General features: G+C 36.5%; 2 protein-coding genes across 2 annotated transcripts; both read right to left on the bottom strand.

Moving 5' to 3' along the window:
- Positions 1–17,777: 17,777 nt before the first annotated feature.
- Positions 17,778–18,512, bottom strand: LOC145677426 (E3 SUMO-protein ligase ZBED1-like). The gene has a single exon (XM_081747916.1). The coding sequence runs from the start codon at positions 18,510–18,512 to the stop codon at positions 17,778–17,780; it is 735 nt and encodes a 244-aa protein (XP_081604042.1).
- An 8,975-nt stretch (positions 18,513–27,487) lies between these two features.
- LOC145677427 (uncharacterized) lies at positions 27,488–46,825 on the bottom strand. Its single transcript, XM_081747917.1, has 2 exons — positions 46,048–46,825; positions 27,488–37,295 (listed from the first exon to the last, which is right to left on the bottom strand). Exons 1-2 carry the CDS (start codon positions 46,410–46,412, stop codon positions 36,437–36,439), a joined length of 1,224 nt encoding a protein of 407 aa, XP_081604043.1. The 5' UTR covers positions 46,413–46,825; the 3' UTR covers positions 27,488–36,436.
- Between the last annotated feature and the right edge of the window lie 25,264 nt (positions 46,826–72,089).

Genomic DNA, 72,089 nt, shown 5'->3' with positions numbered 1-72,089 from the left:
TGGTATATATATATAAAATAGATGTGTTATCGTCCGGTCCGTTACTCCCGTATGCAAGGAGTGCGTGACGTGTGCCTTTTGGCCAAGGTGACCAGACGTCCCGTTTTAGCCGGGATAGTCCCTCTTTTCCAACCGTTGTCCTGTTATTTTTTTCTGATTCTCGAACGGGACGCCTAAATGTCCCGTTTTTAAGTAAAAATGACCTAGGTGTCCTGTAATTATTATTCAAAATATAAATCGTCAATGCAAATTCTACTCTCTTCCGTACCAACACTCGTTGCCAAGGTCCAGCCGTGTCTAGAACTTCTGAATTTTCAAATGGGAATTGAGTGTTCGTGGTTCAAGTGGGAATTGAGTGGGAATCCTGAGTGTTCAACTAGTTGAAAGAATTGTTGGGTAGAATTTGCAATCGGGAACCATTATTTTTTATGTGGTACATGTAAAGTTAGAAACGGTGTGTTATCACTCTTATTTGTGTATTTTGTAAATTGAGAACACTGCTGAGTCCCAAAATGCAATCTGGAAGTCAGATATCCCCCCCTCCCGTAGCGGATTCGTATGCGTCCCGTTTTCGCAAGTGAAAATTCTGGTCACCTTGTTTTGGTACATATGCCGCTACTTAGTACGATACGAGGCGGAGGGCTCATTACAAAATTCGCTGTCCAGGGCCCACCGGGAAATTTCCCGATTCCCCGCCTGGCCAGTACGCCCTATACAAGAGCAATATTCTGACAAAGTTGTAATTAGTACACAAATATAATAGTATATGATAGTTTACTGCGTCAGCAATGCGCATAACGTTAACCTTATCATTCGTTTTTGTTAAAAAGAAAAGCACTGAACAAAAGTATTGAACTCCAAATGCTTTGATAAATGACAAAGTGGTTTATTTTTGTGAACTCGAAGAGAAACTTCGTGTAGGGCTAAAGACTTTCTTTTTGAATCGATTTTCGGAGCGTGGGATTATATTAAGGAATGAGGGAAAATTTCACCAGCACGAGGGAACTTCTACTTAACTTGGCTAGCATCAGTGTCGTAACTTCAAACGAAAACTTTTCCTACCTTATCGATATCTCAACAAGCCCTTCTCAGTAAAACAATATATTGCAAAAGAATGGTTTGTTGATTGTTCTCCTTCCCTAATCTTTTGAGGAGTGTTAAAACACACACACATACATACATACATACATACATACATACATACAACGGTTCATCGTTCAGGAAAAGATCCTATGGTTCAAAATGTGAATAAAGAATGAAATATTAAAATACTGTAAATGAGTTAACTCAGGACATTTCGCAGGACATTTAAAAAAAGGATATTTCTCGATTTTCTAGGCGTCTTCGAACACAGGACAGCTCTTTGGAAAACAGTACTGTGCTGCGAAAATCAGTACGTCTACGTTAACGGGAAGGAGGCGAACGACCCTTTGCCCTCTCCCTGGATTCACTTATGCATACTACAGTGCTTACATGTTTTTGCAGACGCTTGTTGCGCAATAGGCAATACAAGCTTGATAACTGACAATAATTCAACAGAAAAGATTAAATTCTTCCGAGTGATTAATAATGTAGTGTACTCTGTATTGTTGTCATAATCAAACTTTTTCAGTTGTATACACATATAAATAATAATAATTTTTAAAAAAAACTGGTCATCCATCTCTCTTTTAAAGACCATATTCTCCCAAGAGTACGTAGAAAATTTAATTACTTTTGCCTATTATAGGGAAAGATAAGTTAATCAAAGAAGATTTACGCTCGTTTAATTTATTCTACGCATATAATATATCTAAACAATGTAAACTCACAGGCGTCACCAAGAAATCCAAAAGAAGAGGGCAAATCCGTCCACATGGCATTTCATGTAAAAGTAGACTATTTCCTTAATTACTAAAGTTCTACTTCGCTTACCCCAGGGCACGTGTAAACGAAATTTATGGCAGCAGAAGAATCGGCCATATGTTGAAAGTTACCGCTACAGAAAAATCATCTAATTTGCAGAAAGTTTTCTGATTTGACACATATCGTCGTAGAAAGAATAAAATTGTTCTGCTTTCCGGTTCGCTATGTACACAAAGTTGGATTAAAATTATTTCACATGATCCATACATCTATGTAAATTTAGTTTTGTTGTATATCCTGACCAGCGAACGAGTGCGGGCGGCCGGTTTTGGAACTAAAATACAAACAACAGTGTTTCTAACCGGATTACTTATAATTAATCTATCACAGTTGTTTTTGCCCTGTTCATAATAAACCACTTCACGCATATGTTCAAGTTAAGACAAACACAATTTCAAAAGTTATGTAAGTTATTTTCAGAACATTTTAAGGGACTGCAAAAAAAAGTACATACACCCTCCATATTAATTTGGCAATAACTTGCGAATAAACTAACCTCAGTGTTGTACAAAGGATTCCTACTTCATCTGTTAACAAAACCTCGAAGTTCATCATGATTAGAATCAAAGTTATATTTTGGCAACTGCGCTTTCATTGTTTAAAGCAAGTTTTATTGAGCAACAAATTTGCATTGAGATCATTTTTGGATGGGCTGCAAAAGACTGGTGATAGAGAAACTGATAATCTAACCGCCTTCGAAGGAGATTTGGATCCGCCCCTAATTAAAATGTCTTTCTCTGATATCTAACCTGTCATTATTTAGCATGGTTTGGTAATTGAAAAATCCAGTATTTCTACCATATTTTGAAAAATTTATTGGGGGCGGTAGGGGAGCGACTAAAATTTAAAGTGGGGAGCCTGACAATCGATTTCCTATAGCTCCAGTGAAATTCAGGAAAAAAATGAATTTCATATTAAAAAAGAAATACAAAATACATCTTCATGGTAACTCTTACATTCATTATGTTATTATAAAGTTAATGGTACTTTTGAAATTGATTAGAGTGAATAGATATGTATTTAAGTAACAAAACCACTTGCGTAAGTTTTTCAAAATATCAAGTTAGAAGATCAAGTTTGTCTTCCACTGCCATCTCATTGCTCAAAGATACCGGCGATGAAACAATTGGCCGGAAATCATGCGGCCGCTTCTTATACCAAACCATGAAGAAGAAGATGAGTGCCAATGTTAAGTACGTAAGTTCAGTTTTCTTTTCTTTTTTTTTTTTTTTCAAGGATCCTCTCTTGGAACTATACGTAGCACATTTTAGTACTTACACTTGAAATAAAAATACAGCTGTTTAAAGACGATTGATTGCCTTTGTCTTTGAATTTCATATGTGCTCACAGCATTTGTTAAACAAGACCGTACATCTGATATGTTTGAACTATATGCAACTTATGCTCACGGGCTAAACTCAGTCTCTGAAGTCAATCGACAAATGATTATGTATTACAGACACAAAGACAACACTAGGCTCCCAAGTTTCAAAATTATATTTTGTATGAAAACAGATAGTAGAATTAATTCTTTGTCACAAGGGACCTAGGGTCTGAAAGAAATTCAGAGGGAGTTCAAAATGAATTTCTATACTCATAAATAAAAGTTGTGAATTTATTGTGTATTGAACCAATTATATTTATGCTTACATTACCTACACGCTGATGTTTTATCGATACTTTTATTTCACATTTACCAAAAGGCTGGATTACGATAATAACCCTAAAAGAAAGATGCATTGTAATAAGATTTTACAAGTCAATCCCGAAAGGCGAGCTATCAAATACCATAGCTCTTTTAAAAAATGAAGGAAAAATTTTTCTTCACTTCCTTTTCCCCCCAAAGAGTTCATATTCATCGAAAAAATTAAATGAAATTTCTTTAGCTTAACGTCCCATGATTATGCTCTTTATGCTAGAGGAGACAGATGATTAATGAAAGTGAAAGATTGTAAAATTAATTGTTGGGCTCTCACAAAACCACGTAAAACAAAGACACATGCGCTAGCCAATAGACCAACGAAGAGAACTTCCACAGTTCTCGAGTGGAAACGTATCGGAATTCTTTCTTGGCTACAACTTAAGAAAATAATTTAGTTGTCAATCGATAGACGTACATTAAAACAAATACAAGCATCGCGAGCCTTAACTTGATTTAAACTTACAGTTACAAGATATTGCGCAAGTACCTAAGCTACCGACCCATAATTAATCTTTTAGTCATTAACATCTTATTACTGAGTTTTACAGGTTTCTACTATTTTATAATGAAATCAAATAAAACGTAATCATTTTTTTATATAATCTGCTTAATACACAGTAGAAATTCACTTGTGTGCTATCTTGTTCTTAAATTGTTAATTTCCATGCATATGCCATTATCCACAATACATCTGCACTACTGCAGGAATAACCATTACTGCATTCAATAACAACTATATAATTTATGGAGTTCTTTATTAATAGGTTACTTATAACATGTAAACTGCAACTTTTGAAAATCGTTGGATACACTGCAGAGTGACGCTCTCCGTTCCCCTGTCCCACCGCGCTTACCTAGAAACTGATGTAAACACAACACTAGCGCCCTCCACGAAAAACCGCACTAATATCCTGGTCAGGTAATACCAGATCCGATTCTGAAACAGGCTATTTTCTGTAACAGTTAACACTTCAGGAAACCTAGCAGAAAGCGCCTCAACAAATAATGTTTTAAACTTCTGTACGCTTTCTTACTGTAGTTCGTGCACATCATCCAGTTTCATTCATAGTGCAGTACAACGATTTACTCAGATTCAAGCCACTGGCAAATGTGTTGTATCACTAGAAACAAACGTAATTGAACGTATATTTAGAACATATCAGTAATCAAGCAATTTTGAAAGATGTAACTATAACAGAAAATTTGCAGAATTACATTTACTGATTAAACAAAACTGAGAGAACGTTGATTTGGTTCCGATGCGATCTTGCTGCAGTGTCACACGAACTATTCCATCAGAAACTAGAAGAGCACCTTCGTCTCAGCGTCATTTCAGATTTTTCTTGAGAGGGAGCCTCAGGTCCGCAACTAGGGTTCATATCACCTGGGGCACACACGAAATTTGGCGTCCCCTTTCGCCCCGAGATTTATCACCCCTTCCCTTTGGAAAATGAAATGAAATCTTTAGTTTTACGTCCCACGATTATGCCGGTTAGGCTAAAGGAGACGGTGATAATGAAAAATGAGTGGAATGAAGAAAGTGGGAGGAAACGGGAGAACCCCGAGAAAACCCACGAGCACGGTGTTTGTCACCACAAAGTCCACACGGCGCGAGCAGGGATCGAACCAGGGACCCCAAGCACCGGAGGTGAACACTCTGCCACTGAGCCCCCGCGCCCCCCACCCCTTCCCTTTGGATCACCAGCAACAACCAACCAACCTTATCGCACTCGCGCTCATTATTATCAACACTGTAAACTTCAGCGCTGTTCCGAACTGAACAATATTACACGCAAACAATCACCTCCTTAGATCTAATCCACTTCATAACTTAACAAAAAAAAAAAAAAACGATTGGCTTGTTTGGTAAGGTGTGGAACAAGGCTCTGGCAGAGTAGAAGGGAGTGGGGAAAAATCCTGAGAAAATGTATTTGGACTTTCTACCAAGATATATATATATATATATATATATATACATAATTTTATATATACATAATATATATACATAATTTTATATTAGCTTCTACAGAAAATTCCTTATTTCTTATGGGATTGAAATAGTGAGAGTTTAGATGAAAAATATTAAATACTGTCAGTAATAAATAGTGTGTTGGCCTTTCAGACGCTCTCCAACCACGCGCCCGGGACACGTGCCCCCTTTAACCCCCTCCTTGCATGCGGATCTGGGGAACCTCCCTACTCTGCATCAAAAGACACTGCTCCATTCACCAATATTCGTGCCACATCTCAGCTACTGCTGATTTGGATCTAAGATTTTGTCATGGTGACTAGCATTGTTGAAATCATAATTGGATCTATTCCAACAGCAATAACATTCTAGATCAATCCTGCTGTTTGCAGCTACTGTTGCTTACTATTACTTTCTATCGATATGTATATCTAGTGTTGGGTACATTAAGTAAGTGTTCGTATATCAGGTATTTACTATTTGTCTTGACTTCTACATATACTATATCAAAGCGGATCCCTGCAACTTTGAAAAGGAAGATAAAAACATTATATTTCACTTAATATTGGTTTAAACAATTTCAATGTTTTACTCCTTTAATTCATACTCAAAGAGTTCAAAATGCGTTGAATCTTACCTTTTGCCCATAAATACATTTTAAAGAGAGATGGGTGGTCAAGTTTTTAAGAATCATTTACAATAATAATTTACACACACACACACACATATATATATATATATATACGAGGTGTGGCAATTAAATAACGAGACGTGTCATAAATGTGATGTATTGCACAGAAAGTTGCAATTGACTGTTATCCCCTTCAATATACTTCCCTCCCTTATCTATACACCCTGCAAACGTGCCTTCCATTGTTCAAAGCAATGCTGTAGGTCATCAGATATCACACTGTTCAACAACTCTGCCGTTTTTCGTTTTACCTCTTCCACAGACTGAAAATGTGTTCCGTTCAATGCACTTTTCACTTTTGGGAATAGATAAGTCACATGGAGCCAGGTTTGGGGAATACGGAGGATGGTCGAGCACAGGAATGCGCTTGGCTGCTAAAAACTGCTTCACAGAAAGGGCATTAGGGGCAGGCGCATTGTCTTGGTGGAGGATCCATGCATCTTTTTCCCTCAAATTCAGTCTCTTCTTCCTTATTCTTCCCATCAGCCTGATTAGGACTTCTTTGTAGTAGATCTGATTCACCGTTTGACCCTGAGGCATCCATTCAGTCATGATGATACCCCTGATATCGAAAAAAAACGATGAGCATTGCCTTCACTTTCGACTTGCTCATTCGTGCTTTATCCATGGCGATGTGGGAGTCTTCCAGTTCATGGATTGACGCTTAGTCTCGGGGTCATACTGGAAAATCCATAAAGGGCGGCCGGGTCATTCATCATCTTCAACCTTCTCCCTACCTTCTGAAAATCGTGTGTGCCATTCGAAAACTCACGCATGTAACATAGCATTATCACAATACACCTCTTTTAACATTGCATAACATTCCATCGATGTTTTGTTTAATTTCACCAGAAATTTAATGTTAATGCGCTGCTCAACTTTACTCTTCCTGATTCCGGCACTACTACAGGAAACTGTCCTCTTCATGTTGTTGATTTTGTTCCTTCACATGGACAACATACAGGGAAAGATATTGCTACGTTATTTCATAGGTCTTTGCAGAATTTTAATCTTCAAGAAAAGCTTTTAGGAATTACAGTAGACATCACAGCAGCAAACACAACGTTTATGACGGAGTTATCATATTTGTTGGAAAACTTTGATCGAGAAGATCAACATTTTCGCTGTATGGCGCATATTTTGAACCTTGCTGTTCAGGATTTTCTTCATATTCTTTCTCTGGACGATGATTTTGATGAAGATCGTACCGCTCCCGAAGAAGATGAAGATGAAGACGAACAGAACATGGAAGACAGCAGAACTGCAATCTGTAAAATTAGAACATTATTTTCAAAAATCAGAAGATCTGAGCAGCTTAAAAATAAGTTTCGCAGTTCATGTGAAGCTACAGCAGTGAACCCAATCAATCCAATTATTGATGTGCCAACAAAATGGCATTCCACTCATGACATGATAGGTTTAGCGTTGAAAGTTAGATCTGCATTAAATGTTTTGTGCGATGCTAATTTGGAATTGCAAATCTTTAAGATCACGGACTCAGAATGGGAACCCTTAGATAGAGTTAATAGAATTCTGAAAAAAATCACTGCAGTTTCAACAAAATTAGGCGGTGAGATCTATGCGACCATTCCATTGGTTGTTGTATCTTTTAACTTGCTTCTCGATAAGCTAGAATCTCTTGCGAATGATATGGGAGCAAGTGCTAAAAGGAACGAAATTGAAGAGAAAATTTTGTTGGCAATTCAAGCCGCTCACTCGAAAATGCTTAAACATTACCATCTTACGAACTGGATCTATTGTGCTGTATTGATACTTGATCCAAGATATAAAGTAGAAACATTTGGAATGACCTCATGGGGAAAAGAGAGGTTAGAATCATCTCTCAAGAAGTTTGAAACACTATATCGTCAATATTATGACAACTACACTCGTCAAGTACTCGATTTAGAGTCTTCACAACAATCTGAAACAAATATTCGAAGCGAATATGATGACGACATAATAGATCTAGATGTTCTTTACAAAAGAAAAGATTTGACTTCTCCTAGCTCATCTCAATCAGTAGTAATGGGTGAGAGCTGGAGAAAGGAACTTGACGAATACTTAGCTCTGCCTCGATGCACCGCTGACGAAGATATACTACAATGGTGGAATTGCAATGCAAAACGGTTTGCTGTTATGGCGAAAATGGCTAGAGACTTTTTCAGCATCTCTGCAACATCTGTTCCCGCTGAACGATTATTTTATCGTGCAGGACTCACCATCACAAAACACCGGACAAGACTAAATGATGAATCAGCACGAAGTCTTCTGTGCATCAATTCTTGGATAACGTGTAACTTAGCAGAAAAAATAAAAGAGCATATCAAGATTTATGGATAAAGTAAAATTACTTAATTTATTACCGTTTATAGGTATTATTATACAAGTTGAACTTTAAGTTCCAGTCAACTACATCACTATAAATTGTACACAATTAAACATTGAATCAATTAAATTGTTCATGGTAGCGCAGGTCATGTTAAACATCTTATTATTGTCCATACAACATTTATTGAAATTTGTAAAGTTTGTTAGAAGTTTAATGATTAGAATGTAGAACTATAAACACTGTACACTAACCATCGCCACAAGTAAAGGAATGTAATAATTGTGAGACATCTATTTAATGTATCCATAAGTAGTGCCACTAGTATAGTCTGTTATAAATGTGAAGATTGTAAATTGTAAATTGTTTCCATTTTTTGTAACTGGAGTAAAGTGTGGATTCTTCTGGATTTCTGCATTATGTTCCTCTTGAGTATTAAAATTATAAATTGCTCCTTTTAATCATAATAATTGTTAGCACGACCTTATATTTGTTAATTATTGTTTTAATAGAAGAATAAAATAATTGAATTAATTACAAATATGTAAAAATAGTAGTTATATGTATAGAGATCGTTATTTGTTATTGAAATAACATTATAGTTCGAATTCACTTTTGATGCAATTCAATATCTTAAGAGTTGTTTCACCACATATAATTTGTTATATAATACTGTCTAGAAGAACGTGTAAAGATCTAAAAACTTGTAAATTATTCTAAAGCAACCACACAACACATTCACGCATAAACACATTCAACCGCCTTAACTTTCGAGACATTCGTAATAGTGTTGGAGATTGTACGTATTATTTGAAGTATTGTTATACATTATTGTATTATATTGTTGAGTTATTGTGAAGTATGTGTGTATTTCAAATGCAGTCGACATGTTTTACATAGTCATGTTCAAAAAACCTGATACCTATCTGTTAAAAAAATAGCAACCTTGCATAGGACACTAATAATTTTATCTTTAAAAAAGAATTTCAATCGGTCAAAGAAAATTCATATTCGGATAAATTCCACAGAAGGCTTTCCAAAGAAAGGTGGGTGACTTTTTTTGACAAGTCTGTATATATAAGATACAGTAATATTTTGTTGCCCCTACATAGCCTCTGTTTCTTAAAATATTAGTAATTTAGATTTGTATAAACGAACGACATTTATTAGTACAGTGTTAAGATTTCTTCTAAACAGAGGTAGATCCAGTGTATTGGGTAGATACAGAGATTAAAAAAAAACTAAAAGTGCATTAATGAAATACAGGGTGTCCCAAAGGTAATTGTGAAATTTAAAACCACAGATTTCTGGCACCAAAACAAGGAAAAATGTTTATATGACATATACATCGGAAATGGATAGGGGCGGAGCTGGACAGCTCCGAAAGTGGGGGGAAAGGAACTTCACACCTGCCTACCGGGATGACGATAGAAGCTAGGAAGGAGGTTCAAAAATACATAAAAATCATATTGGCTTGACATGTTAAAAGCTTGTTACCTAACTGAGCCAGAGTTTCTCCATACGTCATTTAGGGATTCACCGAATGTCTGCACGGCAGGGGTAATGAAACTGCGCAGTGCAGATGGAAATCACACAGAAAAAAATGTTATGTATGGCACGATTGCACGCACATCTACAAGGGGAGTCAAAGCAAAAATTATTTAGCATGATTGCATAGTCTCAGGGGGCAATGGAAAGCGGTATACCAGATAGAAACTTGCAGAGGGAGGGTAGACATACGAACAAGTATAACTGGTCATGTCATGTAATAAAATAACAGGCAAAATCCACAACGACATACTTATTTGTAACGTATCTTATACAGAATACAACTACAAACTACTAGGCCATACGTGCTAACAATAAACGTACCTACAGATAATGTTTAAAGTGCTGTCGTCCCACATCTATGCAACGTGCTAATCGTGAGTTTCAAATGCATTCCGTCACTCCCGGTGTGTTGCGTAAATGTTCACATGCACCTTCAAGGCGGTTCTATTCCCTAAGTGTAAAGTTGATTTCCCCCTTATACTATTTGAATCTGTCTAGCTCTGCCCCTGTCCACTTTCGGACTATATGACATATAAACTTTTTTCTTGTTAACTGTGGTTTCATCTTTCACATTACTTTTGGGACACCCTGTATATCGATAACATTGAAATAAATTGGTCAGTTCTTAGCAGAAGATATTAGGACTTCTGCTGCTTGTCGTTGAAGAAGTAATGAAATCAATATTATGTAGAATTATTGCTAATCGTGAAATAATTAATATAAGTTTCTGTACGGAATTCAAACTGAAAGGATTTTGGTAGATTAAGATACAATACAAAGACTAACCATAATTCGTCAGAATAGTTTTCAAAGAATAAATTACAAAAAAATATTCGTAAGATTAGTTTTGAAGGTTATAAAATCAAGAAAATAAAGTGTTGAATTATAAATAGTAGTATATTGTAGTTGAGAAAAAAGTGCTTTCTAGCGCTAGATTTTTATTTGGAGGGCGGCAATAACGTCGGAATAAATTGACAAATTCGAATAATGTTTTCATGCTCTGGAAACAAGCAACCATGTACATTATGGAAATCTGCATTCAGTTTCTTCCGAAGTTCTTGAAAAACAGTGCCCTCTCAGTAACTGGGCAGAGAGAAAAGAGGCTCAATGGAATCAGTGAAAGCCACTAATATAGTAGTAAACATATTTTAAGTAGATTTTGCAGTTAAAAGTGGCCTATTTTTGTTTATATAGCTATAAATATTTTTCGTGTGTATTTCTTCTATAACATTTGCTAACACTAAATTATTCTCATGTAAAGCATAACGTGTCATATCACTGTTTATCAAGAAGGATCCATGTTTTTGTACATATATGCATGCACTTATCTGAAGGAGCTCAAGAACTGTCCGTTATTCCAAAGGCTCAAGAAACGTACTGTAAAATATTGAAAAATATATAAAATACACATTATGTTTCTTCATTACAAAAAAAAAAAATCCCGAATATTAAGACATTGCAGTACCAAGTCAGTTTATGTAGTTTCTAAATCTGTTGTTGTTTTTTACTTTCTAGTTTGTAAATGTGAAGTTAAAATAATAATAATCATAATAATAAAGAAGTTGTTCTTTAAAATAAATGATTCAAAACTGCAATTTTCAATTCGAAAAATAAAACCTAACTCTTGAGCTTTTTTAAAATTATTTTTAAAATTATATATATAAGATCTCTTCTTATTTTACTGTAACCGCTCGTATGATGAAAGAGAAAGACATTTCTGCTTTACGTAGGTAATACAAAACCAGTTAATGTTGAACGGAAGACAAAGATAATTCTTAATTAGTAGCACACAAAATTATGGTGTTTAAAATTTATTTTCTTTTTTTCTTTTATTTTGCATAATCTTGGTAATTATATCCAAAATAATAGCAGATTCATTTTGCTCCACTACAAACACGAAAATATATGACAATTTGGAATTATTCATATTGCTAGGTGCAAGAAAAAGTATATATACAGTGCGTACCGTAGGTACTTGGGACCCCGGGACTGATTAACAACATGAGGTCCCCTCTCATATTTTTGTATTATAAACAAATGGCAAAAATCAAACATACACTAAAATAAACTCTCGTTTTTCCGGTATCAGTGTTTACAATTAAAATGCGGCAATAATTTATTAACATTTCAATGTAGCTACATGGAAAGATATGTGACATCAGGGACGCGCAGGAAGTAGATTTTGGGGTCCAAACTCCTCGTCCCTTGAAATCCCGACTTTTCTGTAAATGTTACCTAATTTTAGGGGCGATTTTACAAATTTTAATACAGTTTGTCCTCATATTGAATTTGTACTACCCCGAAAAGCTTTGGATCCCCTCCCCCGAAATAAATTTCTACTTATGTCTATGTATGACATTATTAAAATTCTATGGTTAATAAGAGTAATATATATATATATATATATATATATATATATATATATATATATATATATATATATATATATATTTAAACTTTTTTATACTTAAACTACTGCGAAGAGTAGTATGGAGACTAAAACAAGATATTTCCGAAAGGAAACAATTTAGTGTTTTGTCCTACTTAGTTGAGTAACAATAACTTTGTGGGCCCCCAAAGCTAATTTCGTCGCCACCGAGGGGTGACTTTTTCCCTGGCGTACAAACATGGCAATTTACCTGGCGTACAAACATGGTCGTAATCCATGGCAATTTATTCAAATTAGAGCAGTAAATTTTTCAATTTCTCAGGTATTATTCTTTATTCAGTTCTCAGAGTAGGAATTTTGTAAGCCGTACTGTTTTTTTCGTGGCCCTTATGGGTGAGGGCCCAGGGGCACTGCCCCAGTTACTCCTGCCTAGTTACGGTATTGGATATATGCTTATGTAATGCATTACGACCTTAAGAATGTATTGAAAGTGAGACGCAAACTATGCGAAACATCGGACTTTGAATCTAACTTGTTTGGTAATCCAATTCGAGATCACACATAGCAAAGATGAGTGAAGTAGCTCCCACCACAAGGTTCAGGAGGTTCGTGCTATAAAGTGTCAATTATACACGGAGAAGTGAAACAGTAATACATCATTTGATCAATTTGAAACAAAATATATTGTAGTAATAATTTACCCTATTTGTTAAGATAATGAACGTTATATTCTGTTTTTAAAATGACAGTCAAAGCAGAATGTATTGGATAATAAGTGAGAAATTGTAAAATTTCAATTTCGGTACGATTAAATACATTCGTGATGATACGTGTTGCGTTATCCGTTAGGAGATATTGAACATTTCTGATTCAAAAGAAGGAAATAAACTACTGTATAGTACTGGAGTTAATTTAATAGAGTTGAATTGTATAGGCAGTACTGAGGCTATGTGAGACAAAGTCTATTGCTGAAAGTGAAATATGGGTTACTACTAGGGTTTTATCCTAGGTATGATATACCCACTGATGATTAAACCTAGAACACGCATGGAAAGCACTAGCGCTAGCAAATTAGCTATGAAGAGGTACACCATACCGTAATAGTCAAGAATGAAGGCTAAAATAAGAAGGGGAAACGACAGACTGTACAATGTAACACTTTCACAAATTTATTTCGAGACTTTCGAGACGAGACCGAGACTTGGCCGTCGAGACCGAGACCGAGATCGAGACAAGCATCTGTTGACCGAGACAAGACCGAGAGCGAGACGGCGATTTTTGACTCGAGACGAGATCGAGACCGCTGTTTATCAACCGAGACGAGACCGAGACTGTACAAAGTCTCGTCTCGTCTCGTCTCGATACCATCCCTAAAATGCAGAGGTCTTATTAAACGCTTACAGGGTCATAGGTTTAGAGTAAATGCAGAGAAAACTAAATACATGGAAGTTCGTCAGGATCGTAATACGGCAACTCATGGATGCGTAAAAATATGGAATAATACTTTTGATAAAGTGAATACTTTCAAATATCTGGGATCAATATTAACAGACGAAAACCATATTCACGAATAAATTAAAGTCGATTAAAAGCAGGGAATTCGTGTTACTATTCAGATCAAAATCTCTTGTCGTCGCGAATTCTGTATATACTTCTTTGGGTAATGGGCAAATAGAGGCGCGAAAATTGAATTTGGAATAAACATTATCGTCTACGGGAAAAATACGCAAATATGCAAAAAATACTTGTTTTTTTTTTTAAAAAAAAACGATGTTTGAGTTTTTATTATATTTTTCAATAGTATTTAGTAAGACCTTTAGAAGGAGCCTATACTCGCCTTGTGGAAATATACCATTAGCGAACTACGGGTAATCAAATTTGGACCAAGTTGATATTTTAAATATAAAAGCCTAATAAGAGGCTGCTTATCACATAAGACAGATGATCGAGTGGTAAACGTAGTTGTACTGCATGCCAAGGGTCTTGGGATCGAACTCTATTCCCCCCTTACGAATTGCTTGTAAGGATAAATAAACCCAATCGTTTAGAGGTTCTAGTAAAATCTGAAAACTTGACTAGACAATCACGACAGCTCGTCAAACTGAACGAAACGCAGTCTTGAGAATTTCCACTGTTAAGTCCAAACGATGTGAATCGCTTAGATGGGAATTGCAAGCTACTACTAGCAAAGTACTACTACGTTGAACATCGGTTCAATGGAAAATTCGAATTTTTCATTGCTCAAGAAACCAACCATGCAAATTATGGTGATTATAACCAGAAAATAAAACAGATATAAGTTTATTTGCAAAGAAAAACTTAAAATATTGTATTGTGCAAGTTCCGTCAACAATCCAGTTAAACCTCACCAATAAATAAATAAATAAAACAAAAAAATACGGTGAGTTTCGCTAAATGTGAGGTAAACTTTTAAGGTTACACACATGTAATTTGAACCTCTCATTTAAAATAAACAAATACGTATTTCAGCGTTCTTTGATTTTAGCTACGTAGAAGGGATTAAAAAAAGTCAGAATGGTTCGCTAAGATATCCTCCATACGTGATGTCGTGGAGCCATTTGCTAGTACCTTCATCCTTCTTTATGCGTTTAAATTTGCTGCTCATATTATCTCTTAACCTACATGCTCTTAAACAAGTAGAAAGAAAGTACGAAATAAATTACAAAACTATTTTGAAGCTTCAAAACCGGTTTTATTTGTCTGCAAATTGTGGAGTTTTGTGTTGAAAGATACAAAAGTTGTATTATTTTGTTTTTAAATGTTTATATATATACTGTTGGTACACTTTAGAAGTTTATTAGGAAGATACATACGTAATAGATATATACTTCAATTCAAACTTTCTACTTCTAGAATCAAAGCAAGATAAAAGAACACGCGTTGACATTGACAAAATTTGTGAACTCGAAATACATCAAGTTTCTAGAACTCGAAATACATCAACTTTTTCATTACAAAGAAATGAAGTTGTTATTTCATTTTATGAAAAAGTTTCTTTCTAAATATTAATGCTGTGCTATGTAATTAGTTATTTTATTTTCAAAAATACTTCACACAGAAAAAAATACACTACAAGAAATTGATAATTATACACTAGTAGTGTCCAACAACCATATTTCTTAATAAATTTTACAGTCACTCACGAAGATACAATATGAAGCTCTGAAAGTCATTTTTAGACAACTGAGCTTTTGTCCTAAAAATGCACTGATAATGAAAACAATAACTGCTTCTTTACATATACAAATGTTTTTGTTTGCATGCAAATTTATGATCACAAGCCTGGGAATGTCATTATTTGAAATAATGTATAAATTACATAAACTTGCCAAAATTCACCAAAAGAGAAAACTGAAATACATCTCACAGATTCATGGATATATCATACCTTTATTCTTCTTAACGGCATTAGATCAAAAATAGCAAAAGCGCCTCTCTTCTGTTACAAGTTTCAATAACAATGTATCATTACTAATATTACTCTTATCTTACTTCATTATCCACTAACGTACCGTATATGCGGCGAAATAATAAAGCCCTATGCAAATATTTCACATGCATCACATACATCAATAGAACCAAGGACTACACTTCTGTTTACTTACGCATCGGAAAAAAAAGGTGCTGCAGTTCTAACCCTGAGCTTAAAACAAAGTTTGAGATATAAGCTCCCTAAACTTATATTAATATCTGCAGGTGAAGTAGTTGCCATCCGCCAATACTAGTCAAACAAAAACAAACAGAAACTGCATGTATATGCATTGATTCGTTGAGATGGAAAGCGTTAGAAACAGATAATTGAAATAAGAAAATGTTATGGATGGATATTATTATTTATTATGGGTTTAATTTGTACTTTATGAAAATTACCGTATTCATTCTGTATTTTATACATACTTTGTCCCATGTCAACTTAAAATTCAATGCAGAAATCGACGAAATTTCTCGATCTGTGACACTGCTTAAGTAGCATCAATCAAACTACATGCTTCAAATTTCCATATTTTGCGACAGTTATGAGTTAACGGACAGTGGTAGTTTTTTTTTAATGAAGCAAGTTCAAAAATGTTCAGTAACATTCAATTGGAAAATAATAGAATGTTATCAGAAACTAAAGAAAGATATCAAATAATTATATTCATTCACCTAAAATTGAATACTTTACTTACGGCAGTAACTAAACCTACATAAAATAAACCCTAAGGACAACGACTTTTATTAGATAAACGCTAGTGAATTCTATCAATTCAAAACAAGAAAAGAAACGTAAAAAATATACCGAAAGAAAACTTAAAATGGTATCGATTAATATAGCTTAAGAAAACCTATCAAAGTTTCACTAAACATAATTTTACGAGTTGAGTTTGATTGTGAAATCGTGTTTGCATATTGCATTTTAAGCGTTCGTAGCGTTTTTTAATTTAAAATTTAATTCACCAGTGCAACTTGTGCCAACCTATTGCGGTTTGCAAGCGAGAGTTTTTAGATTTTTGTTCAAAAATATTAATATATCTGCATTTTCAGGGAGAAGTCTAGATCTACTGGCAGTAACGATATTACCAGCAAGTTAAAATACTCGTTCAGATTCGACTGAAGTTGCTGAAATCACCATGAATTTTTTAGCAAGACATGCTAATTTTTGAAGCCGATATTCGTTAAGTTTCCACCATTCAAGGCTGTTGCCACTTTGCGAAAGACACTGATCTGATTTATAAAGAGTAAGCTCATCTGTTACATTAGGACTTTTTGAACACGATGGAAATATTCCAAGCAAATAGTCTAATGCTGATGACCCACCGGGCGATTGCTGTGATAAATCGTCTTCTGATCCTTCAGATTCTACGAGCATATCATGAACCAATCTATGGATCTTTGTTTGTATTTTAAAATTCAGAAATGGTAATGATTTGTACTTTGGGTCCAAGAATGCTGCTAAGAGGTAACATTTCAGAGCACTATTTGACAAAAAATCTGATGATTCAGAATCGGATAATGCATCGAGCTAAAGACGCTTTCCTAAGTCAACTGATATTGAAGATTTCAAGTTCTTAACAATTTCAGAACCTGAAGAACATTTCTTCAGGTGGTTAGAAATAAGACCATAGCCTAATGGTAAAGCAAAAGAAATGGAACACTTTTGATCACACATAACTGTTGTAGCCATTTGTAGTGGCTTCAGTACTCGAACGATATCTTCCATGATTTGCCACTTGTCTTCAGTTAATGTTTAGTGACATTTCTATCAGAGAACTCTGCAATTATTGCTTCTCTTTGTTCCAGCAACCGTTCGGTCATCGAATATACACTGTTCCAGCGAGTCTTTGTATATTGAATACGGCGATGCTTTGGTAACTTCATAATTTCTTGTTTCTTTTCAAGCGCGACTGAAGCAGTGGTGCTATGTTTGAAGTGCCCTACCACTTTGCTACAGATTGAAATTATATTTGTTAACTCGCTTTTCTCTAAACTGGTCAGTATGGATCGCTGCAATGTATGTGCCAAACATGATACATTGTAAACCGGCAACAAACGTCCAGCATTAATCATATTCGATGCATTGTCGTGAACTAATGCAACTACTTTGTCTTTGATGCACCATTCCTCCATACACAGTTTAATAGCATTAGCTACATTTTCAGCTGTATGTCGTTCTTCTAGGTCAATTGTCTTGAGAACAAAATCTTCTGTACAGAAGTTCTTATACAGAGCATGACATGTCACTGTAAAGTAAGAATCTGTTGCTCGAGACGTCCATATATCTGTCGTTAAAGCCACTACTTCTGCTTCCTGTAGCCTCTGTTGTACTTGCTCTTTCAGTTCAGAATAAAAAAGCTGCAAGCGTCTCCATAGTGTTCGCCTAGACGGTACGCTATAATTTGGTTCAAGAAAGGACATTAACTCCCGAAACCCTTTCCCTTCAATAAATGAAATTGGGAGTAGATCTGTTACTATCATGTTTGCAATCCTTTTCGCAATCTGTTCTTCATGTTCTGGTATACACCGCCGGCTATTTTTAAGATACTTTACTATTGATCTTTGTTCATACGTTCGCTTTTTATTGTGTGTTTGAGGAACTCTAATTACATCATCACGCGTTTCGTCATTGGTGACAGTTTCACAGGAAATTTCACAGTAGTATCTTCTGACATATTTGTGGCCTCAACACAGGCTGATGGTCCAGGAGAATCTTCAGAACTATCCGAATAGGAAGCTTCCACAAAGGTACAGTTGAGAAAGAAAATGACACAATATTATGTTTAAGAAAAATCACAATGTAATTCTATGAACAAATTTAATATAAACTTGTTTTAAAGACAAAAGCAAAGAAATTATGAATATAAGCATTGAAACTTGTTTCAGTATATTCAGTGACGTATTTACGATTTTGTTTCGGGAGGGGCTTTGCTAACTTTCGGGGAGGGCTTTGCCCGAAAATGTGAAAATTCTGCAAGGTATTTCGTATACTTTACTATAGTAACTAAGATTTCGGGGGCTTAAGCCCGGAAGCCCCCCTAAATACGCCACTGAGTGTATTACTATTTGACTCATCAAGCCACTAAGTGGGTATGCATGCAACAGTTATTCTGACAAATTTGCCTCAGGAGATTTGTTCGTACTTCCGCTGTCTTGAAATTAGAGTGGTGGGAAATTGGATAGCGTTCTGGTCACCAGCATCCTTATAGTAAGTTATCAGAGAAGGAAAAATATCTTCCATAGAAAAAGAGATTCCATTCCACCTCGCCTAACGATTTATCAGTCACTGATATCTCCAAGAGAAGAATATCAGCTATTTTAGGTGAGATGGGAATTCACATCTTGCCTAATCCTTTCTCGCCTAAAATGGCGGTAAGATACAAGGAGGGAATTTCTGCACTAAAGAGAGAATTCTTCTACTAGCATTTTAACCAGATATTTTAATCAATATTTTCAATTTCTGTCAACTACAATATAATAATTTAATAAGTACTATACAACAAGAAATCATAGGGGGGGGACGATGAAGTGGATGTAGTTCACTTTTGGTTGGTTTTGGGAAAACTGGAAAGTGCTTAGCAGACAGGAGCTAATCAGAAACAGGATAGAAATATATAGAAATATCCAGTGTTTCAAAACAACACTGACAACGTTTGGGAGCAGATTCCTGACACCAAGATAAGACAAAAGGTATAGACCAACCTAGGTGTACAAATACTTCTTTTCGGTACTATGACCAGCCAAAAATCTGTCGGAAGATAAAAAAAAAGCCATAACTCGAGAACAAAATGTCGGATCGAATTTGGGGGAAAGCTAATGTTTATTATTTTTAGCCGTAGTTTCCATTAATACACAACTCGATGTGGTACAGGGCGGGGGCAAGGGTCACCCCAAAGAAATTGAAGAAATCCTGGGATATTTTATTAAACGTTGAGTATAATGACATACGATTAAACTAACTAAAACTAAAGACGATGTTTCAACTAACAAAAGTCTTAGAACGTGGTCCAAGTTACAAGAACCTCGTTAGAATTCGAAAAAGGAAAGATAAGTATATTTGATTGATCTACTTTGTCTCAGTACAGAATTGGCTATCGAGGAAGAACTGAAATTATATGAAATCCAAAACGTTTAAATATTATGTCTTCTAGGCTAATGAAGACAGAGAAATCACTCACGGCTATGTGGGTAGCATACGGGACTTTGGCATAGGAGACCCGGCTCCGATTCCCGGCAGGAACGCAAGTGGTTTGAGTTTCACGTTAATTCGTAGCTCCTGACTCATATAACTTTGCTACCGAAGGAATGCTAAACTAAAATCCGATCCAATAATATAGACAGTTAATAGATGGAAGCTAATTATTGGAAAATAATTCGTGAAATGAGAATGTAAGTGAATTCAGATAATCCCGAGAAGACTCATTGGTACGATGGTATCCACCACGAACTTTTATAACCTGGGATCGAACGAGGTCCATCTCGCACCAGAAGTAAGCCCTCTATCACTAAGCCATCGTGACCCTACTTTGGAGAAAGCACTATGATTCTGACCGAAGTATCGGTCTAGAAAATATTGTGTGTGATAAACCAATATAACTTATTAGAAGTACAAACAGTCAGAATGTGGAACTTCTTTCGTTCGGGTCGAATGATTTTCGATAAGTACCTCACATAAAATAAATAATACAAAATAGCAGCAACGTGAGAACAGCAGCCAACACTTCTGTTCACGAAAACCGAAATTGTTCCAATATTGGACGGAAACAGTGATGAGGATTAATTTCTTTCTTTTCATTCTTTATTTGGTCATATTAATCACACATATACAGTAATACCATCGAAACAAACTAAACACATGAATAGCTATTAACAACAGGCATATTATTAACCAACTGTTACAAAAAAAAAAACAAGAACAATTACTAAAGAAAGATCTATATGTATCACAGAACATTGATTATGTGCACAATTAACACAAAATGCGGAAATGTATAATTTCAGTTGATGTACAGCAGTGGTGTAGCCAAAGGAGGTGTGAACATGGTCGAGAATCCCCTTCATCCTCAGAGACCAATTACCGTTAAGACAAAAAATACTTGTTATCATAAGATTCCAATGTTATAACAACTTCATCTCCACCCCCATTCAAAGGTATTGGTTAACCTAGTGGTGTACAGTGTGCATCATACGTATACCACATAGATGCTGACCTATGTACATTTGCCTTTTTTCACTATGAGGTACACTTGCGAACAAAATGAAAACAATATATGTTGTTAGGGACCCTCTCAAGAAAAAGCTGGCAAAAAATTGTGGGTATCCCAGTTAGTCTTCTACTATTTTTTTTGAAAATTTCAGAAAAATACATATTTTCAACCTCAAAATATTAAAAAAAAAATATTTTCCGACTTTTCTCTTGCTGAGAACACCTAACATCTTTTTTCATGCAAATCAGTTGAGCCGTTTAGGAAAAAAAATAATTTCAATTTTCCTTCCCCCTCCTAACACCCCTCCAAAAGCGCTTGGGGGGCTGAAACTTTTGGAAACCGAGTTTCTCATAAATGTTAATCGATACTGTAAATTTGGTGCAGATATGCTTGGGGGAGCTTTCACATCCTTATTCCGCTAAGCCCTTTTTCCCAAAGTAACTGTAACGGTAACGCGTTACAAATTTCTAAGGAATATACCTAGTTTGCTTTAGTTTCTTTTGCGTTACATTTCGGACGAGTAACTATAATATGTATGGTTTTCCGGAAACAAATCTTTGTTTTCTTTCCTGTTGTAAATCTCTTAGAATGGAGCAATGGAGCATGAACTGTCAGTGACCAACAGTCACCGACACACAAAGAAACAGATAAGATCTTAGGGCCACTTGCTGGTTTCTGAAGGGGAGTATAACCTCAGGGAAATCACGTGTACTGATTGCAAGCCAAGCACTGGAAGATTTTGAAGTAGATTTTTACAGCTCTAAATCAATACATTCAGTGAGTGAACTGCAAGTGCAATGATAGTCTAGCTTTCCTTAACGAAAATATTTGAAAAAATACTTTTTCTTAAAAGCTGAGGATGAGGACATAATTTAAAAGTAAAAAGTCTGAAGTGTACCGGCGGGAAATATTTATCAATAGGCAGGAGTTCGTCTACATATTTGAAGAAACATCTGAAGTTTTTATTATTATTATTATTATTATTTCTAGAGTATACCGAAACAGTACCCACACAAGCATTGCGGATAAAGCTATTGTCCAAATGTTAATAATTTCTTTACACGTGCTCTTACTAATACTATATTAATACTTTCTTCAATAATTCATTCTTGTTTAGTGCTATTCTGATTATACTTATTGAGATTTGTTTATATTTATGGAAGTTGCAATTTGTTTGAAAAAAATGTTTCAATTGCAATTAAGTAAGAAAAAAGATTTCATTTTCTCAAGAGATTAAAAAAACGAAATGTATATTGAGTGTAGGTGAAGTAGGAAGTGTCGAAGTAGGTGAAGTAATATGTCGATTGGTTATCGTGACAATAATGTAGTGATTTTCTACTATATACTCTTTCAACTTGAATAAGTAGGTTTTATGTTAATCATCGAAACGTAAAAACTTTGACGTAAAAAATAGTCTAAAATGTTTTATAGGATATGATTATCCTTATAAATCAATAATTAAGAATCGCGGTTAATATATACAGTGGCGTATTTACGATTTTGTTTCGGGGTGCTTTGCCTGAAAATGTGAAAATTCTGCAAGATATTACATATACTTTACTATAGTAAGTAAGATTTCGGGGGGCTTAAGCCTGGAAGCCCCCCTAAATACGCCACTGTATATATATCTTACTTTTCAAAATATTTTTATTTGTAAATAAACATGTTTACAATATGCTATAGCAACTACTAATAGTGCAACACAGACACTGTAAAAAAAATCCCACAATTTTTGGATCTAAATATCCAATATATTTCAATAAAAAATTTTCTTGTATGCCTTATATATGGAGAACTACATGCAGTATAGACATATCCAAACTATCTCTTAACTCAGTAGTAGAGCGTTCACCTCTGGTGTTTGGGGTCCCGGGTTCGATCCCAGGAGCCCGTCAAGTGAACTTTGTGGTGGACAAACACCATGTGCGTGGGTTCTCTCGGGGTTCTCCCGTTTCCTTCCACTTTCTTCATTCCACGATTTCATCCATTACTCAACATCACCGTCTCCTTTAGACTAACCGGCATAATCTTGGGACGTAAAACTCAAAGATTTCATTTTTTTTCATTCCGTAAAAAAAATAATACGAAAACTCGATTTAGGGGCCGTTCAAAAATTTAGTGATCCCTGATCCGAAAACTAATTATTAGCCAAGATCGCAATCCTTTGATGCGTTTTTTTAATCATTCCTAAAGTTCTTGCCCAAAGTCGTAATCTTTAGATCATTTTTTGGGATAATCCCTAAACGTCATGTACGTGTAAACTGCAACGACTTTTAATTACTTCTTTTCATATATATATATGCGTGCAACAGGAGTGCAATTGTGAGAAAATGTGCAGAAACTTCCAAGAGTGCAAGTCGTTAACATTTCTTACACGGTTTGTACACGCTTCTCACTCCTTCTGTTGCACAAATATATAAATGTAAAAGAAGTGATCAAAAGTTGCAGTTTACGCATACAATTCTTTTTACAGTGCAGTATAGCATTTCAATAATAGCGCATTGTTTATTGTTGCTATTCGTGTAGATATGTTTGATCGGTGCCATAATTAACGCTGATGAACAAGCCTAAACTGTCCGCATGAAGAGATATAGCAGCGCTACTATTATCAACCTACAGTTCTAAACATTTATTACGATCGGGAAAGATCAGAATGTGTAATAATAATAATAATAGTGAGTGATAGTAGTAGAAAAAATTTAATGGAAAGAATGTTTTTTGTATACGATTATATTCAAAGTTCCGGACATAAAAGTAACGCGTTACTTGTCTTGCTTTCGAAGTAGGGTAACAGTTACTTTTCTAGGGGAAGTAACGTTCCCTTACTGTTAACGATATGCAGTAAGGGAAAGTAAAGTAACTTATAGCGCGTTACATTTTTACAAGTAATTTACCCCACACTACCTCAAAGCCTCAACAAGTCTTCGATGGGTACCTGAAACAAGCTTTCGGAAAACTGATTCCATGCTATTTTCCAAAAGTAGATGGGACAAATGCATTCACATGAGAGTGTTTCATGCATAGTGTAAATAAAATTTTGTGAGAATAGCGTTCTATAATAAAATGAGCCTTGTAACTCTGTGAATGACCCTCGTCTTTGTTCCTCTCACAACTGATGATATATGCCCAAACACACACACACATACACATTGACGATTTCAGAAGAGTCTCCCCGGAGAAACTAAATAAGCAACGAGTGTAAGTAGTACAGTACTACTAAAATACTGGTTTCCCATAGGTTAAGCCCAATCAGAGAAATGCCCACGGAAATTTCGTCGTTCTGGTGCAGTATCCTCAGGCCACACCATGAAATCACTGCTCACACAATATTAAACACCAGTAGTTTAAGCAGTAACGCCCGCGGAGTTTTTCCAGGGAGGGAGGCTGACATACAAGCAAAATTGCAAATACAAGCCCCTTGAAACACAGAATATAAGTTCTACTGCATGTAAAACAATTACTTACGCTCATGGCGTAAGTTTACTACAGTAATGTGTGTGAATAAGCAAATTTGTTTTGATATGTATTTTGAGGAATCGAACCAATTTTGATAATCCAGGGGGCAATGTCCTCCTTGACTCCCGTTGCAGGTGGGCATGAAAGTAAGGATATAATGCTCTGGTAAGGTATACGCGCAACTGTTTTCAAACATATAATGTTACCCATCATCCCCATATATGCTTCTTGTTTCGTAAAATTAAAATGGGTGAGTAATATGGTTACCAACTCTGAAAAAAAATTACCGGCACCCGCTCAAAATTTCCTGTGATATAGGCCTAAGTGAAAAGCCTCTCTCTTCGAACCCATCCATGGGAAGGAAATGTACTATCCTGGACAAAATGCATTAGGATTTAGATTTCTGGGCTATCGGCATTTAAGGCCATTTAGCCCTTCACGTTTTGAGGGATGACGTCCCTCGGCGAGCACACAATCCGGGAAACGGGAAGGAAGAAAGGATTGGGAAAGGAAGGAAGTAGCCTAGGACTTAAAGTTAGGTACCACCCTGGCATTTGCCTGGTGTGAATGAGGAAAACTCAGGAAAACCTCATTCAGGATGGCTGGCATGAAAAAGCGTTTTACACTTTTTCGACCGAGTCCCCCCACCAGGAATCGAACCCGGGACCGCTCACACCGAAGGCGAAAGCGTTAGCGACTTCGCTACGCGGGGCCACCAAAATGCATTAGGACCCGTATTCAGCATATCCTTAATACATGCACTTATAAGCGTAATATATACATTGTGTTCTGAAGACGTATCGATCATTTTCTTCTATTTACCAGTAACTGCTACTTCTTTAAAACTATCGAGAGATGAAAAAATAGTATCTTAATCTGTACGTGTCAATTTTGGACAAATCCTCACGCTATATTTATGCCGCACAATTATGACAAATTAAACACTTCTGTATCCAGGGGCGGATCCAGTGAAGGGGGCGATCGCCCCCCAGAAGAGAAAACTTTCTTATTTTATATATATAACTAAAATCCATCCCAAAGTTTGGAGCCTTTAAAAGTAGCAGTATGACAACCCACCGCCCCCCAGAAGTCGGTTCTGGATCCGTCCCTGTCTGTATCTATTGTCGAAAACTGTTTCACAATAAAATTTAATTATCAAATTTCTTGTTAAATAAATGAAAAGAACACTCATAAGCATCGCTGCTTAAAGGGATGTTAAAGTCAAAATGAAAATCATGAAAAGAACTGCCCTAGGTTTTTAAAAAAAATCACTGAATGTATAATACAATGAAAATTTGTATTTGCAAATAAGACACTGTTCAAGAATTAGGATGTTTAATGTTTTATTCTAGATTATAAATTTCAAAATAGTGGTCATAAAGAGGCTGGTAAGAAGTTTATAGTGTGTACTGGTCACCGACCTTAATAAAAATAACCGCAATATATAATAACGAGCTGTTAGCAACCCTAGTTAGTATGCACAGGGCTATAACAATATAAGAAGCCTCAAACTTTTATGTACAGTAAGGAACACTTCTGAATGGTACACCCATATGCAAATTTACGGCAAAAGTGTACCATCCAGAAGTGTCCCTCCCGGGGCTCAGCCCCGGTACTGTTTTGGTTGCCGGTGCTCAGCCCTGGATCTTACCTCGTTGCTTTTTTAAAAATTTTCTCCGCATCTGAAATAATGTTGATAAAATCCGTACTTTAACTTTCCTTTGTCACTGTTTCGGTAGCTCGGTGGCTCACATTAATGTAAAATTCAAGTGCATTATTGTGGCAACCGGGGAGTGAGAAAATAGCAGAAACAAGGTTCTTTTCTCTCCGGTCGCTGCTGGTAATTTTCTTTTTTCTATTTGTTTCTCAACAGGGGCTATAGCTGAGCTATAAAATCCTTGGGGGAGGAGGGAGCGGATAGTGACAGAAACTAAGATGTTCTTTCTTCTAATGTCTTGTGGGAGATTTCTAGCTTTTCAGAGTCCTTGCAAGAAAAGACTATAGCCCTACCGAAGGCAAATAAGCTCATATACAGAACAATCGAGGTGTTTAAGGCCCATAAAGAGAGAGGAGGCATATACTTGAGAGAAGTACAGAGAGCCATAAAAGAGAAATATTTTAAAGAAGTTCCCTTGAAAATGAGTGACAGTAAAAACAACGCTTCGGAAATTAGCAAAGGACAGTTCTATGAACAGAAGGTGCTTGACTGAGAAGGACACTGTGTACACCGAAATGATGAAAATTATTTACCCTGAGTACTGGCCGGAAAATATTAATGTTGATTATAGCGAACAAGACTTGAAAGAATTGTGTGAATTGTTTTCTTTGTGTTTTCGAGAAACTATTCAAACTTATCGCGACTTTAAATATTAATGGTCCGCCATTGTCCGCAACCCCTCCTGTACGTTAAGCGCTGGATATCACAAGGAACAAACACCGCCCTCTCAAGTTGCTAGGAAAGAAATCGAGGCAGAAGAAAACAAATCGAAGGAAGCTTTATGGAAACTACTGTGACTAAACTGCATTCATTGTCTTATAAGAGGTAAATTCAGCTATTTTGATATTATTATTCACATAAACATTATGTTAAAATACTATGTTGTCATGAGATTTGTTTGATTTGTGTTTGCACAAGTTTTCCCAACTCTATTTAATATGGAAGTGCCTGGAATTTTACAAGATTTGACTAAACCGCACACACACACACATTATATATATATATATATATATATATATATATATATATATATATATATATATATATATATGGTAGCCAGGAAGGGCCCCGGTACTTTTTTATCACGAATTTAAACACTGCCCTTACTGTACATCCCATTATCCCTTAAAGCCACTTTTAAGGTAAAATAAAATGAAAGTTTTGGTTTGTTTCAGTTTACCGCCCCACGGTTATGCCATGACGACTAAAGAGACTTGGACTTACTGATTATAATGGAATCTGAACCACTTTTTCCGTTCAACTGTATCCCACCTGGAACCGAATCCACGCGTGCCGTAGGCAAGTTTGTTAGCCACTAGACCAAACGGGTGTCCAAAATAACGAAAGTTAAATATTAAATGAAATATTACATGATAAAACAAACGACGGTATATATCCCTTGAATCAAATTACATAAGAGAGAAAAGTGTTTAAATCTTTTTACCTTAACGTGATGTGTTTTGTAGAACCAGAGATTCCAGGATCGTCATCATCTTCTGATTGAGTGTTCCGTGCAATCACTTTATTAATACAAGACATGTGTTTAGTTCTGAAGTGCGATAATAAAGCACCTGTCGATCCTCCTTTGCATCTAAGTACTTTTTTACACCAGAAGCATTTAGCTTCTTCTCTAGTCTCGGCACGTTCAAAGTATTTCCACACTTCACTCCGTGACATATTGTGCTTTGCTTCACCTTAATTGCTTAACACTTAATTGCTACTTTCACCCTTATCTTGCAGGTCACTGAAATGATTATTAAATGCTTGCTCAGTGCGTTTGCGAAGTTGACCTTGACAATCGTTGCACCACATGCACCTGCAAATGTTTACTATCAAGAGCTCAACACATTATATGCTTAAGACTTTTAGGTTCCAAAACGTTCAAATTAGAATAAAGTACATTTAAGGACGTTATACGTTATCAAAAACGTTGTTTACGATTTTGTTTTATATATTACAGAAAATGACATTATCGTACATTTGATTACCAGTATATTTTAACAATGTTAGCTATTGTGCACATCGAAACATCTTTTAATACAACAATATTTTAGTTTTAAGCTAACAGTTTTAAGCTAACATCTCTTAAACAAAATAAAATATTAATAGAACTGTCCTTACCTGGAGTTGTTATTCAAATCCGGTACAAGTAACATTGCCAAAGAGGGCCAAGGAGGCGGGCGCTACCCGTAGGCTATACCTGCACCCCAGACTGGTAATATATATTAATATTGCGCAAATAATGTGAAATTAACCTTTTCAGTATAACCCCCCTCAAGTAAAATGTATCCACCCTTCGATTGTGTCCCCAAGAAATTAAATCTGATACTGTAATTGGTGGTATAGCATATCATAGCCAGTTTAGAACTACAATGAACCTAATATTTTTATTTTACTTATTTATTATTTTTAATTTTCTTATTTTTAAAATCAAATGCACTTCACTTTCCTAGAATCACACTAAGGGAGAAAATAATACCTATATGAGGAAGAACATACCGCGTAGAGGGAGCCTTGTTATTCCATTGTTCAAAACTGTTTGGCGATCAGAGGAAAATCAATATTTCGTGGGTTGATATATATATATATATATATATATATATATATATATATATATATATATATAAACGGCAACTTAGGGTATAGATTTTAAACGCGGGGGGACTCCGTGCCGACTTCGAAAAAACATGTAGGCGTCGCCCAGTTCCTAAAAAAAATACAATGGAGAAAGATAGAAAGGGGGAACAAGCGTGACGTCATGCTGCTACCTACAGTCCTCCTACCTTTTCAGACCCACTTTTACCCCTTTTTATGACCCCCAAATTAGAACATTTTAGATGGTTTAAAATTCTTGTATTTTTGATCATAGCAACTTGACCTGTAAAGAAGACACAAAATTTCTCCATTAACTGTACAGGAATGAAATAGGATCATCCTTAAGAATCTGAAGCTTCGACATAACACTCCATTTGTGATGTGTGTCACTGCATGAGACCAATGCGTGGTAGGGATTTGTGTTCATGCAAAGCAAAATGTGCGTATATCAGCACAATACAAAACTGAAAAATGCTATTTATTAATGCTTATTTTCATTACCGCAAACTAAACGCAAATATTACGTTGTGTCCAGCTCGAAAACCGCTAGTGAATGAGGGCTCAGAGCGCTTGAGAAAATTGATTTACACAGTAATTTTGTGCTCTGAGTCCAGGAAATGAACACCAATAGGCCTACATACATTTCAATTTCTTACTGGTAAATAGTTATCCGGACTTTCGGTATCCAGTTCTCAAACAAGCCAAAAAGTTCGCTATAGTAGATTAATTCAACGACGGTACTAAGAAAGAGCTGTTTCAAAGAAACAATACACAGTAATTTTTGAAAAGGCGGTTAGATGAGCCTCCGTAGGAATGCCTCCGTCTGTCTTTATTCGTGAAGACAATAAATCAAGCAATTTTTGTACTAGTATTACCATTTCTTCTATCTACTACATAATATTACGCAACTCTATCATACAGGGCATAGTGTTTCATTTCAGTATTCTCCCCATTAAATTGATCACTTGTGACTATAAATATCTATATATTAAAATGTTAGGTTTATATTTTCGTGTGCAAAGAAAAGTTTATATGTTTGTCTCCAATCCTTTTGACAATGAGATCTCGAAAAGCACAAGTGCTAGAATCGTGCCATTTTTGCTGGTCGATTCCAAATTTTGTGTATATTGGCCCAGTTCCAATTGAATATTTAAAAAAAACGTGGCCATTATTTCTTTAATACTTTTTTAGGGTACACTGGAAGTGTTGACATTTTAAAAAATAACACATTCTATAAGTTATACACTCCAACAACATGTTTGTATACAGTGGTTGTATATTTCTCAGGCGTTTGTTTCATGACCAATTGATAATGAAAATCGAAGAAAACTATTTCTCGAGTGATGGAGAATCTTTAATATTTAGAATGTTTTGCTAACGAACACCATATATCAGTGGCATTGTAATAAATTTTGTATGTAATGTATTTGCTTATTACATACTGCTATAACGGTATGGACTGGCATGAATTTTTAAATCAACCCTCGTATTATTCCAACGTCATTTCTTAGAAATGAAATGCAACCAGCTAACATTTGGAGGAGAATAATGCTCAGGAATTTGTCACCCAAAAGGTGCCTCACTTTTCCAGACAGCCCTGCTTCCTCCCGTCAGCCTATATAAGGAAGAGGAATTTTGCTACTCTCGAGATCAACGCCCACGCACCAAGCCCTCATGACGATGACAGATTTTTACGTGACAATGTGAAATCTATCAATAATTGTCAATCGTACAACTTATTGGAACAATCAGTGTTTTTAATGTGATTTCTATTAACCTATGAACCATTCATTATATATTATTAACAATATAATAAAGTAAAAACTTAATGTTTTCTACGAACTATATTTTAATTTGTTAGTGTATTCTTGCGCTGTTAACTGGCAACTATGCGACGCAGGAAGAGGACCGGGGAGAGGACATTCATTCTTTCAAGATGTGATAGTGAGAGCGTTTATACCTTGAGAACAAGCAAAAATGTTCTACGAACTCTCAAAAGAGAGAGTCCAGAGAGCCGCCGCATGAATTGAGTGTATTAAGTATCTGTTTCCACCAAGATTAGAAGCAGTGGCGTAGCACACTTTTGCGGGCCCCCCCGCAAAGTATAGAGAAGGGGCCCTACTTGTAAAGCCCACAGAAGTAAGGTTGAAGTTCTACTTCTTTAAAACTTTATTCATCGCAAGACTTCGGGGCCCCCTATACCTCGGGGCCCCCCGCACTGCGGGGGTTGCGGGGGCAGCTGCTACGCCACTGATTAGAAGAGTCCCCAAAATTATAGTGTTTAAATTATCAAAGCATCATAAGATGATTTTAGCAACGTAACACTAAAACTTAGCCGGACAGGCCATGAAAATCACGAGATGAAACAATGGAAAATAATCAATTGCAATCCCTTGCAGCCTAATGGAAGTGAAGTGTCTGTAGTGAACTCCATAGTCACTAACCGATTCATCATATTCGTTCGGTCGTAAACTTCGCGTATTATTTCGGTATCCTATCGGTTCGTATACCACAGTAATTGGGCCATCCCTTTTTTTCTAAGTGAAACCTTGTGTTCTTGTGTTCTCACACGTTTGTAAATGTTTTATATTCATTGAAGTTAAAAGTTAAATATAAGTGTTTTGCAAAATATCTTTTTTTAATATGCAATGAAAAATAATATTTAATAACTTCAAAGTGTGTGATTTCTATTGTCTCTTTCTCAGCGAACGGAGGATATTATCTCCTAAAAGTGTACATGGCCTAGAGTAGAATTAAACAGGTAAGGTATTTGTGAAGTGGTGAAATCCAAATGTTTGCTTTCGTCTCCCACTACTCATCTGGCGTAAATCTCACATGGTTGTCCCACCTTGTATTCTTTTACAGGTATTGACCAGTGTATCTTGGAGCTGACGTACCAGCGACGGTGGGTATATGGCTTATGCCTAACATGTATAACACCCGAATCCCAAGACCGTGGGAGTGAGACTGTTTGTTTACTTGCCAGTTCCTTATCGGATCTATTAGTCTTTTACAAATGAATGATGTTTGAAGGAAGATTCATAAAAAGATCCAAGGTTCGAATCCCAATATTAGTGTATCTGGCTTTCGTCACGGAACCCAGCACCCTTATAGCTGTCGCTCCAAACAGAAACACACTACAATTAACAGTAAAATGTGTTTCGACCTCCCAAACTCCCATTATACTGCATGCAAGAAGAAAGAAAGCACTGATCATACATGAATTAGAAATTCCAACCAAAAGTAGGCTCAATCTTGCAAACGGTGCGAGATATTGAAAAAATAATCGAAAAAATCTCTCCTTTGTGGTACCCCTTGCCGATTTTTATCAAGACGTCTTTCATTTGTGTCTATAAAGGGACATGTATATATGTTGTGAGGAATGACAAGGAGATTCATGCTTATATGTGAATGATGCGCTGTGTAGAGAGTGCAGGTTAAGCTAGTCTAATTAAAATAAATCCAGGTTCTGAAATCTTCGGCTTCCTGAATTCTTCTGGAGCAAGCCGAGACTTGCACTTGTAGCTGTATCTCGAAGGCGGGAATTGATACATGATCACTATGAAGTTATATAGTTGTTTCGGGTGGAGATACATGAAAGTGCACGTACGAACCACTATAAGTGTCATGAAAATCGAGGTGAAGAATGTTGCGAGCTGCGTGCTGAACGTGTTTTAATATTAATGGTTGTGCAAAAGACGAACGTTTTGAAGAGTGTGGGTGACAAATGCTAATAGTTTATGCATATAAAGAAACTGATTAGTCTTTCCAAGTCTCACCTTTTCGATTTTGAACATAATGAGTCAATAGTGGTACTACAAGTTTCGGCCTGAATTCTTCTGGAGCAAGCCGAGACTTGCACTTGTAGCTGTATCTCGAAGGCGGGAATTGATACCAAGTGTTGCAGATTCGGACAGTTTTCATAGGAAAAGGAAAAGTGTGCACCTCTTTGTAGGATAACAAGTTCATAGGTTGCACCTGTTAGTAGGATCTACTTTGTTTTCTTGACAGCGTTTACCTGGGAGAGGAATTGGTCGTAATGAGCAAGATTGTTCAAATCGGCATCTCTTCATGAAAATTAAGATTTGTTTATGCAAAAGGTCGTTGATAGTATCCTGTGATGTTCTCAGAATTCGAACTATGTACGTTGGACCCTGATCGTTCCGAATACGGATGCATTTTTAAAGGTGTATCCCACTTCAGGAAGTTTAGCCTATATATCAAGTGTTATAGATAGAGGGACCCCTCGTACTACTATTGACATGGTATGTGGCTGAGGTTGCTAGTGTCGGATGTTGTTGAGAGAAGTAAAGTCAGTTTTCCTGAACATTTCTAAACTGGATTGTCACGAATTATTTTGCGAAGTTGGCCGACTGTGACTTAATGATGAATCCATTTTTTTGTTTCTACCATTTGCGAAATATCTTTGCGTGGCCGATACTGGAAAAGTTAGAAAAGTAAACCCTTCGAACCAAAGTACTTTGGATTGTAGTTTTGCTGTAGCAAGTTGTAGACAGGCTGCAAAGGAGGATAAGCTGGTTGGAGTCAGAGTCGGAGCTCGAGATGCTATGTGCATTTGTATGCTTCTTAAATGGTGGTGAACTCGTTGATGATGCTTGGTGGTTGCCACTGATCGGAGAACGAATACTCTGGGAACTTGGTTCAGTGTATGCTGAGCATGAATGAAATTGTGGAATGAAGAAAGTGGGAGGAAACTGGAGAACTCCGAGGAAACCCAAGCACACGGTGTTTGTCCACCACAAAGTTAACTTGGCGGGAGCAGGGTTTGGACCCGATACCCCATGCATCAGAGGTGAACGCTTTACAACTGAGCCCCCCCGGCAATTTTATTTTCAAAGGATGTATGAAAGACTTTCCATCGTCAATTATCATATGCGGTAAAATAACCGAACTGAAACAGTATTCAAAACTATGTGATGAGAACAGGATAAGAGTGAAAATGATCATAATGATGATTAAAAATTATACTACTTGTGTACATTAGGGACAAGGAGTATGGTGATAGCGATTTGGTGTGGGGTTTAAAGTGAAGTAGTATATATTGCATGAATAAAGGGTGCTGAGTTTGGAAGCATTTGTTGATATATTTGATATTTACTTTTTCGATATATTACTGTAATATGGACAAGTTATGCATTGGTATAGCTTCAGAGTGGGACTACGTAACCGGACAATGAAAGGTATGTGGAAAACTTTTGGTTAGAAGGTAAACAGTTTTTTTTTATAGATTTTGAATAATGAAGTTATCCACACTGTAAATCTGTATGTTAAGTTTGGCAGTAACAAATCTTTGTATGTACTTAGGATCGTCTATGCATAAAATACAAAAAGACGGCATCAAACTGCAGAAAAGTTAAAGTTCGAGCTACTGCTTCGAGAAAAATATATGTGCTATCTCTATGCTTTATCATTTCCATTGTGAACCCAGTAGTAAGGCAACGGCTAGAGTCTGCGTTTGACAGTTGGAGATGCAGTGAAATATCGTTATCATTTACTGGTAGAGAACAGTCAATTAAAATAATTTACAATGTACAACTCAGATGGAAAGAAAAGAGTGAGAGTGACTTCGACAACGTGATCCCACGGTAGAGAAGTGTGCCAAATCAGATGTTTTATATTCTGCGTTTAATGTGGTGATGTACAGTAGAATGCTGCTCAAAAGTGCAGTGAACACAAAACCACCTTTAAACTATACTACAAAAATGTACAAAGTGTTACAAACAATTTTACAGACTGTGCCGTAAATATGGCTGTTTAGTGGTGAGCGAAACATGTCTGAAAATATCAATAAGGAACAGTGGAATGCCGTTTCTCAACCAATTCTCTACATAGAAATAAGACCGCAAGACCATATAGGCGGATTGTTTGCAGTATTAAAATAAATGGGGCAGCAGAGTACAGAATGATCTCGTACGTGAGCGTGAAACTATTTGAGCAGAGGTAAGTCTGTACAAAAACAGTCTTCCTCGGGTGTTTCTGCCGACCATATAGGAACAGTGCTCAAAGTTTACTTGAAAGATGCCACGAACATTTCCAGATGTTGTCAGAAGGTGACAAAGTTGCTCATTTTGGTGACTATAACTTGAGCTTAGATATGGATCTACAATAAACATGGGATAATGTCAGACACAAATGACATTACTTTGTCGACTATTCTACTCGAGCATCAATTTGGGATAGTACAATTTTCATAGCACGCGTAAAAATAACAGCGTAGATTATATCATCTCTATTCCTCCAACAGAATACATCTCATATAAACTCTCCGCACGTGTGAGATTTTTCTCCTTTGTGGATTATCATTTACTTTGCAATATGTGAATCTTCAGTAAACGCCCTGCTAAGATCTTTGAATCTCTTTGGTGACTGACTTGTGTTCAACTGCATTTCAAGGTTTGAGCGTAGACTATATCGTCTTCCACACCTCTCGCGTGTGAGGTTTTGATCCTCTGTGGCTCAGCACGTATGAACGTTGAATAAGTTCTATTACAGGATTTTTGCAAGGTGAGATTTTGCTACTGTTTGGATTCACATGTGTGTAGCCGATTTCGCGGGTAGATTAAATGCCCTACCACACTCTTGACATGTGTAATGTTTTACTCCTCTGTGGGTTAACATTTCTCTAGCCAAACTTCAACGTTTGTCAAATGACATACCACACTCAGGGCATATTAATGCATATTAACATGTGTAGCACTTCTAACCACACTTTTAGCATACATGAACTCTTTTTCCTGTATGGATTAACATGTGTGTAACCAAAATTAAACGATATTTAAATTCGCCGTCACTCGTAGCATGTGTGATATTTTGTTCCTCTGAGGATTAACATGTGTACAGCCTAACTGGAACCTCGATTAACAATGGGAACCTCGACAACCAAATATGAACGACGAGTAAATGCCGTACCACACTCTTGGCACGTGTGAGGTATTCCTCCTGTGCGGACTAACATGTGTGTAGCCAAAGTCGAACGTCGATTAAATGCCTTACCACACTCTTAGCACGTGTGAGGTTTTTCTCCTGTGTGGATTAACATGTGTGTAGCCATTTTTGAACGTCGATAGAATGCCTTACCGCACTCTTGGCACGTGTGAGGTTTTTCTCCTGTGTGGATTAACATGTGTCTAGCAAAAGTCGAACGATGAGTAAATGCCTTACCACACTTTTGGCACGTGTGAGATTTTTCTCGTCTGTGCATTAACATGTGTGTAGCCAAAGTCGAACGATGAGTAAATGCCTTACCACACTCTTGGCACATGTGAGGTTTTTCTCCTGTGTGGATTAACATGTGTTTAACCAAAGTTGAACGTTCAGTAAATGCCTTACCACACTCTTGGCACGTATGAGATTTTTCTCCTGTGTGGATTAACATGTGTGTAGCCATACCTGAACGTTGAGTAAATACCTTACCACTCTTGGCACGTGTGAGGTTTTTCTCCTGTGTGGATTAACATGTGTGTAGCCAAAGTTGAACTTTGTGTAAATGACTTACCACATTCTTGGCACGTGTGAGGTTTTTCTCCTGTGTGGATAAACATGTGTCTAGCCAAATGTGAACGTCCAGTAAATGCCTTACCACACTCATGGCACAAATAAGGTTTTTCTCCTCTGCGGATTAACATGTGTCTAGCCAAAAGTAAACGTCTAGTAAATGCCTCACCACACTCTTGGCACGTATGAGGTTTTTCCCCTGTGTGGACTAACATGTGTCTAGCCAAATGTGAACTTTGTGTAAATGCCCTACCACACTCTTGGCACGTGTGAGGTTTTTCACCTGTGTGGACTAACATGTGTCTGGCCAAAGTTGAACTTTGTGTAAATGCCTTACCACATTCTTGGCACGTGTGAGGTTTTTCTCCTGTGTGGATTAACATGTGTCTAGCCAAATGTGAACGTCTAGTAAATGCCTTACAACACTCTTGGAACGTGTGAGGATTTTCTCCAGTGTGGATTAACATGTGTGTAGCCAAACTTGAACACACTCTAAATTCCCTTCTACATACTCCACATATGTGAGATTTTTCGCGTAAATAAACTAACTCACCACTTGACATAGTTGAACTTTGACTAGAGCGTTTATCACTAGTTTGGGACGTATGACGCTTTTCACTTTCCTGTGTCACCATATTTTTTGTCAAACGTGATCCATGAAATCCTTTGCCAAACTGCGGCGAAGTATCAGATTCCTCATAAGAATAAGAAATGGCTTTATTTAAAGTAGTAAGCGTATTCTCTTCTCCGTGGAAAGCAAAGATGTTATCGCGCCTGTAACAAATTCAAGAAACAATGAAATGTAAATGGAGATAATGATTAAGTAGCAAGAAAACATGTAATCATTCGCTATATTACACGTTTTATTACATTAAATATTGTAGAAATATGAAATGGAGTACCATATCAATATTGTCTCAAAATAAGTTGCTGTAGTTTGTTTCACTATATCAAATTAAACTATCATTTATATCGTGGCGGATATAAGTCTATGAGCAGGTTCTGTCGGCTGTCTTGACACAAATGCACAGTATGAAAATTAAATCTGTCTTATCTGTAGTTTCGTGTGGAGAAAAAACCAACTTGCGATCCAAAGGTTTAAGAACTACTCAACGTATTAATAGAAACTGTACCGAAGGTAATTCACTTATATCATCATAAGAGGAACACGAAAGGCGTTTTAAAGCGAATTAAAAAATTACATACAACTTTCCAAGCTGAGGCAGAGAAACTTAGAGTAACAAGACTAAAGACGAATAATTTACAGCGTTGTGGACGTGGTTCAGTGGTCTAGGGGCTTGACCAGTAATCTCGAGGTTCTTCGATCAAATACACGTCAAGCATTTTTTTTTTTTTTTTTTACTTTAGGAATTTTGATGGAAATAGATCGACGATAACACACATTTCATTACATTCAAATATTTCAATACTCGTTTGTTTCAGCACTTGAACTATCAAATTTTCAGGAGTAATACTAATAATAATAACAATTATCTCGAAGAATATTTAAAAATTAAAAACTTATTAATGCTCAGGTCGTTCCATTACAAGCAGAATCGTGATATTAGGCAAAAAAAATATTTCGGTCTTGTGTAATGTTGCCCATGAAAAGACGAATTACTCATCTCATTCTAAAACAAACCAAACAAAATCGGGATGAAACATTTTAATTCGAGACAGGACAAGGTTAACTCACACTTTAGTCATGCTTTGGAGACGAGAATCGAGACGAGACCAAAACTATCGTAAACATTTCTCATCTTATCTCGATTCTAGAAATAGTGTATGCCACTCTTTAAGCAACAATTGCTCTATAGACTGGATCTTATACATCATTTTGATAAGATTTCAGAGCTCACTGAATTATGGTCTGTGTATATATTTTTGTAGCAAAGCTTTTTTAATTACATCTGCAAACTTCACAAGTTAGTTTATTACAAGCTTTAGTTTTCATTTATATTCAGTTCTTTTTTTTTACAGTTTTGTTCCTGAAAACGTACAGTAGAATATATTCTACACGAAATATTAGCGGAAATCTTTCGTTTAAATTTGAATAGCTGTAGAGGTGTCTCATGATGGTACGGAACCCCTTTCCCGAAACCCCTTCGACATCTTCTGTAGCTTAGCCAGCACAACCACTATTTAAAAACAACTGTAATTACGGCTCTTGTGAGTTCAGAATCCCTACTTTCTACACCAAAATTACCTCGAAAATTTCCGTTATAACATTTAACTTTCCTTTATAACATTTAGCTAGTTGTAGGGAAACTTTCCGTTATAACATGTACCTAGTTGTAGGAACGTATCGAGAGGGTATGTGCTGTTGGTCCTGACACTTCTCTCCAATCCCGAATATTTTGTAACTTATGGCTCACGCTATGGGTTATTTTACAGGGTTGAATACAATGTGTCCTCATACGGAATTTGTTACCTGTACTATTATTATTATTATTGTTACTGAATATTTGAGACCTCAATATTACATCACACTGCCGTAGCAAAGCTGGGATAAATGCAATAAACAAGTGACAAATCTTGGGAAAAAGACGAAAATCAATGTGAAGTTTACGATTATATTTACAAGAATCTAACAACTATCAAAAAACACGATTTCAACCACATGGCGACCGTTTTCCGGATTAAATTATAGCAATCTTTCTACAACTGCTGTTACAATATCATTAGTTATACAGATAACGTGTTGAGTTTGGATCTGATTAGCCTAGTGTCGACAGTCAATTTCTATCAGATTCTCGGCGAACACATTTAATTAAAAATAAACCAGAGTGATAGATAAAAACAAGAACTGAGCAATGTAGATTTTTCATGTAAGTTAAGTAAATATGTTTTGACCTTGAGAGCAACAGAGAGATTAATGTAGCTCATAAAAGTTTTTCTTGTTGATTTTTAATTATATGTAGATGTGAGTGGATAGCAAACAGCTGATTGAGTATACACACATACATACATGTTTTACACTATGCACCTTCATGTGCATTTATGAAGAGTAAATGTTTTAATACTAATACACAATAACACACTGAGCAAGGCTATGTGATAATATGTAAAAAGAAAACAGTATCGCGTGACAGTTTTAACACAATAACTCTGCAAACAAACAGAGAACATATAGAGAATGTTTCGGAAAGCAGGAATTAGGACGTACAGGAAAAGAGGAAGCAGAAAAATTGAACTAGTCAGAAGAAAAAAGAGAAAAGCAATAGCGAACAAAGATCAAGGGGGAGTAATATATAGAGTAGGATGCGAGCAGTGTAACAAAATTTTCATAGGAGAAACAAAAACAATGCAAAAAATGTATTAAGCAGCACCAGGATGTTGTAAGACTGAAAATGGACAACAATGCGATATACAAGCATCAGAAAGAAACAAACCACAGAATAGGGTGGGAAGGAGCAGAGGTCATAGAAGTAGAGAACAGGACTTTGGTGAGAAAATGGAAGGAAGCCAGAGAGATTATGAAAGCAGGACGCAAGGTGATGAACTGGAATGCAAGATTCTCGATAAATAAGGAGTGAGAGAAGATTCTGCTTAAAGAAGAAGAAATAAAAAGGAAGAAGAAAGAAAGAGAAACAAAATAACAAGGATAATAAGGATAATTAGAGGACAGGACGCATCCAGCGGAAAAAAGTAAACCTTTAATTGGACACGTGTGCAGCTAAAAAGTGAAACTGAAAACCAGACAAGTGTTATTTTTTAAAGAAAGGGCAGAACCTAATTAAAATTGATCTCCGGACAGTATATATAAGTGATGACCAACTCCCAGCAACCAGAAGGAGTGGAAGTCTGATGAAGACACAGTTATTGTGTAGAAACTGTCACGTGATACTGCTTTTCAAATATTATCACATAGCCTTGCTGAATGTGTTATTGGGTATTCGTACAAAATGGAATCAAAGCCTGATAGAATAGTTATAGAAAATATTTTATATATAGTACTAGTTTATATCTGTGTTAATTTTATATTGAAGCACTTCGCAAAATGAAACCTGAGTTGTAAAAACAAGGATTGGTTGTTAATGGTCGTAATATCAAAATTCTTAGTGTTTCATGTTTTAAGTGCATGTTTCTTATTCTCGTATTAAACTCAGACATTTATATTTTTGTACTTTGAATTAGTTGCTCGTATCTCATATCAATATGGAGGCTAGTGTTTTAGAACAATTTCAATCAATGTTGACAGAGGAATTAGAGAAACAATTAGAAACCATTGCTCAAAAATGGTAATGAATATTGGATGCCTAGGACAAAAAATACACGAATCAGTAGGTGAACTTCAAAAGCCTGTAACAGAAACGATTTGTGAGCGTAGGAAAGAGCGAATTCAATGCCAAAACAGACAGCTTACGTATTAATATCAAAGTAGCCAATAACTCCTTAACTGAAGTACTCTCTGAATTAGTTAACGCGGCCAATCATGTTGATTCAGTAACTGCTGAGTTTAAAAAAAGTGTAGCGGAATGAAAGAAAGGTCTCACTGTGTTCTATGAATACATGCGAACGGCACAGATTGGGTGTAGGCAAACCAACAAAATAAAAGAGTGCAAGGCGGAAATGAAACCGTCTTGAATTCGAGCCAGCCCAAGTTGTGAAAGATATGTGCCAAATAAACCAGAAAGTCGATTACAGTCAGGAAAAGGAAATATGCAGTGTAGAGATAGCAAAAAAGAAGAATCGTTACGCGTACCTGTAAAAAATTGTTTCTAATGTAATTGTTTTGCCGGCAAGGGATACCGATGTTTCACACATGATAAGCGGTAGCGTTCAGGTTGCGCGTATCCGCCCTCTCGAAAAAGTCAGGGAAGGCTTGAGAGTTCAATTGATGATTTTGTGTGATAACGAAGTTACAGTGTTGTCGGTTTTGTGTCGCAGGCAAATGGTTTTGCACGAATTAACAAATTCAAATTTGTCTTTGTAACAGTGTATGCCTAACGTAAGTTGCATTTTAGTGCTGCAAATCCATTCCGACTTTATCAGCTTTGAGTATTGTAGAAGGAAACGACTTCAAATTCACAATAGACCCGCCAAGCGAATTCTGTTTTACGTAGTGAAGGTCTCGTACATAATATATCGGTCGGAAATGTTTACCATAAACAAGCGTAATACTTCCAATAAAGCACACGCAGTCGAAAGTATATTTCCGTTATAGAACCGAAATGTAACACCAAAGTTAAGAAGAAAAATAAGATGGCCAGTGATACCCAGTTGAGTTTTTCTAATACATTATTAACGTAAACTCGATTTCGAGGAGCATAATCAGTAGAATTAAAATGAGCAGACGTGGTCATATAATTACATCAGAGCCAACATTTATTAATTTTCAGTTGCCGAAATGTTTGAATTTTCAAGCTAGTACTTCACTATTGCGAAATTGTAAAAAGCGAAAGTTTTAGTGTAGTGCTACACAAAATGTAGACATGTTGATTGCTTATGATGAAAACAAGGTGCGTCGACCTCCACGTACAGCGTATTTTCAGCACGCAAAACCACACATTAGGCGTACAGAAGGAAATAAGTTGAGAATAAAAGGGAAGTGCCTTGGTAAGCGTAATTCGGAACGCACTAAACTCGGTCAAAGACGAACTACATACAAATTAAAGTCGAGCTGTAGGCGAGGTTATTTCGAGTCAAACATGCGGAAGAAGTATACATCGACTCCGAAGAGCACCAAAAAGCTTAAGCGAAAGCACGTACGAACATTGTATAGTAAACTACATGGCAAAATATAGTAATAGTAAGCGCAAACCTAAAAAGAAATTATGGGAGATATCGCAGTGCAGCGTAAATCCAAACGTCGCAAAGGAAGGCGGGTCATTACGTGGAAGTTTAGTAAATACGCTGTAAAAAGGAGAACAGTTCCGAAATTAAACAAACTACCTGGAAAAGTACACGTAACCGTGCTAAATTACAGCTTACAAGCGTAACCGGCACAGATGGAAAATTAAAATCTTAGCACAAAAAAAGCGTGAACTTCACCCCAACTCGGGTTAAACCCCGGAAGAGATGAGAAATCAGAAATACCGAATTTGAACTTTTAAACTTTTAGATTATGAAAAAAGGATTACTGTTTATTTATTTGATAATTTCCCCGAATTTCGAAGGTTACTCTTCAGAATCAAAGTGTGTGCCCACCGCCACTGACGCACCAGTCCAAGAAACCATCAATATCGCCTTACAATCACGTACGTTTACTTAGATGTCATATTTTATGGTCTCCTTACAGCATTTGGAGATGAAAGATGAATGTGGAAAGGAGAGGAAAGACAGCATTGGAAATTTTAAACAGGTAATTGATTTAGAACGCGATTTCCGACTTTGAAATTGTAATAATACCGCACGACTTTTGAAAAGTATGGCTATCCCGTTTTGGATGCGGACTTTCAGTATCGAATTCTTCTAGGATGTTTAAGTTCTGTATTTTTTTTTCAGGTCTTTCCAGTTTTGGGAACCATACTTCATAATAAAATTTTATTATCAAATTTTGCTTGAGTTTTTAATCATTCTCCTTTATGTTTATATTAACATTAACTGTCCCCATACAATCAAGCATTTAGAGACATGTTAGGCAATTAGATATAATTACGAACATAATTAGACAAGTACTAGTAATAACTACAATTAGTCATAAAGTTATTATTTTATGTAATTAAAAAAATGTGCTCTTCAGACAGTGAAGTTTTTCATCTGATGTTGTGATTGTATAATGAGAAAATATGCGAAATTTGTAATGTAAGATCAAGTCGCCGTCAAAATACTGTAAGTTAAACACAATTTAGTATAATATTCAAAGTAATTGATAATAACCTTGAATTTGATAAAGTTGCTCCTTGATTTGTTCGTCGTTCGATATATACATGCAGTCTACTATGAAAAGTCAATGTGCATTCAATGTGAATAATGATAACTGAAGTTAATTGACTTCAGAGAAAGCGATATTACAAGTTAAGAAGAGTTGAAGGTTAAAATATAGTTCATCCCCTAGGGACATCCCTACTTTCGTTATAAAATTAAAGTGATGAAACAAGTCCGACGCCTGGTTGGGTCCCAGCTAATGTGCAGATTCGGCAATTGACTAAAATTTAAAAATTTTGTTCTAATTTTTAATGTTTGGCATAATTAGAGAAAAGTATAATAGTAATAAAATTGATGTTCGGATTTTAGATTTTGATATAATAATTAGTTTTGATTTGGATTTAGAGAAAATAATTAGAGTTTTGATTTGCATTTAGAGAAAGTAAATTAAATGTTATTCTTTTTGATATTTGAAAATAACTATTGTAGTCTTGTGCCAGGAATCATAAACCGATCTCGAGAAAAAGAAAAAGGGAAGCCCGTTTACGATTACACGTTACCCTTCACTACGATAAACACCGAAAAGTACCGATGTATCGATAGTACGGAGTGCCTACGTCAGTTAGGCAGTATATAGTAAAATTAAGGTTTATGTTATGAGAACATATTAAGATTGCTACGTACGAGTAGGCCCTGAACAACAATAATGTTTGATGAACAAGTTAATATTACTGTTATCTTGTGTTTCACTATTGTGACAAATGCTCTTTGATGTGACTTTATTCTCAATAAAGATAAGTGCAATTGCTAGTAAGCCACACATAAGTATTAGCTAGCGCTCTTTAAAAGGTTACATTTGTAAACCTACCAATTTTGTAGGTACGAGCGGGCCTGAAGTAATACTAATGATTAAAAAATTGATTAATTGAAATGTGAGGCTGTAGCATTAAATCTCCTCCCAGGGTGTATTTCTTGTCGTCCTCTTCATTATATTTATTTTCTTAAAATGCCTCCTCAAGGCCTGAATGTTGACAGCCCAATTGGGGTTGGGAAATTAACCCTGATTTGTCATAACTTGAATGCCGAAGACATGCAACTAGGGTGGTATGTAAGGTCTTAGGATAGAAGCGATTCATTCGAATCGTCAGGGACCCTGCAAGCTTCAACTGTATAAGATTGTCAGCACCGTTGGTTTTAGGATCCAATTCATTAATCTGTATTTTTAATGAATGACTTACAACTTGTGTTGTCAAATAATTACGCACAGAATGGCGCTCCGTAGGGCTTACCGCCGTTTAACTAATTTATTTGTATTAAAATGTTCAAACGGTTATAAGTTACGTTGTATAATGCAAGTTACAATGTATAATATAACGAAACTGACTTAACATTGACGGAAATTCTTTTAAAATTTGGCGGTCCTTACAGTGACTGTTTTTCACGCCACTACAACAACAAAGCCTCCCTGTAATTAGAACTGATGCTGACCACAACATTAACACCAAAATAAAGTTACATGTTCTATCGTAGGGGGTAGTTGAAACTTCGTGTATACAGTTCATGGTTTTGCCGACGGAGGACTGTGAAACTCTCTTCATATTTTGGCGAAGTAATGCCCGATGTGCAAAGTAACCCGTTGTCAAGGTAGCTAGTAACCACTGTAAGCGAAATGAAGTATCAAAATTTAGTGTGGCAAATCATAACACGGAACTATGAAAATGTTTGTGAATGAAGGGATCCATATAATTAAGACGTTACGTCCCTAATGTATTGTGTTAATTTGGAACAAAAATATACAAGCAAAGAAAGCATTTCAGCATGTTACCAATAAAATACTTAGGAACGTACAAGAACACATTCAACACGTAAGACATGTAAGTCATCCTAAATACAGAATTTTGCGCTATCCTTGTTTACCCACATTCTGCGTAATGCCCTAATCTGCATAGCAATCTTATTTTAACCGGCCATCTAGCACATGCTAATTTGCGTTGTTTTTACAATAATTCATATATTATGTACGTGCACCAAGCCCCTAAAGTGATCCCATATTGAAAAATGCAGGTCGATACCCTAAAAAAGATTCCTGTGAATGTAAAAAGTCGACTTCCTTGAAAAAATGAGTGCGGTTATGAAATGGACTGTTGTATGGACCTCTACAAATAATGAACATCCATTGTTGGTTAAAATATTATTTATCTTGTATTTTTTTATGTCTTTCGAAGCCAGCCGGAAAAATCAAGCTAGACCCATTTGAGCTAAATCAAAATAAAATCACAAACGTCCATAGTTTATGTTCGAATATAATACATTACAGGTTTACATTTGTAAAATTTTAGGATAATTACCATTCTCATTATTTGGTATTTTACATAAGTCTCTATATAAATAAAACAATATCGTCGAGCACCCATATTTTAAATATGTGAAACAATTAGTGAGAAATGTGTAACCAATAATAAAGAAATAATTATTTTATCAAGATATGAACTACATAAGAATTGTATGGATCGTATCAATCTTATTTTTATTTGGTATACAGCTTGTCTATGTGTGCCATGTCATTTCCAAATTGTAGGCTACTAACTTACGTTCATGATATCTCCCATACCTAAATATTTCTCGTGAAGTATTGCTTTTAGCCAACAACATTTCCGAAACCATGTAACCGTATTATCAATCTGAGCCAATTAGTTAATGAAAAATTTAGCATTACCTTTCTGGCCGAATTGAATTTAAACTTTTTGTTGTTAATTGTTGGGAGTCATTAGAATACGACGCGCAAGTCTCCTGAACCACAATTTTTCTTAGCGTTTCTATATTACTTTCAAATTCAGGATCTTCTTCTAGTGCTAATTCTGGTTTCACCCTATCAACGTTTTGTTTCACATCCAAAGAGCACATAGCTTTATCCTTGTCCACTGATACATCTCCTTCCGTTGTAGATAATATTAAATCTTTGTTGTCATTCATTAGTTCGTATGTCCACCCTCTCCCTTCGAGCGGATCATCACTAGGTAAGTCATAAGCAATTTCTTCTTTGCACATCAATTCCGACTTAACAGACGCCTTACCAGCCATTGTGAATTGAAATATAATAAGAATTTAACACTGTTCTTATACTCCCCTTGTATTTTACGCTGTCAGTTTAATGAAATGATTTACAAGTACGTTCACAAAAGCAACTTTATATTTCCAATCTTCTTCTTCTTCCTCTTATTCTTCTTCATCAACCACTACTCCTCTCTCGGCAATTGATTGTTTGTTTGTAGTAAGCATTACAAAATTTTTGCATAGTATCATTATCACTGTATTGAACAAGAATATCGACAATTTAGAAAGGTAATTAAACGTGTAAAATGTAAAGATTAGAATAGTTGAAAAATGATAAAAAAAAGTAACAAGATGTGTACGAAGTCATAAAACAGATAGAAAGTAGTAAGTATGATAAAGCGAAAATACGTGAAAAAAGAAGTGTCGCAATCGGAAAAAAGTCAAATTTCAGGTTCAGGTTCAAGGTATTTTCCTTCCTTCTCTTCGGAAGTTTGATTCCTGAAAAAAAGAAAAAAGGAGAAAGTAAGTACTGCCCTTTTTTCATTTAAAGTTTTCCATTTTCTTTTTCCACCAAAATTCAAGAAGTTCTTTGTTTTTTTGTATTTCTTTCTCACTTTGTTCCCTTCCATTTACATTAAAGCCTAGCCTCCAAGCTAATTTAACCAAATTTCCTTCCTTTTTCATTTCATCGATCCATTTCCATTTTTCCCTGATTTTTAGGGTTTCTTCACATTTTAACAATAAGTGTTCTAATGTTTCATCTTCTTTAAAACATAATTGACATTTTTCGTTCACTTCATTAAATTTTTTCAATCTTACCCCTGTTTCAAGGCTCCCTGACCTGGCTTTGAAAATAAAAATGCTTCGCAAATCATTGTTCATATAATTTATTTTCTCATAACGCCAGTAGCGACACTAGAATTTTTCTCAGGGGGGGCCAATGAAGGACCCAAGAAAATTTTGAGGGGGCCATCTCCAATGAATGATTTTTTCATATATATATATATATATATATATATATGTGTGTGTGTGTGTGTGTGTGTGTGTGTGCGTGCGTGTGTGTGCGTTTTCAAGGTGAATGTTTTCATCTTTGTTGTTCATGATTTTACTCTTTTACGGTGAAAATGAATGAATTTACTACTTCAAACAACTAGGATACATTAATACAATTGATTTCCAATATAAGTAAGTGGTAACTTAATCGCTGCATTTAAAATATGTGTGGCTGGTTGATTAAGTGGAAGAGAGAAATACACTTTTACAGGTCAAGAAAATAACTTAGAGGTTCATGCCTTTTCTTAAAAGAGGATCTTTCTATTCTTGTGGGCAGCAGCAAACTTATCAACAACTTCTTCAAGATCTAACGATTTAGCAATTTTCTTCTATATAAAGTAATCCTAAGTTTTTCAACCTATCATCAGTCATTGAATTGCCTATATGTCTTTAATCTTTTCAAACATGAGAATGGCCTTTCACATGTAGCACTAGAAACTGATATGGTCACAAAGATTATATCTAACTAGTTGGTTTCTAGGAATGCGTTTTTGTAGACGCAAAGATCGACGAAATTCACCAAGGAATCAACTTTGGTTTTCTCTCGTCTTCAAACAACTTAATTGTGTTTGGGAGGATCTTGGGTTTACATTTAAATATTTCCAGATCACTTTCATAATACTGGGCCATATGCTCCACAATGATGTAATTTAGAAAGTTTTCACCTTTTGGATGTAGAGTGGTGATTGATCTAATGATTTTGCTACATGATCCAAAGCGTTTTTCCGTCTCAGTGATTGCTTCATCAATAGGAGGCAGAAAAATGTCTCTTAGTATATTATCTCTGCCTCCAGTGGAGGAAGAGACTCATCCAAAATAAATTTGTGATATTTCGATGGCGAATGTCTAGTTCATTTCCACGAGGAACCCCTATAGTCTATCTGTTTCCGGTTCTGGAATTTCAGGACCATTTTCTTTGCATATCCACAAATATTCTTAATAAATTTGTTCGAATGTTGTTCGTTGAGAGTCATATTCTCCAAACCACATTTTCGACAGCGTTTGAACTAGTGAATCTACAAGAATCAAACCTTCCGACATGTCTGCATCTACTTAAAATAAGGCGAAGCTCAAAGTTACAGCATGGCAGCAGTCATATTAAATTTTACCCGAAAACGTTCCATCTCGTACAGATGGCATTTATTTCCCGGATGGAATGATGAAAGTAAATAAATATCACAAGTTCCAGATTTAGTTTAATACCGGATAATAATATAAATAGTTGTTTGGTAGATAAACTGTATTATTAATAATAATAATAAAGTAAAATGTGATGTACGAGGACAAAAGTGCTTACGAGACAAACGTCGCACAGAAACAGGAGCTGAACTCTAACAGGACAATGATTTGCCGTTCCAGCCCACTTTAAATTATAAGCCTTGCTCTTGAAGCTTAAGTTTCACTTTAAAGTAAACTGCCAATAATTATCATGTATTCTTAATATTTCAGAAAAATGTCAAAATTTCACGCTTTAAAAGATGGTAGCCTAATCAGTGACGAAACTACACATTTGGTGCCCAGGGCAAATTTTGCTATTAGTACCCCTTTCATCTATGTACATTTACACCAATAAACATTCATATTAGTTTGCTGGCGCCCGGGCAACTGCCCGGTTCCAGGATCTTGTTTTGATCTGGCCGTAGTTCAATTAATTTACCCTTGAGCTTTAAAACTGAGTAATGAATGTGCCTTTACGTTATTAAAATAATGAAGTAAGCACTCTTTGAAGCAAAAAGAGGAAATATGTTTTTCTTTCCCTAATAGTGTTACAGCAGACATTTAAATCGGGACTCCTTACAGCAAAAGAAGTACACGTGATCCTTTTCTTTCTTTCGTTTGTTTACCTTCACTACTTTTTAGAATTTGACGTGAATTCAAATACACAACCACTTCACACCCATACTGAATGGCCAAAGCTCAGCGGTAGAACATCAGCTTAAGATTCGGAAGATAATGTGATTAATCCCTCGTGGATAAATATTTCAACTGAGGAGATTCCAAGATTCTTCCTCGGTGGCCCTATTGACTAATTTCCCTTATTTCTATCCTCTGAGTCTCGGATGTTTCAAAACATTAAAATAAATTAAAATGTAGTTGAAATAACGCTACTATAATGTAGTCGATGTTAAATTAATGCTGTAAGTTTTGGGATTAGATTTGAAGGAGGGGCATGGATTAATCGATGGAAATTAATTACTTAGTGTACGAAGGCTTCTTTCGTCCAACATGAGTGTAAAGTTTTACTGCAGTGGACGCTATTTGTAAGTAAGCATCTTATTTTAGTATGACTTTCAACATTGAAGCAAATCATAATGCAGACTGATTTTTCTTTTTTTCTTTCTTACTTTTTTTTTGTTCTTTGTCGAAAACAAAGAAGACAACCAGATAAGGGAAAGAGATTAAAAGGAACGTTCAGATGCTGAGGTCAATGCATGCACCTTACAGATTTCGATAAATTAGATCTTGCAGTACTACAAACAAAAAGGAGCCTGAAGATTTTTTCTCGGAACGCAGACTATTGCAACATACGATATTCTGCAGTTGGTAACTTTGTTGGCGAGATATGTTTCGGTAGTAGTTTCACTTGCGGCCACTATTAACTCACCGTTTGTCGACCTATAGCAGTATCACTCTGTGTGGGGGGGCCGCTAGGGGGGCCAAGATTTTGAGCAAGGGGGCCTGGCCCCCCCCCCAGGCCCACCCTTGGCTCCGCCACTGTCATAACGCCTTTTATATGTGTATATTTATTTCAAACTGCTCTTCTTGACAACTTCTTCATACCACTTTTCCTGTGCTTTCTCTTTAATTGTTTCTTCTGTGATTTTTTAGAGAGAAGTATGGTACAATAGGAAAAGATCAGAATAAGGAGAGAATTTCGAACGGACAAAGGGGCCTGAAGGCCAAGTTCAACAGAACAAAAGGTAGAGAAAATTGAGGAGTGTAAAATGACTGGGAAAAAGTGTAGAAAAAGGAGGGAATGTATGAACGTGTAAAGGAAAGAATAAGTGTGTAAGTTCAGTAAATATGTATAGAAAACCCCACACGACTCTCGTCATCACAGGACACACAAAGCACGATGCACTCGCCATAACGGCCACTCTACTAGATATTTCATGGATACTCTCCCGGCAATTATAGACGGTACTTGCAATCAAATATACGATCAGGTTTCAATATGATACAGAATAATTGCTTATTGAAAAAATTAGTTATTCTTCTTCTTCACAAATAAAAAGCCCGACCTGACAAAGACCATTGGAAATTTATAATGTGTTTAAAGCCACTGTTGTATACATGTTGAAGGCATGAGCTACCACTGATTTTATATATTATTATTATTATTATTATTATTATTAATAATAATAATAATAATAATAATAATAATAATAATAATATGCATAACAATGAACGAAAAGTGGTTGGAGTGTTTTCTTTGTACTTTTGTTTTGATATCATTATTGTTTTCCACCGTAAATTAAATTGCACTAGTTATTTTTTTCGTTTATTCTATTTGTGAAATGTTAACTTTTACCAATGTCAACTCATTCAAGAATAGTGATAGGCAGTGGGAATATTTACGGTGGAAAGGAAAATGAAAAACGGGAATATTCCCGGGTTCTTCTCTTGCATATCAATTTCCGGGAAGGAATTTATTACCATTTCTTTATTTTATTTTCCAAATTATAAGAAAAGTATGACAAATTACTTTATTTTCATTTATTATGATATACTTCTAGGTTTTAAACAATTTGGAGATTACAAAAATTAAAATTCGTTGACTGTATTTTATATAACTAGTCATATGGTTTTTTTCTAACAAGGGACATGTTTCGGTTAAAACGCGATGATCGGTATAAAGCTTGGTATACATATACAGGACTAAGTACTGAACACTGTATGATAAATCATTCCCGTGTAAAACTCGTTTTCCGCCGACAACGCCAACTATCCTTCGAAACACTAGCAGTTAAATTCCTCGTTATAGGTGCTGAGTGACGATCAGTCTGGCGGGCCGGTGTGTCGTAGTAAGCTCGAATTAGTGTTAGGTCAGTGTGGAAAAAATGGGGCGGGCTGCTGGTATTAACCTCCTTCATGTAAGTGAATTGTTAAAAGACAAACTAAGGCGCAGATTTAAGAATCAAATATCAGTTGGAGCAGAAGATGAGTGATTTGCGACACTTTGATGCAATTTAATTATCAATGAGTACGAAAATGAATTAGAAATGATCATACTCGTCAGAGATGATAAAGAAAACTGGGCCATATGTAGTGATGGGTAAATTCCCGGGAAGATATTTTTCGGGAATATTCCCGGGAAAATTCCCAAAATGGGAATTTATCCGGGAATTTATGTTCAATCAGAAAGAAAATTGCATTCTATTACTATATTATGATTTCGAAGTTGAATTAATTGTTATATCACAGCATATTATTACTGTTGTCCACAGAGGATACTTTAAAATGTATATTCTGAACGGTACTATGTTACTATATTAACACTTTATTATATTTAGAGAGTACGCATAAATGGATATTTCTTTACAATATGCTCTACCAATTAAATATGTGTGAAAAAATTATATAGTAAATTATATAGTAACAGTTTAAATTTATATGTAACTGGATTTGCTCAACTTGACTCTATTACTGATACCATGAACACATTAAATTTATAAATGTTATAAACCAATTAGATTGGGTAAATGATAGAAGATACATGTCACATCAATTTATCAACATTTGCGCATACATATTTATGTTCACAAAATTTGCAAGATACTTACTTATCTTTATGTTTTAGCACTAACATTGCCATACACGATCTTTCATTCTACCTATTTCTCGAAATTCCATACTTCAATTCACATGTAAAAGAAGTCCGAGTACCTCTTCAGAAATTCGAGTCAGAGAGAGGAGACAGACCGACGTCTATTACTAATGGTGGTTCAGGTTTATTAATAGTACTTGATCTCTATTTCTACATAATTCTAAATTACTTTACAAAATGGTTCCTTTTCATCATTTGACAATTATTACTTTGCTAATTTTGGCTGTTCTTTAGCATTCGGGGCCAGCTTTTGCACCTACTTTTTTGCGATATTCTATTCCGATGCGGTTGTTTTATTGTTTCATTCGTTAAATTGTGTTACCAACATTAAATTCATACAGCATTGCAGAGCGAGCGTTAGCGAATGAGGGCGGGTTAGAGTCCCGCATGGCATGTTGTTTTCTATATTCGTTACCAACAATTCACTTTATTTTCTCACATAAATCACTTCCACTTACCTTTCCGTTTTGTATAAATCCCTTACTGCTCTAAAAAAATGTGTTCGATACTTTCTTGACTACTTGAACATTACTATCAACTCATCTCTTCCGTAGATTATCCTACTTTTTGCTTGTTTTGGCCCTCCAATACTAAACAATTACCTTACTTTTTTAGTGCAAATGGAAATGGAACTTAAAAAATCATATTATTAGTTATATAAATTACCGTCAAATAATTTTAAATTTTTTAACCTCCAAATTGTTTAAAACCTAGAAGTAAATCATAATATATATTAAAATAATTAATTAGTCATATAATTCTTATAATTTGGAAGATCAAGTAAAGAAATGGAAATAAATTCCTTCCCGGGAATTTATAGGCCAGGGAAAAAACCCGGGAATATTCCCATTTTTAAATTCCTTCCCACCGGGAATATTCCCACTGCCCATCACTAGCCACATGCAGAGTCCTTCTGGTTTGTGATTAGTACCATACTAAAGCATTCGACTTATATATGCTTCCTTCAGATGTCGGGCGTTTAGCATGACGCTAATCATTTCTCAAAACGACTTTGCATAAGGCGGATTAAATTTTTAAATGTTATAAACAAATCAGGTTGGGTAACTGCCAGAACACAGATACCCCACCATTTTGTCAACATTTGCGCTTAAATATGTATGTTCACAATATTTGCATGTCTTTCCTTTTTTTTAATTTTGCATGTAACATTGCCACACACGACTTTTCTTCCTGCCTATTTCTCGAAATTCCATGCGTGAATTCACATGTAAGTTCGAGTACCTCTTCAGAAATTCGAGTCAGAGAGAAAAGACAGACTGACGTCTATTAAAAACAGCAAAATTTGATGCAATTATCTTAGAACTGTTATATATAGGGTGTCCGAGAAGTCCTTCCCTGGTTACAGAAATTGATAACTCAGGCTAGAAATAAGATAGAAATATGAAACTGGTGTAGAATTGTTTACAAAATACAAAAGTTTTGGTCACATCAGTGCACTTCCACATGAGCACCCTTGGTAGCACGTAGCACATCTAGGCAATATTCAATTTCCATCCACACGTTAGCCAACATCACTGGAGGGATCGATGCAACGACTGTGGTTATTCGTTGCTGCAGGGTTTCAAGATCTGGTACACGTGTTCGGTAGACCTCATCCTTAACATAACCCCATAAAAAGAAGTCTAATGGGGTTATGTCAGGAGAGCGTGGAGGCCAAGCTGTTGGTCCATCACGACCAATCCATCGCCCAGGAAATGTCCTATCGAGATAGGCACGGACGTCCAAACCCCAATGAGGTGGTGCACCGTCTTGCTGAAAAACGACATCGGGGCGATACTGAAGCAGCTGAGGAACAGCATACAGCTCCAACATATCCAGGTACACTGCAGATGTGATGGTATCCTCAGCGAAGAAGAATGGCCTGATAATTCGATCGTGCAATAACGCGCACCAAACATTCACCTTTGGACTGCCTCTGGTAAACTCCCTGACCTCCCTGGGGGGTTCTGAACCCCAAATGCGTACATTATGGCGATTCACTACTCCACCGACAAAGAATGTCGCTTAGTCGGAAAAGGCAATTCGTTTGAGATAACCATTATCGTCCTCAATACGTGATAGCATTTCGACCGCAAAGTCATATCGACGTGTACCGTCGTCGGGCAACAAGGCCTGAACGAGTTGCACTTTGTAAGCACGAAACAATACACGTTTGTGTAAAATGTCATAGATAGAGCTTTTTGGCATCTATAATTCACGTGAGGCCCTGCACACCGATTTCTTAGGACTTCTCAGAAAAGACTGCCGCAAAGCCTCCACCGTGTCTGCTGAGATTCTTGGTCGACCAGGCCTCGGAAGGTCAGCAACCGACCCTGTGTTCTTGAACTTCTCATACCAGGCTTTAAAGCTCTTGACATCAGGTGGAGTCCTCCCAAATGTTGTCTGGAACTGTCTCTGCACCGTGGTTGGTGATCGTGTCTCATGGTACCACACGACACACTGTGCCTTCTCCTGGTTGGTTGGCATAAGTAGTAATGGCATGACCTGAGGACACTTTTTGGCCCCTGGGTCCCTGCCTCAGGACCCATGGTCCCTGGCCCGGGGTCAATGACCTAGGGGTACCATGGCCCACCCCTTAATTTTGGCAGGGGTACATAGGGCCACCCCCAGGACCCATGGTCCCTGGCCCGGGTCAATGATCTAGGGGTACTTAGGACCACCTCCCTCTAGAATTTGGCAGGGGTACATAGGACCTCCCCTCTTAAATTTTGGAAATTGCCAAATCTAAAAATTTGGTGTGGTAGCCTAGGACCATAGTATGTACCTCTATTAGTATTGGGGGTCCATGTCGTTCTCTTTCATGGGTAAAAAATTGCCAAAAATTTAAATTTCGGAGGTTTTTGACCTAATTTATCCCCTTTGATGAGGTATTATTACCCTATATGGTTATATGGGCATATACAGGGATTCATTACCTTTCATAAGACATGGGTATATTGGTGCACCCCTTTAAATTTTTGGGAGGTGTACCTTGGCCCACCCCTTCAATTTTGGAAATTGCCCAATTTAAACATTTGGTACAATAGTATAGAACCCTAGTATGTATTACTATAAATTTGGGTGGTCCACTTCGTACCCTTTTAGGGGTACAAAATTGCCAAATTTTAGTACAACCACATGTTTGGGTTTTTTGGCTCATTTTATTCCCTTGGATGAGGTCCTATTACCTTATATAGTTATATGGGTGTATACAGGTGTTTATTTCCTATTGTAAGACATAGGTACATTTGTGCACCCCTTTAAATTTTTGGCAGGGGTGCCTTGGCCCACCCCTTAAATTTTGGAAATTGACCAATTTAAACATTTGGTATAATAGTATAGAACCCTAATATAGATCACTATAAATTTCGGTGGTCTACCTCGTTCCCTTTTAGGGGTACAAAATTGCCAAAATATAAACGTAACCAATACGTTGTATCACGTGTTTGGGTTTTGACCTAATTTATTCCCTTGGATGAGGTCCTATTACCTTATATGGTTATATGGTCATGTATAGGGGTCCATACCTATTATAAGACATAGGTACATTTGTGCACCCCTTGAAAAAAATTTTTGGGAATGATACCTTTGCCCACCCCTTAAGTTTTAGAAATTGTCAAATTTAAACATTTGGTATCATAGTACTGGACCCTAATATATATTACTATAAATTTGGGTGGTCCACCTCGTTCCCTTTTAGGGGCCATTTTGTTCCGCTTTAGGGGTGAACATGGATACAGTGGTCCACCTCGTTCCCTTTTAGAGGGTCATTTTTTGTTCCGCTTTAGGGGTGAACATGGATACCTTGGAATCGTCCCGAGTTTGATTCTTGGAAATGTCGAATTTAACGTCCCCGCGAAAACGATGAGAAATGATAGGACGAAACATGAACTTACTTGACTGAGGATTGAAGCAGGGCCCTCATACAGTAGAGACAAGCGCTAAGCGACCGTTCACGTGTGTTGATTACTATGCAATGGTCCCGAGTTTGATTCTAGGTGTTAGTTTCAGGAAATGTTAACGTCCCCTTGAAACGATGATGAGAAATGAGAAAACATCATAAACTTACTTGCTTGCGGATTGAAGCAGAGACCTCACACATCAGAAAAAAAAAACGCTGAGCCACCATGCCAACTTCAGTGCGAGCAGTTTTGCGTATTAAAAAAAGAACATGAACAGATTATGTTACATTACTACATATTTCTGCTCGTTGTTACGCATAGAAGCTTGTTATTGTGAAATTGCAGAATCTGCTTATACTACATCAGCATTTTTTTCTCAGCTGACGGACTTTTAAAGCTCAACTTTACATTTATGTCAAAGACAGTTTCGTAACATATCGATGAGTGTTACATTTTTTCAATCAAGTTTAAGAAAAATGAATCACATTTTAGATGTGTTAATTGAATGTCGTAAGAAACAAACGAGTCAACGGTATGATGTCATAATCAAAATTGCGATACTAGATGTCGTAACGATTGATGTGTAAGGAGAAAAAAACATGAATAATGTCACAACCAATCAGATTGCTTCTTACATCCCGTTTCGGCTCATGATACATGATGAAAGCTGTGTTTTCATTGGTTCTCCGTGATGTCATTGATTCATTTTCCTCGTTTCTGATTGGCTGATAGTGTTGTCACTTTATAGTTGAACCGTTTCAGACCTAAATAAAATTCTTAATTTCATTTTCAAATCCTACTTCCACGAAGATCTTGAATGAACGTAGGTGTACCTCTAGTGACAGCGTGACTTTACTCCGTTCCTTGAATTTGAGGTAAGTATCAACCGCGTTTTTCTTAATATCAAAGGAGTGCTTTTGCATGAGGATAACATTGTTATCACTGTTTTATTTTAGCATGAAATATTTAGCAAATGGAAGAATAACCCTCACTTACTTGACCGGGGATCGAATTAGGAATACCACCCATTAGAAGTAAGCACGAGAAAATGGTTGATTTTGGTTTAGCGTCCCTTCAGTAGTGAGGCTAGGAATACAGCTTAATGTTGAATTTGAGCGCATACTGGGTGTTGAACCCGGGTCACATCCCACACATTAGAAGTAAGCACGAGAAAATTGTTGATTTAGGTTTAGCGTCCTTTCAGTAGTGGGGGGTTAGGAATACAGCTTAATGTTAAATCTGATCGCATACTGGGTGTTGAACCCGGGCCAGAGGTGCGTAACGCTAACCACTTAGCTCAGTTTCTGAAAGTTACCATTAACGTAAACAAAGAAACTACGCACGAATTTGTTCCCCTACAACGTGAGACGTGGACCTTCAGTTTAATGTGGGATCTGATCTCCCGCCGAGAATCGAATTCGAGTATTCCTTGTTTAACCGCTTGAAAAAAGCAAGCGCATGAGATTTTGTTTTCGTTTCATGTTCGTCATACGTTTAAAGTTCAGTGTGAGGGGAAAAATGCTTACTACAATGATTCTCTCAGCACAGTTAAAAAAAAAATTTCATTCATTCTTTTTTTCACTACAGAAACTTAGGTCATTTACATGTTGATGTTGGTCCGGGTTTGATTTCCAGTATGACGACAATAAAACGTTTCAGTAGTAGAACTATTTGAGATATGATAATTCTTTTAGGATTGATCGTGTAGCCATTTTGATACCATTAAACGTGTTAGTGATCTCTGAATTCAACTTTAATTCGTGCTTTTTTTTTCGTTTTAGATATTTGTTTTCTTTGCCTATTCCTTTTTGCTTACCTTACCTTTTTCCTATTTGAATATGGCTACTTCTGGCTTTATTGTCTTGCGAGAAATCAATAGACATTATCGGCGTTTTAATCTTGAAGGACGAATGCTGGAAATTCAAATTAATGCTCCGACCAGTGGCACCGATATTGTTGAGTGGGTTCAGGCCTCCTTTCAACAGATGTTGGATTATTTATTGGAAAATGTCGACGAATCATCGATGGTTGGATTATCGATTTTATCTCACGATGAGAACAAACCGTTTTATTTATCTTTTCGGCGTGCAAGTAATTTGACACTTGAGACTTTATGGGCTTCCTTTGATCGCATCCTTCAAAGTAACGATAGTTTTCTCATGAACGAACCGTTCATAGTACATTTTCATCATGTGGATGTGCCCCGTGGATTTGGATTGGTGCGTCGTGGTCTTTTATCAAACGACGAATTACTAAAACGCAAGAATGGCATTTTACGAGTGAAAAACACCGACAAGAAATGTTTGGCTTATGCGATTGTGATTGCTATTGGCCTAAAGAAATATAAGGATACAAATAAAAAAGTTTACGATCAATATCGCAAACAGCGCAAGTGTGTTGTTCTCCCAGCCGTACATGAACTTTTGTCTCGATCCTCAGTGAATTTAGAGCATGGGGGATCTGTGGAAGAATTGCGACAATTGCAACGTTACTTGACAAATTATAAACTTACCGTATACACTAGCTTTTCAGGAGAAGATATTCTGTATGAAGGACCGGGTGGCGAAGACAAAATTCCAATCAATTTAATGTGCATCAATTCTCATTATGACATCATCACATCATTAACGTCTGTTTTCTCTACCAACTATTACTGTGCTGCATGCCACAAAAAATATGATCATCTTAATAGACATGTTAAGAACTGTTCGGCCATGTGTGAGAAATGTTTGCAAAAACCACCATGCAGTAACACCAATACGGAGAAGCAATGCCCAGAATGCAATCGTGAATTTTATGGTGAAACATGCTATACAAATCATCTGACTGTACCATATCATAAAGGCCAACCAGTATGCAAGATGGTGAAACAGTGTTCCAAATGTCTACGCATTTATTCGTTTGTTCATACAGGGGAAAGAAAACATGATTGTACAGATTATTTTTGTAATGTGTGCCATAAACACGTTACGTCTACTCACCAATGCTACATGAAGCCTGATACGACTCAATTAAAACCTGGAGTTCCATCAGTGTTACATGCCAAGAAGGCTATGATTGTCTTCTATGATATCGAAGCCACACAGGATACTTTCTTCGATGAAGACACGTTCATTCATAAGCCCAATTTACTGGTGGCCCAACAAGTATGTTACAACTGTGTTCAAGATGAGGATATACATCATCCGTGTGAAGTTTGTGGACAGCGGGAACATATTTTTCAAGATGATCCGATCAATGCCTTTCTTGCGTATTTACGTCAACCACGACCCAACATCAAACTTATTGTATCTTTGGCACATAACTGTAAGGGATATGATGGTCATTTTATTCTTAAATCTTTAGTGGAAGAACATGAATTGAAACCTACTTTGATCTTGAACGGAGCAAAAATTTTAAGCATGAAAGTGAATCACTTATCGTTTATTGACTCCTTAAATTTCATGCCAATGGCTTTAAGTAAATTATCCAAGGCATTTCATTTACCCGCGACCAAGGGATATTTTCCACACTTTTTTAATATTGCTGCAAATCAAACGTATGTGGGAAAATTACCGGACATCCATTATTATGGTGCAGATGAAATGAAAGTGGATGAACGAGAAAAATTCATGACATGGTACAACGAACACCAGAACGATACGTTTATTTTCCAAGAAGAATTGGTGAACTATTGTGTCCAGGACGTCAACGTACTTCGAATGGCTTGTATATCTTTCATGACCACTTTTGAACAAGAAACTCACGTCAATCCTTTCCTGGAGGCTATCACTTTGGCGAGTGCGTGCAATTTAGTATTTCGACGAAATTTCTTAAAACCCAATACTATTAGCATTCTTCCTGCACGAGGATACCGTCACAGAAACAATCAGTCACGGATTGCCTTGCAGTGGCTTGCCTACATGGAAGAAAAAGAGGGTCATTCAATTCTACATGCTGCGAGAGGAAAAGAAGTTTATGTTGCTGGTTTTCATCTGGACGGTTACTACAAAGATCCCGACACTAAAGAGGAACACGTGTATGAATTTGAAGGTTGCAGATTCCACGGCTGTCCTCTATGTGTCCCTACAGGCCGTGATCAGCCCATTTATGAGAACTCCGAAGAAACGATGAACTATCGCTACGAGAGAACACAGCGTAAAATGAAGTTATTACGATCCATGGGATATAAAGTACATGAAATGTGGGAATGTGAATTTCGTCAAGTGTTAAAATCCAATCCAGCATTGGCCTCTTCTTTAAGCACACATCCTTATATTAATAAGACACCATTAAATCCAAGAGACAGTTTCTATGGTGGTCGTGTTAATGCCATTAAATTGTATCACGTCGCAAATGAAAATGAAGGCGAAGAAATAAAATATTTGGATATCGTTTCCCTGTATCCTTATGTGAATAAATGTGGACGGTATCCAATAGGGCATCCACGAATATATCTACAGGGAGATCCAAAAATGCCCGACATTCAAGATGTCAACGGATTAGTCAAGTTGAAGATTTTGCCTAGCAGAAATGTGTTTCATCCAGTGCTGCCATTTCGCTCAAATAAGAAGTTGTTGTTTCCACTTTGTGCTGCCTGTGCCACAGCATTAAATCAAGATTCTGAATGTACACATTCGGACAGTGAACGAAGTCTAACAGGAACGTGGGTGTCCTATGAAATTCAAAAAGCCATTGAACTTGGGTATCAAGTCATTGAAATTTACGAAATTTGGGATTACGACATCACCGTATATGATCCTGAAACCAAGACTGGCGGATTATTCAGCGAATACATTAACACATTTTTGAAATCGAAGCTGGAATCTTCTGGTTGGCCTGCCAATTGCGTCACCGAAGAAGAAAGGCAGCAGTATATTCAAATGGTACAACAACGTGAAGGCATAACTTTGGATGCAGCAAATATAATGACAAATTCAGCACGTCGTAGTCTTGCAAAACTCTGTTTGAATGCCTTCTGGGGACGACTCGCTATAAGAGACAATTTCAGCCAAACGACCATCATTAACGACCCCAAAGAACTGTATCAGAAACTAACTGCTCCAGACATAAAAGTCAACCAAATTTTACCTGTTAACGATTCGATGTTATACCTTTATTGGCAGTATGAAGATGATGTTCCAGTACAAAATCACAATGCTAATGTTGTCCTTGGAGCATTTACAACGTGTCAAGCTCGTCTGGAACTTTACAAATATTTAGAATTGCTGCAAGAAAGAGTACTATATTTCGATACAGATTCCGTAATATTCACGCAGCGACCATCACAGCCCACAATAGAACCAGAAGTATTTCTTGGTTCAATGTCAAATGAACTTGAATCAATTGGACCAAAAGCATACATTAAAAAATTCGTGTCTGGTGGCCCAAAACAGTACGCCTTGGAAATCTACAACCCCGACACGAAATCAACCAGTTATGTATGCAAAATTCGTGGGTTTACACTCAATTATACTGCAAGTCAAAAGTTAAATTTTAACAGTCTGGAGCAAATGATCATAAATCAATCGAGTGAAAAAATCTCCATTAGCACGCCGCACAAAATTTACAGAACCCACGATCATCATCTTGTCACAAAACCTGAAGAAAAGAAGTACAGTTTCAACTATAAAAAACGTCGATTAATACCAGACACATACGAAACATTGCCCTATGGGTATAAAAAAGCCAGAACAGAATAACAGCCATATTTTTCCCTAATCCCACCAACATCACCTCCCAAAGAAGGGGCAAAGAATCAACACGGGACATGCTTCAACGATGCACGAACGGAGACAAACTCAGATGACATTACCTTGCAGAAACCAGTGGAGAAAAAAAAAAGGGAATTCAGGTACGTCACATTTGCGTTTCTTTTCTCACCTCACTCTCTCTCTCTTGATCATTTAATTCGATGTTAATAATCTGTTTTTCTTCTTTCACAGGAAACAAAATAAATATTACCATGCATATTCATATGTTTTATTTTCTCTTTACTGAATTTGTACCCGTCACGAACACGTCTTCCTTTGAAGAAAAAGAAATTCTGTATTTTATTTCACATCCTAAAATCAAATTCTTTTCCTGTACTGCGATTTCAATTTCTTTTTTCTGAATCAGTTTACCGATAAAATAAATCAATGTTTTGCGGAAAAAAAAATCAAACTAAATTTTTGTTTCAGAAAATTTTTTGTGTACGAAAAAAAAACTGATTCAGAAAATTTTTGTGTACGAAAAAAAAATGTTTTCAGAAAAATTTTTTGTGTACGAAAACAAAATTCTGTTTCAGAAATTTTTTGTGTACAAAACAAAAACTGTTTCAGAAAAAAATTTTTATGTACAAACAAAATTCTGTTTCAGAAAAAAATTTTTATGTACAAACAAAATTCTGTTTCAGAAAAAAATTTGTGTGCAAAACAAAAATTAGTTTTCGTCACGAAACTGCTCCGACTAAATGAATCGATTCATTCTGATAGTGTTGGCAACACTGGAAAATCTCGGTAAGTATTGCTCAGGCACTGAGTTACAGCGAACACAACTAGATTCGAAACAACAACCTTAAATGTCTGATTCATCTCTAAATACAGCCAACTAAACAATAAGATTATGTGTATACGCCAATGCTTAGCACTGTCAGCAAAGTTTTCTTCAAGGTCAAAGTCGTACACGAAATAAAGAAGATGACAACACAGATCTTCTATCTTTCTATATGAAACATAAACCTAGTGTAAACTGTTCGCAATGAAATGTGTAATCTGTTTAAATCCGCTCGTCTTCTTTTCATACGCGAAACTGTTCGCACTGAAACTAACAAAAAAAAATCGAACTCGGGACCATTACTTAGTAATCAACAAACTGAACTTCTCAATGGAGTACGGTGACTCAGCTCTTATTTCTGATGCGTGAGGTCTCTGCTTCAATCCGCAAGCAAGTAAGTTTATGATGTTTTCTCATTTCTCATCATCGTTTCAAGTGGGACGTTAAATTTTTCTAACACTAGCACCAAGAATCAAACTCGGGACCATTGCATAGTAATCAACACACGTGTACGGTCGCTTAGCGCTTGTCTCTACTGTATGAGGTTCCTGCTTCAATCCTCAGTCAAGTAAGTTCATGTTTCGTTCTATCATTTCTCATCGTTTTCGCGGGGGACATTAAATTCAACATTTCCAAGAATCAAACTCGGGACGATTCCAAGGTATCCATGTTCACCCCTAAAGCGGAATAAAAATGCCCCCTAAAAGGGAACGAGGTGGACCACTGTATCCATGTTCACCCCTAAAGCGGAACAAAATGGCCCCTAAAAGGGAACGAGGTGGACCACCCAAATTTGTAGTAATATATATTAGGGTCCAGTACTATGATACCAAATGTTTAAATTTGGCAATTTCTAAAACTTAAGGGGGGGGCAAGGTACCATTCCCAAAAATTTCAAGGGGTGCACAAATGTACTTATGTTTCATAATAGGGGATGGATCCCTATACATGACCATATAACCATATAAGGTAATAGGACCTCATCCAAGGGAATAAATTAGGTCAAAACCCAAACACGTGATACAACGTATTGCTTACGTTTATATTTTGGCAATTTTGTACCCCTAAAAGGGAACGAGGTAGACCACCGAAATTTATAGTGATCTATATTAGGGTTCTATACTATTATACCAAATGTTTAAATTGGGCAATTTCCAAAATTTAAGGGGTGGGCCAAGGCACCCCTGCCAAAAATTTAAAGGGGTGCACAAATGTACCTATGTCTTACAATAGGAAATAAACACCTGTATACACCCATATAACTATATAAGGTAATAGGACCTCATCCAAGGGAATAAAATGAGCCAAAAAACCCAAACATGTGGTTGTACTAAAATTTGGCAATTTTGTACCCCTAAAAGGGTACGAAGTGGACCACCCAAATTTATAGTAATACATACTAGGGTTCTATACTATTGTACCAAATGTTTAAATTGGGCAATTTCCAAAATTGAAGGGGTGGGCCAAGGTACACCTCCCAAAAATTTAAAGGGGTGCACCAATATACCCATGTCTTATGAAAGGTAATGAATCCCTGTATATGCCCATATAACCATATAGGGTAATAATGCCTCATCAAAGGGGATAAATTAGGTCAAAAACCTCCGAAATTTAAATTTTTGGCAATTTTTTACCCATGAAAGGGAACGACATGGACCCCCAATACTAATAGAGGTACATACTATGGTCCTAGGCTACCACACCAAATTTTTAGATTTGGCAATTTCCAAAATTTAAGAGGGGAGGTCCTATGTACCCCTGCCAAATTCTAGAGGGAGGTGGTCCTAAGTACCTCTAGATCATTGACCCGGGCCAGGGACCATGGGTCCTGGGGGTGGTCCTATGTACCCCTGCCAAAATTAAGGGGTGGGCCATGGTACCCCTAGGTCATTGACCCCGGGCCAAGGACCATGGGTCCTGAGGCAGGGACCCAGGGGCCAAAAAGTGTCCTCAGGTCATGCCATTACTACTGCATGGCTTCTTGGGCTTCTTACTTACGTACTACAAACCTAAAACAAAAAAACTGAGACTTGGTAAAATAGAACAAACCTAACACAGACAAAAACTTTTATAGTTTGTAAACAATTCAACACCAGTTTCATATTTCTATCTTATTTCTAGCCTGAGTTATCAATTTCTTTAATCAGGGAAGGACTTCTCGGACACCCTGTATATATATATATATATATATATATATATATATATATATATATATATATATATATTACTAGGGTGCTATTCACCAACTCGTGTGTGTCCATAGAGAAGAGGCACGTTAGCTGTGGTGGGTATACGCGTGCAAGATGTCGAAAAATACTAATTTGTTAAAGGTGGCCACTACAAGCTAGTTTTGATTACAATTAGAAGCAGTGAACCGTTTCTATGGTTACAAGTGACCTATATAATTTCCCTTAATATTGCTGTTCCTTTCTAGCTTGACACGTTTCAGGTTGTAAGCCTGTAACAGCACCTCCAAAAAGCATGTGTCATCTGATATCGTAAAAACGGTTTTATGCAGTGCGATCCCTTCCTACGCAATTGTGACTCAAAGCTACTTGTTGAGACCGCCTACCATAGGGTATGGGTGTGTTTCTCAAACTCTTGTTATTTTCCACATAAACCTATCATTGTCATCTCGCCTACTCCTAGGATTACACCCGAGCTCAGTTCCTCAAATTCCCTATGCTTTAAATTGAACTAGATATAATAATAATAATAATAAAACACTTCTGGGCATCTTGCAGTCGTGTGCGTGATTTTCGCTCTTGACGTCTTCATGCTATATAGCTAAGTGTATAAGCATGCATATTATACATTTGCACACAATACATGCACAATACCCAAAAAAAAAACAAGAGAGCACAATATATCAGAAGATAATCAGTGAACTTTCTGGTACCATCATTTAACCTTTGTTATGGACATGCGCTAACCAAAACAAATCATTATGACAATAATTCGTGAACAAATAAATTTATTGGTTTTTGGTGATCTCTTACGAATATCATGAGGCTTTCAAAGCATAAAGGAATCAAGAATTCAAAAAGCTGAGAAAGTGAGAAACCTGTTTGTAGGTACTTTTATGTATTATCTGTCAGGAAAGTAAATGTACACCTATTTTTCGAGTCTGGCATTCCTGCGCTCCATCCGTGGAGAGTATGAGAATTAAATCAATCAAATGTTTACTGAGGGGCAAAAAGAAAAGTTCAATCTGAATAAGACACTGCAGAGGGGCACAAGCTGTGAATACGAATAGTGCATAGTGTAAATAAAGGACGACACCAAAAGAGAAAGCCAGAAACAGATGTTAAACTTAGAAAAAAAGAATAAAAATTGTCGAAGTGGGAACATAAAACATAAATAAAACAAATACGCCGACAACTAAACGTTCACCACGCCGTGATCTTGGTGTAGTGGTTAAGGTGTTGGCTTACAAATGCATAGGTCGCCAGTTCGAATCTTCGGTGGGGACGTTTTTAAAATTTTTTCTTAATAATACATGCAGCTCGTGAGAGATGGTAAAAGAGGTCGTATTTAGTTTTTCGTAGCAATTATTATTGGTAATGTTTAGTACTCATAATACTTTTTATCTTTGCGTATTGCTTTTATTCTTGTCTTAATTTTGAAAGAGAAGAAAATCCGAACAAATGCCACCAAAATTCCTCATATTTTGAATGTAAACGCCATTTGCAATTAGTAAAGAATAAAATTTGAACGTTCCGATGTAGCTGCAAAAAGTAAAAAGAAAAACATGGAAGTGGAGTGTTCGAATCCATACTCATGGTTATTAAAAATACAATTTTTACATGCCTTACACCTCCCGACCACGTTTCTACGTTAGCAAGTAAGAGGTTTCTGTTTAGGTAAGGCTGCTCAATAAGTTTTGCAAAGGGGCCCGGTTTAGCTCTGACGCACCACAGGTGCAAGAAGGGAGCAAAACACTTTTTCTCTCTTCCTCTGTGTGTCTATTTATCTATCTATCTCTATATATATAACGCTATTTGTGAATGCATTAACCACCCTAATTTTCAGCGGATTGAGACGAAACTTGGCAGAAACATTAATTGTTGAAATATCTTGATGAGTTCGTTAACCAGAATAATCAGATGAAAATGTTCAAAATGGTGCCCCTTCAAACTTTTAAAAACTTCCAAGGGAACCAAATTTCGCCAATAAATAGGTATCCAGAAAGTTTTTCACGCCCTTTCGCTAAGGTAGGCTTTTGTTTTTTCGGTTGTTTTTTTTTTTGGCAGGAGGAGGGTTATTTTCCTTTCGGAACAAGATGATTATTAGTGATGATATGGAATTACACATTGAGAGTGAAGTAACTTGTGAAACGTGTTATTTGAAAGAATAATATAATAAATGTGCTTTCCTCTAACACAGAGAACTGTAAATCATGTATTTCGAGTTCGGGAGCCTGAATGGCGAGGAGTGTTATTTGATTTGCTTTTTAGTAACACATTGCATTGCAAATAAAGGTAGGCAACATTAGTGGTAAGTAAAACAACAACAACAATAATAATAATAATAATAATAATAATAATAATAATAATAATAATAATAATAATAGGTGTTGTTTGTGGCAAGGGAATATCTTTTTCAACTCTTCTTCAAACGAAATGATTGTAACGCCATATCTCCCTTACAAACAAAATATTAGCAATTTATATCGAGAGAACGGGAAATTGTAGAGTGATGAGAGCAACGTTGGACAGTATGCACTCATATTACTTAGAAAAATAAGCGATTTCAATGCAAAATGAACGAAGAGTCATTGTCATGGGTAGTCATGGGGCCACGGCAGAGCTCTCTTTAGGCAAAATGTCAATAATTTATATCGAGAGGACAGGAGGTGATAGTGAGATGGGACCAACGTTGCACACCGTGGACCCATAAGGCGCATCGAAAAAATTAGGGGGGCGGGCGCCAGCCAACCTTACTTCTACATAATAATATAAAATTATATTGTCGAAATACACACATGAGTTAGCTAGTAATATTTCATATTATTATTATTATCAACAGCCTCTTTTCATTACGTGTGCATGCTTGACATGAAGCCAAAGAGAAGATCCATCATTCGTAGAAAAAATAAGAATAGTCAGTTACTTTAACTGTGAACGACGGAGAAAAATACGAAAAGAGTGGCTACCTGTAGGGAAAACAAACAATACTTTTTCTCAAATGGATAAAAATTCAAGCCGAGATAAATTCGAACTCGCATGGACGGCGCAAAAAGCCAGTGCTTTGTCCAGTTTTTTTTTTTAACTGACTCACCGAGAATGTTTCAGTAACTTACTTATTGCTAATTTTACTTGCTTCACTCGTTTAACTTGCTTTTTCTAATAACTTACAACGACAGGGACACGAACACAGAAACATCGAGGACAGTTAAAAAATCAGAGATGCTCTCCCGCCGGGAATCGAACCCGGGACACCATACATTCGGCGCACGTGCTAGCCACTAGACCAGCAGGGAGGACACCGCTTACATCCTGTGTCGTTAGGGATTACGACCACTGTATTGCCAGCTATCACTTCTGTGGGTTGTATACTATGATCACATGTTTCTTCTTTGCTGGAAGAGTTAAACCTACATTCTATGTAATACATGAGGAATTTAGGCCTACATGCTCTTCATATAATGTAATAAAAGGATCATGCTGGGAATAAGAAAAAGAACATTCCTTGGACAAAACGGAAACTATTGGCATCAGAAATATTTATCTACGAGGCATGCGCGGTAATATATCTCAGAATAGTTACTGTTTAGTTCAGCAAACGAAGAAAGGCATATAAAAAAGCAAATATGTCGCTTCAACGAGATTGACCAAAATTGACAGAGGCGGAAGGAAATGTGTAGTAATACAACAACTTGGTTAAATTGATAATTGGTTCTTTATTCTGTAGTAGATCGTATCACAACTTTACAGGAGAGCAGAGAAAGACTTACTAACGCTGTCATATAGTAAGCTTTAGTAACACGATCATACAGACACAAATGGATGTAACTGTAAGTACTACAACTTGGATTTAACGAAAGCCGTTTAGGTATTCGGTGGTTTGCAGTGTTGTATAAGACACAAAAAGATAAGACACAATACAATTCTTCATACCTCAGCTTCCAGTAACTAGATAAATGTAATTTCTGGTTAGATACTGAAACTGCTGTCGGATTTTAATACATGACGTATTGCAGGATACAAAATGCTTTGCATTACTTGTTTGTTTGTAGACAGCTACTAGCTTAGTGTTCTGAAAGGTTGTGTATAAACTAGAGATAGCCAATTCCGGAATTATTACTTTCCGGACTCCCAAAGGTAAAAGCTGGCAAATTTCGGAATTCGGAAAATTCCGATTTTGGAATAATTCCGGAATTCGGAAAAATCCGGAATTTAGAAATTTCTGATTTCGTTAACATTCCGGAATTCGGAACAATCCGGATTTTTCGAAATCCTGAGTTTTTCTCAATTCCGGAATTTTCTAAATTCCGGATTCTTCCCGAATTCCGGAATTCTTCTGAATTAGGGAGTTTAACTGAATACCATAATTTTCCGAAATCCGTAAAGTGAAAGTTCCGCTTCCGAAAAATGATTTTATTTTTGTTAATATGAATTGTGGCGGAAATAAGTCTTTGACTAGGTAATGGCGACTGCTTTGAAAGAAATGGGGTGTATTCCATTCAATTCAATCTGTCATATTTGTAGTTTCGTGTGGAGAAAAACAAACTTGTAATCCAACTGTTTAAGAAAAACTCAAGTTATTAATGTAAATTTTTCCGACATCATAAAAGAAATACGAAAGACATTTTTAATCAAAGAAACATAACATACAAGTTAGAAGCGGAGACAAAGAAAACTAACATAACCAGACTAAAGACGAATCGTTTATCGCGTAGCGATCAAGGTCAAGCTGTTTTCGACGGCGAGTTTCGAGTTGAGTCGAGTTTGATAATGGCTTGCTCGCTCGTTCAGCTCGTTTTAACTCGTTTTGAAATAATGGTCTGATTAGACTGGAAAGCGAAAGCCATGAGAAATGTAAGCAGTAATGTGGAATACTTTTAGTGTTGCTCACGACAGGGGTGCGTCTCGTCTCGTAATTTTAGTGCATCTCGTGGGGCAATTTTAGTGTATCTCGTCTCGTCTAGATAACAAGAAGACAAGAGTTTTTTTTATTGTTATTATTACGAGACAGCCTCAAATGTCGTAGTCACCAATATAAGTATATACGGTAGTTCTTAAAATCAAGGTTGAGACCTTCACTGTCGAATTCTTGAGCCCAAGCAGAAGACCAATTCAGATAGTCATATCAACCGGCTCGGCTCGTATCAACTGAGCGAACAGCTCGAGTCGGCTCGGTTGGGATGAGCCGATGACCCGAGCCGGCTCAGTTGGAACGAGCCATCGACTCAGCTCAATTGAGCCAATAGATCGAGCTTTCTCGGTTGGGATGGGTCCTCTACTCGGCTCATGTGAACCGGTTCAAGCCAGCTAAGTTGAAACTAGTCCATCGGCACGTTTCGATTCAGCTCAACTAAGCCGATGGCTCAAATCGGCTCGGTTGGGTGACCTGTTGGCTCGGCTCACTTCTCGGTTATTTTCGATGTTAATGAGCTGTAAGCCGAGCCGTTGAGAAGCCTAAACCCGGTCCCAGCTATTTTGAACATGTTTGGCTGAAGCCTATAACTTTTAACAATTTTTGGCTCCAGCCCGAATACTTGCCCCTTCGGAACTCAAACCAGAGCGTGACCGCTGTCCTTCCCTCCTGAAGACTTCTCGACGACCGAGATAGAGTCAATTAGTGTTTATTATTCAGATACAAACCGTATATCTTTTAAAGATTATACACGGTGTTGATATAATAATAATAATAATAATAATAATAATAATAATAATAATAAAAGTTTTTAACTTGCCGTTGAAATTTGGCAAATCTTACTTAAAAGTAGAGATTTCGGGGAAAAGGTTCCGTACCTTCAAGACACACCTCTGCAAATACCAACATTTTAAACTGCAACGTTCCATTGAAGTTTCATGTAGAAAGTATTCTACTGTATGTTTTAAAGAAACAATTGTAATAAATATAACTGAATATCACGCAACAGTACGGCATATAATAAACTAATTTTTAGGATATGCAGAGGTAAATATGAAAGCTTTGCTACAAAATACCTACACAGAGCATAATTCAATGTGCTCTGAAATATAATGTAACGAAATAGCCTATGAGATTCAGTCTACAGAGCAATTGTTACTTCAAGAATGGACATACACTATTTCGAGAATCGAGACAAGACGGGAAATATTTACAATACTTCTCGTCTCGTCTCGATTCTCATCTCCAAAGAGAGACGGAAATTTTGAGTTAGCCTTGACCCGTCTCGAATGTAAAATGTTAATTCTCATGTTATTTTATTTGTTTTAGAAACGAGATGAGAAAATCCTCTTCTCGTGAGCAACATTAAACCAAACCAAAATATTCTTTCCAAATGTCACGTTTCTGCTTGTAATGGTATGACCTGAGCGATAATTAGCTCCTAGCTTTTAATCTTCTACGAGATAGTAATAATTATTATTAGTTTATTATTATTACTATTATTATTGCTGAAGATTTGATAGTTCAAGTATTGAAACATCCGAGTATTCAAATATCTGAATATAATAAAACATATGTTATCGCCGATCAATCGCCATCAAAAATCCTAAAGTAAAAAAAATACAATGTGCATTCGTACAAGCACCATGACCACTGAACCGCGATCGCAACGCGGTAAAAGATTCGTCTTTAGCCTGGTTACATAGAGCATAGGTTTCTTTGTCTCCGCTTGCAAACTTATATGTTATATTTCTTCGATTCAAAATGTCTTTCGTATTTGTTTTATGAAGTCGGAAAAGTTTACATTAATAACTTGAGTTGTTCTAAACCGCTGGTTCACAAGTTTGATTTTTCTCCACACGAAACTACAAAAATGACAGATTGAATTCTCATACACCCCATTTCTTTCAAAGCAGTCGCCATTACCTGGTCAAAGACTTATTTCCGCCACGATTCATACTAACCAAAATAAATTCACTTTTCGGAAGCGGGACTTTCACTTTTCGGATTTCGGAAAATTATGAAATTCAGTTAAACTCCGGAATTCATAAGAATTCCGGAACTCGGAAACAATCCGGAAATTAGGAAATTCCGGAATTGAGAAAACTCCGGATTTCGAAAAACCGGATTTTTCCGAATTCCGTAATGTTAACGAAATCAGAAATTTGTAAATGCCGGATTTTTCCGAATTCCGGAATTATTCCAAAATCGGAATTTTCCCAATTCCGGAATTTGTCCTGTTTGACCTTCGGGAGTCCGGAAAGTAATAATTCCGGAATTGGCTATCCCTAGTTTATACACAACCTT

This window comes from Thermobia domestica, unplaced genomic scaffold (assembly GCF_964235325.1).
Source record: "Thermobia domestica unplaced genomic scaffold, izTheDome1.hap1.1 HAP1_SCAFFOLD_858, whole genome shotgun sequence".
NCBI lineage: Eukaryota > Metazoa > Arthropoda > Insecta > Zygentoma > Lepismatidae > Thermobia > Thermobia domestica.
The sequence above is the reverse complement of the archived record's forward strand: the minus strand, read 5'-3'. Positions and strand labels throughout refer to the sequence as shown.

What these genes read in the sequence shown, in the direction of transcription:
- LOC145677427 (XM_081747917.1), bottom strand. Translation starts at nt 46,412, where the DNA reads ATGGCTGGTAAGGCGTCTGTTAAGTCGGAATTGATGTGCAAAGAAGAA. An exon ending in AATTCAATTCGGCCAGAAAG is followed by an intron (nt 37,296 to 46,047) that starts GTAATGCTAAAT and finishes AATTTGTTACAG; the next exon opens with GCGCGATAACATCTTTGCTT.
- LOC145677426 (XM_081747916.1), bottom strand. Translation starts at nt 18,512, where the DNA reads ATGATAGTAACAGATCTACTCCCAATTTCATTTATTGAAGGGAAAGGG.